The sequence below is a fragment of the Aethalodelphis obliquidens genome, unplaced genomic scaffold, assembly GCF_003676395.1.
Source record: "Aethalodelphis obliquidens isolate GAN/ISIS:26980383/991018 unplaced genomic scaffold, ASM367639v1 scaffold56, whole genome shotgun sequence".
Lineage (NCBI taxonomy): Eukaryota > Metazoa > Chordata > Mammalia > Artiodactyla > Delphinidae > Aethalodelphis > Aethalodelphis obliquidens.
The window spans coordinates 10,922,354-10,994,442 of record NW_020838000.1 but is presented as its reverse complement, the minus strand read 5'-3'; the positions used below and the strand labels follow the sequence as shown (position 1 = coordinate 10,994,442).

General features: G+C 40.0%; 1 protein-coding gene across 1 annotated transcript; it reads right to left on the bottom strand.

The window, feature by feature from the left end:
* Positions 1 to 29,615: 29,615 nt before the first annotated feature.
* Positions 29,616 to 51,566, bottom strand: LOC113609345 (collagen alpha-4(VI) chain-like). The gene is given in 6 exon segments (XM_027086478.1): positions 29,616 to 29,784; positions 31,518 to 32,180; positions 33,518 to 33,608; positions 50,627 to 50,915; positions 50,917 to 51,115; positions 51,542 to 51,566. Coding segments are annotated over 6 exon segments (1,368 nt in total). The 3' UTR covers positions 29,616 to 29,683.
* Positions 51,567 to 72,089: the final 20,523 nt, after the last annotated feature.

Genomic DNA, 72,089 nt, shown 5'->3' with positions numbered 1-72,089 from the left:
ATTCACCACGTTAACAAAATGAATGATAAAACTCACATGATCATCTCAATAGACGCAGAAAAAGCATTTGACAAAATTCAACACCTATTCATGATAAAAAAATAAAACTCCTAGCAAAGGTGGTATACAGGTAACATATTCAGTGTAATGAAGGTCATTTGTGACAAGCCCACAACTAACATCACACTCAATGGTGAAAAACTAAAAACTTTTCCTCTAAAATCAGGAATAAGACAAGGAAGCCCACTCTCATCATTTATATTTAACATAGTATTGGAAGCCCTAGCCACAGTAACAAGACAAGAAAAAAAAGAAAAGACATCCAAATTGGAAGGAAAGAAGTAAAGGTGTCACTATTTGCAGATGACATGATAATTTATATAGAAAACCCTAAAGTCTCCACTGAAAAACATTAGAAATAATAAATGGATTCAGTAAAGTTGCAGGATGCATAATGACATACAGAAATCTGTTGATTTTTTATACACTAATAATAAACTATCAGAAAGAGAAAACAAGAAAACAATCCCATTTACAATTGTATCCAAAAGAATAAAATATTGATACCTAGGAATAAACTTAACCAAGGAGGTAAAAAACCTCTACTCTCAAAACTACAAGACATTGAAAAAGGAAATTGAAGACAATATGAATAAATGAAAGATATCCCGTGTTCATGGATTGGTAGAGTTAATATTGTTAAAATGTATATACAACCTAAAGTAATCTACAGACTTAACGCAATCTCTATGAAAAATCCATGACATTTTTCACAGAACTAGAACAAAGAATTCTAAAATTTGTATGGTACCACAAAAAACCCATTCTGAATAGCCAAGGAAATAGTGAGGAAAAGAACAACGCTGGAGGCATCATGCTCCCTGACTTCAGACTATACTACAGAGCTACAGTAATCAAAACAGCATGGTACTGGCACAAAATAGACATGTAGATCAATGGAACAGAATAGAGAGCCACAAATAAACACACACATATGGTCAATAAATCTACAATAAATGAGGCAAAATTATGCAATGGGGGAAAGGTCAGTCTCTTCAAAAAGTTGTGATATGAAAACTGGACAGCTACCTATAAACAACTGAAAGAAGAACATTTTTTCACACTATATAAAAAAATAAACTCAAATGGATTAAAGATCTAAATGTAAGATGGAATATTGTAAAACTCCTAGAGAAAATCATAGTAATAACAGTCTTTGACATAAATATTAGCAACATTTTTTTAGATCTGTCTCCTCAGGAAAGGGAAACAAAAGCAAAGATAAACAAATGAGACTTAATTAAACTTAAAATCTTTTTCATAGTGAAGGAAACCATCAACAAAATGAAAAGGCAACCTACTGAATGGGAGAAGATATTTGTAAGTGATATGTCTGATAAGGGGTTAATATTCAAAATATATAAAGAGCTCATACAACTCAAAACAACAAACAACCTGATTAAAAAGTGGGCAGAAGACCTGAATAGACATTTTTCTGAGGAAGATACAGATAGTCAAAAGGCACAGGAAAAGATGCTCAGCATCACTAATCAACAGGGAAATGCAAGTCAAAACCATGATGAGATATCACCTTACATGTCAGAATGGCTAGTGTCAAAATGACAACACATAATAAATGTTGGTGATGATGTGGAGAAAAGAGAATCCTACTACACTATTGGTGAGACTGTAAATTGGTACATCCACTAGGGAAAATAGTATGGATCTTCCTTAAACAACTAAAATATTGGGTTGGACATAAAGTATGTTCAGTTTTAAGAAAAAAATAAAAGACACATCTGTCATTTTCACCAAGACTTTATTGAACAACATGTTCATTAACCAAATGAACTTTTTGGCCAACCCAATAGAACTACCATATGATCCAGCAATTCTACTACTGGATATATATCTAAAGAAAATGAAAACACTTCCAAAAGATAAGTGCACCCCAATTTTCATAGTAGCTTTATTTATAATAGCCAAGATATGGAAGCAACTTAAGTGTCCATCTAAAGATGAAAAAAATAATAAATTAAATTAAATTAAAATTTTTAAATGGGGAGAAAAAGGGAATTCTCTGGTTGTCCAATAGTTAGGACTTGGCACTTTCAATGCAGGGGCTGGGGTTCTGTCCCTGGTTAGGGAACTAAGATACTACAAGATGCACAGTGTGGTCAAAAATAAAAAAAATTTTTAAATAAAAATGGGTAAGAAAGATGTGATACAAACACACACACATACACACACACACACACACACACACACACACACACCACTGGAATATTACTCAGCCATACAAAAGAATGAAATTTTACCATTTGTAACAACATGGATGGATGTGGAGTGTATTATGCTTAGTGAAGTAAGTCAGAGAGAGAAAGAAATACTTCATGTTTTCACTTACCTGTGGAATCTAAAATATAAAAAAAATGAATAAGAATACAACAAGACAGAAACAGGCTCACAGATACAGAGAACAAATTTGTGTTTACCAGTTGGGAGAAGGGTTGAGGGTGGGGCAAAAGAGGTGAGGGGGATTAAGAGGTACAAATTACTAGGTATAAGATACGAGTATGTAATGTACAACACAGGGAACATAGACAACATTTTACAATACTTTTTAACTATAAAAATATCAAATGACTATGTTGTACACCTGAAACTAATGTAATGTTATAAATCAACTATAATTCAATTTTTTTAAAAAATCTGATCAAAACAAAAGCTAAACAATCTCTAAGATCCTTTTTATCAATGTTCTAATCTGAATAATTTAGTCAACAAACTTTTACACAAAGCCTACCATGTGCCAGGTACTAAGCTAAGCACTGAACATATGGATATAAATAAAAGAGAAATGGTTTCTGTATTCAGAGAGTTTATAAGTCTATTGTATAGGTACAAATCTAATACTTATATCATTAATTAAGCCTCTTTTCTACATCAGACATTGTGTCAGGCACTTACCCAACTACCAAAGTAAGCATTGTTGTACTCATTTCATAGATGCACAAATTGAGACTCAGAAAGTTTAAATAAACTGCTCAAGCTTATTTGGCTTGAAGCAGCAAAGTAAGTCTATGAATGCAGTTCTGTTGAGTTCTGACCACCACATTCTTTGTATTATAGCAAGTGGTGAAAGCACACATTCTTACCTTGTTCCCAACCTCAGGAGGAAACAAATTAGTCCTTCTTTAAGCATGATGTCAGCTGTAGGTTTTTTGTAGATACCTTTTATCAATCTGAGGAAGTTCCCTATTATTTCTAGTTAACTGAAAGTTTATATCATCAAGGAATGTTGAATTCTGTCAAATGCTTCTTCATCATCTATTAAAAAGATCATGTTTTTTCTAGTGTATTCTGTTAATATGGTGATTTACATTGATTCATTTCAAATGTTAAACCAAATTTGCATTCCTAGGATAAACTCCATTGGCCATGATGTATCTTCCTTTTTACATATTGTTGGATTCCTTTTGCTAATGATTTTTATTGAGGTATAATTGGCATACAACACTGTATTAGTTTCAGGTGTACAATATAATGATTTGATATTTGTATATGTTACAACATAATCACCACAATAAGTCTAGTTAACATCCATCACCATACAACAACAAAAAAAATGTTTTTCTTTTGATGAGGAGTTTTTAGATTTATAGCTTAGCAACTTTCAAATATGCAGTACAGTATTATTAACTATAGTCACCATACATTACAGCCCCATGACTTATTTATTTTATAACTGGAAGTTAATACCTTTTGACCCCCTTCACGCACTTTGCCCATTTGCTATTATTTTGTTAATGATTTTTGTATCTATAATTATGAGGGATATTGATCTATATTTTTCTATTCTTGTAATGTCTTTGAATGTTTGAAATCAAGGTAATGCTTGCCATCTTGCCCAATTAGTTGGGCAATGATCCCTTCTATTTACTGAAAAGTTTGTATTGTCTTCTTCATTAAACTTTTATAGACTTCACCATTGAAATCATTGGGACCAGAGTTTTTTCAGTGGGATAGTTTTCTATAATAAATTTAATTTCTTTAATAAATATAATAGGATGATTCATATTTTCTGGGCTTTTTTGTAAGTCTATGTTAGTAAGTTGTATTTTCCAATTCAGTTTTGTCTAAGTTTTTTGTATGTGCTGTTTTCTTATTATCCTTTTATTTTTTAAAGATCTGTAGTTGATAACCCCACCTTCATTCCTGATATTGGTGATTTACAGTCTCTTCTGTTTTTAATTCATCAGTCTAGCTAAATTTTGTCAATTTCGTTGATCTCTTCAAAGAACCAACTCTTAGTTTTGTTAAATTTTCCCTCTTGTCTTATCTCTTTCAATGACTTATTTTCTTTACTCTATAATGTCCTTTCTACTTACTTTGTGTTTTCTTTTATCTTTTCCCAGATTCTTAATGCAGGATCTTAGTCCTTGATTTTAAACCTTTCTCTTTTTCTAATATAAGCATATAAATCTATAGATTCCCTCTGACTGCTTTCTCTGCACCCAATGAGCTTTTATACATTGTACTTATTGTGTCTCAGTTCAAAATACTTTTAAATTTCCATTGTGATTTTGTGTTTGGTCCATGAATCATTTAGAAATGTGCTATTTCAGGGAACTCCCTTGTGGTCCAGTGGTTAGGACTCAGTGCTTTCACTGCGATGGCCCAAGTTCAATCCCTGTTTGGGGAACTAAGATCCTGCAAGCCATGCGGCATGGCAAAAAAAAAAAAAGCAAAATGAGCTTTTTCATTTCCAGGTATTCGTGGTTTTCCTATATATCTTATTGATTCCTAATTTAATTCTATTGTGGTCAGAGAATATACTCTGTATGATTTAAATCCTATTAAATTTACTGAGGCTTGTTTTATGGCCCAGCATGTGATCTATCTTGGTGAATATACTGTGTGTACTAATAAAGAATGTATACTCTACACTTGTTGTGTATATTGTTCTATAAATGTCAATTACATCAAAGTGTTATTCAGATATTCTGTGGCTTTGCTGAATTTTTTTGTCTAGTTGTTCTATGAATTGCTGGAAGAGGAGTATTATGTGTACAATACTATAATTGTGGAATTATCTATTTCTTCCTTTTATTCTATCAATTTTTTCTACATGTAGTTTGAGGTTCTGTTATTAAAGGCATACATATTTATAATGCTTATGTCTTTCTGATGAACTGTGCCATTTATCCTTATGACATATCCCTGTTTGTTTCTGGTAATATTCTTGTCTTGAAGTCTATTCTATATAATACTTCAAATAATAATTTCATACTTCTTATGATTACAGTTTGCATGGTATCTTTTTTGTTTTCATTAACTTTTAATCTTTCTGTGTCTTTATATTCAAATTGTGTCTCCTAGGAAGATTGAAGTAATGTCTTGGTTTTTCATCCACTATGTTAATTATCTGCCTTTTAATTATAGTGATTATACCATTAACATTTAATATAATTATTAATATGTTTGGATTTAGTCTACCATTATATTATTAGTTTTTCTTGGTCCTATTTTTTTACACTGTTTCCCTCCCACTTTCTTGCTTTCTCTTTAATTATATGAATTTAGTACTTCATTTTAATTTATCTATTGGATTTTGGCTGTATTTCTTTTTCTAGGTAGTTTGTCAAGAAATTACTAAATACAGACCTAACCTGGCTCTGAAATTCTCCCCATATTATCTGGATCACAGGATCTACTTTTTCTGGTTCCTGGCCAGAAAGACAAGGTTTCTATCAAATATACAGCCACCAGTGCTATTGTAACTATTTTGCCTTTCCATGAAGGGGAACCTTCCCTTAAACAAAGCCTTCATAAAGAAACCCATAAAAAGAAAAAAAAAGTAAATACAAAAACAACAACAAGTATGACACTATGTGGTCATGTCTTCAAGTTTTAAGTCCCTCCAAAACCTGCATCCTTTGGTTTAACTTTCAGATCTCAAAGAGCTATTATTTTGAATTTTGTCCATATTGTTTCCTTGTAATTAATGAGAGGAATGGGTTATAGGAAGTTTCCAGAGCAGAATCAGAATGCTTTCTTTAGTTTTTGATTCATTCAATTAACTGGAATACGTAATTGAGAAATTTTCTTAAGAAGGAAAGAGTAATTATTACTTTTCTGAGTTCTTGCATATCTCAGATGCCTCTGACTTTTGGACACTCATAACATTTAATAAAGTATAGAATTTGGGGGTAATTTTTTCTCTCTTAAAATATTGTTGATCTTACTCCACTGTTTTCTGGTATTAAATATTTTGAGGGTGGGGAGATAATCTGAGGCCCGCCTAATAGTTTCATTTTTACTTGTAACTTTCCTTTCCAACATGAATTTTTTTCTTTCTCTTTTAATATTAAAAATTTTGCCAGGGGCTTCGCTGGTGGTTCAATCGTTAACAATCCACCTGCCAATGCAGGGGACATGGGTTCGAGCCCTGGTCCAGGAAGATACCGCGAAGCAACGAAGCCCGTGCGCCACAACTACTGAGCCCACGTGCCACAACTACTGAAGCCCATGCACCTAGAGCCCATGCTCTGCAACAAGAGAAGCCACTACAACGAGAAGCCTGCACATGGCAATGAAGAGTAGCCCCTGCTCACCGCAACTAGAGAAAGCCTGCACGCAGCAATGAAGATCCAAAGCAGCCATAAAGAGAGAAAGAAAGAAAGAAAGAAAGAAAGAAAGAAAGAAAGAAAGAAAGAAAGAAAGAAAGAAAAGAAAAGAAAGAAAGACTGAGACTGTCCAGAAGTCAGACATTGCCTTAAAAAAAAACTTTTTTTTTGCCAGGACAGTCCCAAGTGTTGTCTATTTTGTTAATTTTGCCAAAGACAAAACAGAGCATTTTCAAATTTTAAAATCAAAGTTTATTTAGCTCTGGGTGGTTTTTCCTCACTGTCAGTCAATGCCATGTCCTTATTTTTCTTATTTAATGTATTGAAACAAAATCTCTACTGTCTCTTTCCTATATCCATCAACTTCCTGATCGTCTTCTTCTCTTCGTTTTTCCCCTGTGTGTTCTGGAATTGTTCCACATTTGTTCTCTGTATCATGACAGAGTTTTCTGTCTTTGACTATCACTGCTGTAAAAGTATTCTATCATGTTTTGGGTTTCCTTATTTTATTTCCTTATATGAGCCAGCATACTTTGCATCTCTGCCTTCACTTTAACTTGTTTCCTCATATATTCACTTTTGTGTTGTAGAGGTTTTATATTTTTCATCTTTTAGGAAGAAAACCAACAACTATCTTTTAAGAAGTTGTTCTGGGCTTCCCTGGTGGCACAGTTGTTGGGAGTCCGCCTGCCGATGCAGGGGACACGGGTTCGTGCCCTGGTCCAGGAGGATCCCACATGCCGCGGAGCAGCTGGACCCATGAGCCGTGGCCGCTGAGCCTGCGCGTCCAGAGCCTGTGCTCCACAACGGGAGAGGCCACAGCAGTGAGAGGCCCACGTACCACACACAAAAAAAAAGTTCTGTTTTTTTGTAAAAAAAATATATATATATATTATTTTCAAATATTTCCACTTTTCAGAGTCTTAAAGAAAGCATTTCCTTTCCCCTATGTTGCATTATCCTTCTAGAGTACCCATGGAGGTTTTCCATTTACATACTTTGAAATGAGAGAATTCTGCCTGGAATTAGAGAGTGTGGAATGTCCTTAGCTCCTTTTACTGTTCTCTCAGATGCTGGCAGTCTCCTCATCTCAGACATAGATGTGAATGTCAGGTAAGCCTGGACAGCCACTAATTTAATTAGTGAAGTCTAACTGTGTTCATTTAGGGAGCCTGAGAGTAGGTGCTCTCTTGATCTGAGAGTGGGAGATCTCTAAGTCAGATGTTCACCACTTTTGTTCCAGTGAACGATGTTACATGGAGATTAAATGCTCAGTGAGCACTGCTCCTAGAACTCTTCCTATCTCTGCAACTGTTTGGTGGGTTTCTTCAACGACAAAGAACCCTAGGACACAATGAACCTCTGCTCTTCTTCTATTCCTGACATGTTTTTTGTTAGGAGTATTAATTTCTGAGTTAATATAGAAAAACAGGTGTTAATGGGGCAAGGGGAGGGCAGGAGGCTGGGTTTTGGAGTGAGATTCAGTTTTTCAGTCAGTGGACCCCTGTATCCCCTATTTAGGAATGCATCACTCAAAGCCTTCCTTAGTTCTCTGAGGAGCTCTGAACTCTCTATTAGAAAAGGTGGACAAGGAGGTGAATGAGCTCAGACTGTGCTCCTTGATCATCCTAAAACTATGTGTTCAGAAGAAATTCCACTCCAAGTCTGACATCTCTTATCTTCATTTTCCAGTGTGCTTGCCGGTTTCTTTCTTTTTCTGTTTTTTTTAAGCCTATTTTAATAAGAAGTTGGAAGGAGAAATATCAGGTCTGGCTGGCTGGTCTGTCACCATAGTACCCAGGGTCCTCTGTAATTATCTTCTGAATACACTGCTTATTTGGTATGCTTATATTGATGACTATCGAAGTCATTGGTAAGAAATAAAGCTGTCAGTGTGACAACTTTTCTAAGTCAAAGAATCTTCCACCCTGAGGTTGGATAAAAGCTCTGATTCTCTGTGAGAGCTGATACTTAGAACAGAAATGTTTTATGTGGGCCCTTTGGTGGCTATGAGGAGTTCCTGTCTCTAGGATTCCTACTTTTTTTTTTTTTCTGTTGAAGTAGAGTCAATTTACAATGTTGTGTTAGTTTCAGGTGTACAGCAAAGTGATTCAGTTATACATCTATCTATCTATCTATTCTTTTTCAGAGTCTTTTCCACTATATGTTATTATAAGATATTGAAAATAGTTCCCTGTGCTATATAGTAGACCCTTGTTGCCTACCTATTTTATATATAGTAGTGTGTATCTGTTAATCCCAAACTCCTAATTTATGTCTCCCCACACACTATTCCCTTTTGCTAACCATAAGTTTTTTTCTACCTCAGTGAGTCTATTTCTATTTTGGAAATAAGTTCACTTGTATCATTTTTTTTAGGTTCCATAGGATTTCTATTTTCTTCTTCCCATATAGCTCTATTGACTCTCCCTGGAAAGAGAGACAGAGAAGCTTATCAGTTCCTTTGATTTGGATCATATTTAAGACAGAATACTGAAAAATTACACTCTAAAGGCAGGGAGTTGAGTTCACCTTTTAACACTATTTTTCATCTACCCTTTCTCATTTCCTCACCAATGCTCCTTCGGTTGATACATTTATCTTGAGCTCCTGTTTAGATCCTTACACAGACAGACCAACTCATTTTACTATCTCTATTCTTTCTCCTCCAATATTTTATTTTAAAAATGTTCAAATATACAATAAAGTTGGAAGAATTTTACAGTATACCCTCTACCTGGATTCTACCATTAACATTTTACTCTACTTGTTTTAATACAGAATTAGCCATCATTTTAGCCATTCATATTTTTTTAATGCATTTCAAAGTTGCAGACATCAGTACACTTCCCCTAAATACTTCAACCAATGTACCATTAAGTAAAGTTTAATATTTGCTTATGCTTCTCTTCTTTTGACATAAAATTTGCATACAATTAAATACACAAATGTATTGTGCCTTTGCTGAGCTTTGATAAGTACATACACCTCTGTAATCCAAACACCCATCACTATTCCCACTCTTGGCAATCACCACCCTCCAGTTTCTCCCCTACAATTCCCAGGGTGACAACTTTGCAGCAAAGAGCACCTAGTCCTAACTAGAGCAGAAGGGCCCGGGGCTCCAGGAGAGATGTAAAGAGGTAAAAACAGATAAAATAACTGTTTTTGAAGAGATTGGGAGGGAGTTACACTTATCACAGCATTTGGCAATGAAATAGTGATGCACATAGAAATGATTTTCAGACAAAACAAACAATAAAAAGAGTGACTATTACTCCCAAAGTTGCATGAAATGTACAAGACATGGCTGTGCTGGGAATAATATTTATATAATCATATCAATAGAAACACTGAACATTGATCTCATTTAAATAAATATAATTATTTGGAAGATGTGGAGAAGGGAAACAGATGTGATTAAGAAAACCTGTAGTAAAATTCAATAAAGAATATCTAAAACTCAAAAATCAAGGAAGACTTGTGTAAGAATATTAAACAAAAGAACAAAGTATTGAATATGATTGTCTTCGGAGAACTTGAATTGAGGAAGTAAGGGGAAAGAAAATTCTATCCTCTGTAGTTACCTTAGTAGAACACATTGATTTCTTAATCTATGTACCAATAAAATCTTATTAAAAATTTAAGTTAAATTTTAAGCAAAGGAATAAATAAATACTGTGTGGCAGATTTCCAATTCCATTAACATTATGTGCTATATACAGATGTGGGGGGAACATCTCACTTAAAAACAACTAGAAATATTGGTGAAATACACTAACATTTTAATTCTATACCTGAGTTTAAAGAAAGTGAGAGGAAATTCCTCTCCCCAATAAAACCAAAAAGAAACTGAAAGCATCATGGCATAATTTGCCAATTACAGAAACCAAGGGACTTAAAATTTAATGACCCCTCAGGGACAGGACAAAGCATTGCATCTATATAAGGGGTTGGAATGAGATCCCTACATAAAACCAAGACTCTCAAAGAGATACTCTCTTGTTGAAAGAGGGTATCAGAAAAGAGGGAGATGACAAGGAACTTATCCTCCTTGCCCTGGGCCCTGAGTGGAAGAACTGTGTCACCTGATAATTTATAGGTAAAAGCCCACTCTCACAAAGGACAGGGGTTCAAATGTACTATGCATGAACTTGGATCCCCAAGTTAAGAACTTATCATAAAAAGTGTTGGATTAAAAACAACCCTGGGATTCCTGGCAAAAGCCAACACAAATCCTCTTTGGAGAGCTGTATCCTTAACCCAGGGCTCACAGGATTCTGATGGATAAATTTCTGCCTTAACATAGCCCAAAACAAAAGTAGAAAATAAAGTATAAAGCGACAAGACAGGAAACAAATATCAATCTACTGTGAACAAGACCCTTCAGAAGCAACATATACTAAAATTACAGTCTCAAAACTTCAGTTAATAGAATTATAAGCAAAATACTAAGTATACTTGAAATTATTAATTACTTAAAAGAATGACAGAAAAAGAATATAAATATATGTAAAACAATCACTTTGCTATACACCAGAAACTAACACATTGTAAATTAATTATACTTCAATAAAAAAATTTAAAATTTTTAAAAATTAGAAAAAAGAAAGACTGACAACATGAGATAGAAACAAGATAGCATCACAAATGATAAAGCAACTTTGAAAAATACATGTATAGTACATCTATATCTAAATGTCAGTGAAATTTAAAACTCTGTGAAGGAGTTATTTTCAATAATACTAATTGAGATCATCACTCCCATCTGGATTGAAAGAATTGTTTCCTGGAATTTAACAGTTATTTAAACTGTCTCAAGAAGAGATAGGAAAAAATGAATTAAATCCGTGAAGGATGTTGACAAAGTTTCCAGAGAAATTCTCTCTTTACACTCTCCCAAACAAACAAACAAGAAAAAAACACAAAACAACAAAAGGTTCAGATATCTTAGTCAATTTTTCAATAGAAGTAAAGTACAAAGAGTTGATACTATTTAAATTGCTTCAGCCCCAGAGAAAGAAAATAAGCTTCCAAATTTCTTTATAAAATTTTTTATTTTTTGTATTTTTTAATACAGTAGGCCCTTGCTGGTTATCTATTTTAAATATAGCAGTGTGTACATGTCAATCCCAAACTCCCAATCTATCCCTCCTTCTCACCCTTCCCCCATCATAACCATAAGTTTGTTCTCTAAATCTGTGAGTCCGTTTCTGTTTTGCAACTGAGTTCATTTGTGTCATATTTTAGATTCCACATACAAGTGATATCACATGATATTTTTTTTCTGTGTTGACTTCGCTTAGTATGATAATCTCTATGTACATCCATGTTGCTGCAAATGGCATTATTTCATTCTTTTCTGTGGCTGAGTAATATTCCATTACATGTATGTATAACACATCCTTTTTACCCATTCATCTGTTGATGAACATTTAGGTTGTTTCCACATCTTGTAAATAAGTGGCTATTGTAAGTAGTGCTGCTATGAACAAAGGGGTGTATTTATCTTTTTGAATTTTTGAAGCTTAGATAAATGGAACCGTACTGCATGCATGTTTTTGTGTCTTTCTCTTTCTCTCAAAAATATTGTTTTAAGACTCAGCCATGTTACTGAATCTTAATTCAGCTTAATTCATTCATTTGCTTTGTTGTACACCTTGTTTTAATGTACCACAGCATATTCACCCATTCTACTATTAACAGACATGTGGATTGTTCATGACTTCGGGGTTTTAAATTATGCTGCTCTGAACATTGATCCTGAATGTGTATGTATCCCAGTGATCACACACTTGAACTTCCAGGGAATATACTTAGGAGTAAGATTAATGGTTCTGCATATTTTTGTTTCAATGTTACTAGAAAATGCCAAAATGTTTTCTTGTTTTCACTGCCAGCAGCCACATCTGAGAGTCCCCATTGCCATTTCTCTGTATCATGGAGAATGGGTTTGGTAATGCTGCAGTAACACCCAAATCTCAGTGGCATAAAACAACAAAGGTATTTTTCTCAAGCATGTTTCATGTCCATCACAGGAAGCTGTTGCATGATCATGGCAGAAATCTGGCTGATGGTGCAGGCTTTAACTGTAACATCGCTATGTCATATAACTTTTTACTTTTCTAGATATATATTGATGTCATCTACAAATAGAGATTATATTATTTCTTCCTTTCCAATTATTCTGCTTCTAGATGCTTTCTCTAATCTAACTGCATTGGTCTTTTATATATCTTGAGGCAATATTATTAGATGCATACAAATATAGAACTTTTTCGTCATTAAGAAGCAACCCAAGGTCAGCCACCTGCCCCACACTGGCAGCTGCTGGTGGACAAATGAGCAAACTCAGCAACAAATTTTTTCAAATAATAATCACCTCGAACTTAAGGGATCTGTTAAAACAACAGCCATTTATATAACTCATTGATGTGTGTTGGGCTCATTTGGGTGGGTTCTTTTGTCCTCAGCTGACCTTGTTTCTTTTAGCTGCTAAAGATAAGAGATGGGATTTTTTTTTTAAAAAAAGGTTTAGTTTGCATGCAAAATTTAGAGAGAATTTAGAGGAGCAAAAGGTGTTTCTCTCATCTCAATTTCCTCAGCCAGAAAAAACTGAGGCTCAGAAAAATGGAATCACTTGTGTAAGGTCACCAGGGAGGCTGGGGAGAGAGCCTGGTGCTGAATTCAAGTGCTTCAGGCTTGGAATTCCCATAACACCATAATGCCAGAAGGGAACCCCAGGATGTATTAAAAATATACCTTTGGGATTGTTCAAAATTAAAGGAATAATTCATCAGGAGATCACAAGATGGCAAAAACCAAACAAAGGAGAAACATTGGGAAAGTGCTCAGTCAGCATGACCTCCACTCCAGAGTGCTTGGTAAAAATCCTTGGACTCCACTATACACTTTGATAGATGGCTGGGAACTGAGCTCTGAGCCTACAATCCTAAACCCACCAATTTTCTAGGATCAGCAAAATCCCTTATATGATTAAAAGTACAAGCATTAAGGGGAAATTGACAGTAACACAATAATGATGGGGGAATTTAACACCTCACTACACCAATGGACAGATCATCTAGACAGAAAATTAATAAGGAAACACAAGCTTTAAATGACACAATAGACCAGAGAGATTTAATTGATATTTATAGGACATTCCATCCAAAAACAGCAGATTACACTTTCTTCTCAAGTGCACATGGAACATTCTCCAGGATAGATCACATGTTGTGTCACAAATCAAGCCTTGGTAAATTTAAGAAAACTGAAATTGTATTAAGCATCTTTTCGAACCACAGTGCTATGAGACTAGATATGAATTACAGGGAGAAAACTGTAAAAAACACAAATATATGGAGGCTAAACGATACGCTACTAAATAACCAGAGATCACTGAAGAAATAAAAAAAATACCTAGAAACAAATGACAATGAAAACACGATGATCCAAAACCTATGGGATGTAGCAAAAGCAGTTCTAAGAGGGAAGTTTATAGCAATAAAATCCTAGCTCAAGAAATAAGAAAAATTTCAAATAAACAATCTAACCCTATACCTAAAGCAACTAGAGAAAAAGAACAAAGAAAACACAAAGTCAGTAGAAGGCAAGAAATCATGAAGATCAGAGCAGAAATAAATGAAATACAAACAAAGAAAACAGTAGCAAAGATCAATAAAACTAAAAGCTGGTTCTTTGAGAAGATCAACAACCTTTAGCCAGGCTCATCAGGAAAGAGAGGGAGAGGAATCAAATCAATAAAATTAGAAATGAAAAAGAAGTAGTTACAACGGACACCGCAGAAATACAAAGCATCATAAGAGACTACTACAAGCAACTCTATGACAAAAAAATGGACAACCTGGAAGAAATGGACAAATTCTTAGAAAGGTACAAGCTTCCAAGACTGAAACAGGAAGAAATAGAAAATATGAACAGACCAATCACAAGTAATGAAATTGAAACTGTGATTTAAAATCTTCCAACAAAACAAAAGCCCTGGTCCAGATGGCTTCACAGGTAAATTCTACCAAACATTTAGAAGAGCTAACACCCATCCTTCTCAAACTCCTCCAAAAATTTGCAGAGGAAGGAAGACTCCCAAACTCATTCTACACAGCCAAAATCACCCTGACACCAAAACCAGACAAAGATGTCACAAAGAAAGAAAACTACAGGACAATATCATTGATGAACATAAATGCAAAAATCCTCAACAAAATACTAGCAAACAGAATCCAACAACACATTAAAAGGATCATACACCATGATCAAGTGGGATTTATCCCAGGAATGCAAGGATTCTTCAATGTATGCAAATCAGTCAACGTGATACACCATATTAACAAATTGAAGAATAAAAACCATATGATCATCTCAATAGATGCAGAAAATGCTTTTGACAAAATTCAACACTCATTTATGATATAAAAAAAAAAAACTCTCCAGAAAGTGGGCATAGAGGGAAAGTACCTCAACATAATAAAGGTCATCTATGACAAACCCACAGCAAACATCATTCTCAATAGTGAAAAACTGACAGCATTTTCTCTTAGATCAGGAACAAGACAAGGATGTCCACTCTCACCACTATTATTCAACATAGATTTGGAAGTCCTAGCCATGGCAATCAGAGAAGAAAAGGAAATAAAAGGAATACAAATTGGAAAAGAAGAAGTAAAACTGTCACTGCTTGCAGATGACATGATCCTATACATAGAGAATCCTAAAAATGCCACCAGAAAACTATTAGAGCTAATCAATGAATTTGGTAAACTTGCAGGATATAAAACTGATGCACAGAAATTTCTTGCATTCCTATACACTAACAGCTAAAGATCAGAAAGGGAAATTAAGGAAACAAACTCATTCACCATTGCAACAAAAGGAATAAAGTACCTAGGAATAAACCTACCTAAGGAGGTAAAAGACCTGTACTCAGAAAACTATAAGACACTGATGAAAGAAATCAAAGATGACACAAACAGATGGAGAAATATACCATGTTCTTTGATTGGAAGAATCAATATTGTGAAAATGACTATACTACCCAAAGCAATCTACAGATTCAATGCAATCCCTATCAAATTACCAATGGCAATTTTTACAGAACTAGAATAAAAAAATCTTAAAATTTGTATGGAGGGCTCCCCTGGTGGCGCAGTGGTTGAGAGTCTGCCTGCCGATACAAGGGACACGGGTTCGTGCCCCGGTCCGGGAAGATCCCGCATGCTGCGGAGCGGCTGGGCCTGTGAGCCATGGCCGCTGAGCCTGCGTGTCCGGAGCCTGTGCTCCGCAATGGGAAGGCCACAACAGTGAGAGGCCCACGTACCACAAAAAAAAGAAAAAAAAAATTTGTATGGAGACACAAAAGACTCCAAATAGCCAAAGCAATCTTAAGAAAAAACAGAGCTGGAGGAATCAGGCTCCCTGACTTCAGACTATACTACAAAACTACAGTAATCAAGACTATATAAGTGGCACAGCTTCCATCATGAGGGCTTTGTGGCACAATAAATGCTACCAAATTAAAAAAAAAAAGACAGTATGTTGCTGGCACAAAACCCGAAATATACGTCAATGGAACAGGATAGAAAGCCGAGAGATAAACCCACACACATATGGCCACCTTATCTTTGATAAAGGAGGCAAGAATATACAATGGAGAAAAGACAGTGTCTTCAATAAATGGTGCTGGGAAAACTGGACAGCTACATGTAAAAGAATGAAATTGGAACACTCCCTAACACCATACACAAAAATAAACTCAAAATGGATTAAAGACCTAAATTTAAGGCCAGACACTATAAAACTCTTGAGGAAAACATAGGCAGAGCACTCTATGACATAAATCACAGCAAGATCCTTTTTGACCCACCTCCTAGAGAAACGGAAATGAAAACAAAAATAAACAAATGGGACCTAATGAAACTTAAAAGCTTTTGCACAGGAAAGGAAACCATAAATAAGATGAAAAGACAACCCTCAGAATGGGAGAAAATATTTGCAAACTAATCAATGGACAAAGGATTTATCTCCAAAATATATAAACAGCTCATGCCACTCAATATCAAAAAAAACAAACAACCCAATCCAAAAATGGACAGACCTAAATAGACATTTCTCCAAAGAAGACATGGAAATGGCCAACAGGCACATGAAAAGTTGCTCAACATCACTAACTATTAGAGAAATGCAAATCAAAACTACAATGAGACATCACTTCACACCAGTTAGAATGGGCATCATTAGAAAATCTGCAAACAGTAAATGCTGGAGAGGATGTGGAGAAAAGGGAACCCTCTTGCACTGTTGGTGGGAATGTAAATTGATAGAGCCACTATGGAGAACAGTATGGAGGTTCCTTAAAAAACTAAAATAGAATTACCATATGACCCAGCAATCCCACTATTAGGCATATACCCAGAGAAAGCCATAATTCCAAAAGACACATGCACCTCAATGTTCATTGCAGCACTGTTTACAATAGCCAAGACATGGAAGCAACCTGAATGTCCATCAACAGACATATGGATAAAGAAGATGTGGTACATATATACAATGGAATATTACTCTGCCATATAAAGGAATGAAATTGGGTCATTGTTAGAGATGTGGATGGACCTAGAGACTGTCATACAGAGTGAAGTAAGTCAGAAAGAGAAAAACTAATATCATATATTAACGTATATATGTGGAATCTAGAAAAATGATATGGATGAACCAGTTTGCAAGGCAGAAATAGAGACACAGATGTAGAGAACAAATGTATGGACACCAAGGGGGGAAAGTGGGACGTGGGTGTTGGGGGGTTGGGATGAACTGGAAGGTTGGGATTGACATGTATACACTGATATGTATAAAATAGATAACTAATAAAACTTGCTGTAAAGCACAGGGAACTCCACTTCACTGTACAGTAGAAACTAACACAACATTGTAAAACAACTATACCCCAATTTTAAAAACAACTACAAAGCAGTCAATTCACACAATGATCAAACCCTTAAACAGCAGAGTGAGCCAAGCAGATGCCAAATCACTTCCAAACACATTTTAATTCTAGTTTTAGGCCACCAAGTGATTCATTGCATGAGATTTGATGTCACTTGACCTTTCTGTCTCAATACCTTCATCAGAAAAATGAATAACCCTGAAGCAATGCGTGATGATAATTAATGAACCGACAGATCTAAGAGAGAAATTTAAAACACGTGAAACTTCTTCCACTTGGCTGATGGGTTACTGTTGCCCTGGTGTCTGAAATAAACATCTAAAAAGCAGAGAGTTTTTCTAGAGCAAGAGATACGGAAGGGAAGAAAATGTCAAGTATTGTTGGGGGAGCATTTCTAACACTCTTTGAAGACAGGCAGAGAGTTAAAAAATCAGAACTGTTGGGCTCTACCTCACAGGCCTACAAGTCCTGTACTTGCCCAGCCTTGAGACTTAAGAAAGAGCCCAGAGTCAACAACAGAGACATCAATGGTTTCATGGCTGGGGGAGCTTACATGTCTGATGCTCCAAGGTCCTGGAGCAACATCCCCACCTTGTGCGCTGAAGGTGAGCAGGACATGGCTGCAGTCTCACTCCCTGGGGGAGGGGGAGGTTGCCAGTTATAGGGGGAGTTGACATCAGGTTGGCTCATCAGTTACCAGGGAAACTAGCAGAGGGGCATGCCTCTCACCACCCCTTTGATAAGCTATCATAGTGGAGATGTTCTGGTCTAAAGATTAGATCCATCACTAGCTGGGGCAGGGGCAAGTATGTAAGAAGGTCAGTCATGTGAGTAGGTGTAGGTGAAGCAGGCACTGGTCGAGCAGGGGATGTACAGAGAGCAAGAGAACAGCTATCTTGAGTGGCCTGATCATACAAAAACCAAAAGGAAATGTGTCAGCCCTGTACATGGCAGGCAATTCCAGGGTGAAAAGCCTTATGGTCTAAGGAGATGAATGGGCAGATATTATAAAAATGATGGGAAAGGGGCAAAAAGTGTGTACAGGAAGCCTATAGGATACAATGACTAATTATTTCTTGGAGGGATAATCAGAGAAGTTTTCACAGAGGCAATGAGTGCTGAGCTAGACTTTGACACAGATAATGGACCTGGTACATAGTAGATGCCTATTAAATATTTTTCAAATAAATGAATTAAAGCCATTATCCACAGGAATACCACCAAGGGCAAGAGCATGGATGGATGGAATATGGAATTTCCAGGAAACTACAAGTGATTTATTTAGTATTATTGCTCAAGTGAAAATCTGGAGGGAAAGAACAACTTCTATCATTGGTGAGGCTGGAGATGGATGCAAAGCCCAGATCTCTGAGGGCTTTCATGACATACTCAAGTTTTTTGAGTGTGTCCTGTTGGATTTGGTCAGCTGTGGAAATCTGGAAACTGAATGCAAAAGGACATTTCAGGTGGAGGCACTGTGATGGGCATGGAGATGCACCACCTAGATCCCTCTTCAATGAAGGGCTCATTGTACCAGCTGCTGGTGACAGAGGAAGGGGGCAGGGCACAACCTTTAAAAGAATGATAGCCGTTGAGGATACGACATAAACTGGTTAGAACCAACTAGGTCCAAGATGGCAGATGAGTGACTTCTGCTAGACTTTGAGCCTCAGTATACGCTCATGGTAACACATCAGCACACTACATGACACACCTAAAGGCACCATGACAGTTCCAAGGCTGACCATAAAAGGTCAAAAAGTGGGTGGTGGCCCAATTCCTGGAAATCCCCACCCTTTCCCCAAAATAGCTGGAATACTCCTCCCACTCATTAGCCTATGAAATTACCCACCCCTATAAAAACTGAAAACCCCATACCCTGACGCCTCTCACCTCCTGAGATGGCCCACACTCTGTCTGTGGGTTGTGTATCTCCCTGAATAAATCTTTCACTTTACTATGGCTCACTCTTGGATTCTTTCCTGCAGAAAGCCAAGAACCCACACTTCGCAGCTGTCCCAGGGACTCACCTGAGGCCCAGGACATGACTATCTTCTGGCGCCCCACTCTCTTTCCTGCAACACTGGGAGTGCTGTTGGCAGACAGCCTTCAGCTGGGCCCCTGCAGTGTCTGCCACAGCTGCAGAGCTGCCTCACCCATGAGCATGCCCTTCCTGGGGCAGCCCATATCCAATGGTCATGGGGGCAGGGGATACAGGCCCAACCATTCCACCTTGGGGCAACTGCTCTCTGTGGAGTTGGCCAGGCTGTCATGAGGATTGTCCTGCATCACAGCCCAATTTCCCTGTTTCTCTCCCAGCCTTAGGGCCAGACAAGAATCCCCAGGGGTTGGGGGTGGGGGAGCATCTGAGGCAAGGAAGGAAATTCCATCCTTCTGTCTCAGCCCACCCTCCTTCCCTGTGGCTCTGACCTTTCAGGATTATCTGGTGGAAGCTAATGTTTGGGAACGAATGGAGTAAAGCAAAAGGAGCCCTAGTGTTGGGGTCAAAAGGAGTTCAAGACCGGTTCCTATTATAGGTCTGGGTCAAGCCACTTCACCCCTCTGAGAATGGGAAGAACAAGAGGAAAATTTGGGAAGAATAAGACAAACATCTGAGATTTAGTGGTGGAAGTGAGTAAATTCATGAGATAATATGAGAAAGTGCTTCATAAACTGTATATTCATCATTTCAATGAAAACTATCTAAAACATCTGATAATTTTTTCTTTCCCTTGGTCAGATTGTGTCTGTGCCTCAGGGTTTTTCAGGTAAACTTTCTGCGGGGGTCAGAGGAGCTCCATGGAAGGGTATACCACCACCTTGTCAACGATGGGAGAACTGCAGTGACCCCTGTAAGCATGCCAAGGATGGGAACAACCAACATCCTTGGACGTGTCCTCTTACTATTGAAGTTTTGCCTTTGCATCCCCAACCCCAGGACATAGGAAGGTCAGGGTAGAAGTGAGAAATGGAAAATAGATCCCAGCTCAAATTACATCCCATCCTCAGGATGGATAAGCTTGGTCCCTTTATGCCCAGGCAGCTGAGGCCATGCTTAAAACAGAAATGCATACACACATCTGCAGAAGAGCAGCTCTGCTGGGCTAAAGGGAACACCTGCTGTTTCTTTCCCATCACATAGATGTTTTAGCCAAAATTGGTTACCATGTAGTATGTTAAGGAAGAAAAAAAAACAGTCTCCTAGGCATTAGAAAAAACCTGGGTTATACCAAAATGGTTACCTTTAGGAGAAAAGATGATAGGTGATAGTTATTTCTTCCATGTGCATTTCTGTGTTTTATGAATTTATTACCATAAACACACAGTTACCCTTTTGTGATCAGATAAAATAATTGTCATAACAATAGATTAAAATTCTCATGTTTCTATGATCAAGCTTGTTCCCACTCCATTTGCAGTGTCAATGGGCTGAAAGGAGGAACAAAGAAATTCTAGAAATCACAGCTTTCATTACTAAACCAGGAACTTGCCAGAAAGCAAGCTCCACTCTGGATACCTAGGGGCAACCACAAGCTGCTGGTGATCTGTCATGGACCAGATGTTTGTGTCCCCCCAAAATTTGTATGTTGAAGCCCTAACCTCCAATGTATTTGTACTTGGAGATATGGCCTTTAGGAGGTAATTAAGGTTAAATGAGGCCATGATGGTAGGGCCCTAATCCTATAGGATTAGTCTCCTTATAAGAAGAGTCAACAGACAATGACTTCTATCTGTGTCTCTGTTTCTCCACACAGGAAAGGCTATTTGAGGACATAGTGAGAAGGCAGTTGTCTGCAGCCGAGGAAGAGAGCTCTCACCAGGAACAAAATGGTCAACAGCTTGATCTAGAACCTGTAGTCTCCAGAACTGTGAGTAATAAATTTCTGTCCTTTAAGCCACCCAGTCTATGTATTTTGTCATGGCAGCCTGAGCTAATACATGAATGCTCCAGAGGCCCCGCACAAGGCACCCTCAATACCTGGTAGCTCTAGAATTCAATGTAGTTCAGTTCTGCCCTGAAGCTGAATCCAAGTTCAGAGGCCTGGAGAACTGAACTGTGAGCCAGAAGCTCTTGCAAAATTACAATCATCCTCACTATCTATTGGGTTGGCCAAGAAGTTCATTCAGGCTTTTCCAGACGATGTTATGGAAAAACCCAGACGAATTTTTTGGCCAAGGCGATATTGCAAAATATTTTATCCAGGGTGAACCTAGACCCTTAGTTCCATATATGTATTGACAAGATCAGCCTGAATTGTTGAATCACCAAGTTTTGGAGGATAAGAGTCATTGTAGTTGATGTCAAAGGATCCATCCCATAGCAAACTCACTGCTGTTTCCTCTCCACCAACTGTTACTTCACAAAGTATAACACAGATCACAGTGAGTGGTATCATACATGGTCTCACACCAAGTGATTTAATCTAGAATGCCTTTATTTTTACACTAGGTAGTAAGGATGAACTTCACATTAGATGTCCCCTTTTTTAGACCCCTACTTGACTAATGCTTCCATGTTCTCTTTCTTTTTTTCTTTTTTTTTTTTCACGGTACACGGGCCTCTTACTGTTGTGGCCTCTCCCATTGTGGAGCACAGGCTCCGGACGCGCAGGCTCAGTGGCCATGGCTCATGGGTCCAGCCGCTCCGCGGCATGTGGGATCTTCCCGGACTGGGGCACGAACCCGTGTCCCCTGCATCGGCAGGCGGACTCTCAACCACTGTGCCATCAGGGAAGCCCTTCCATGTTCTCTTAATGATAAAAAAGGAAATCAAGTTTCAACTCATTTCCAAATTAGGTTTTACTTACAGTCAAGAAAATTTCCTTTTTGCTATAATGCCAAGAAAATTTTTAGGTAAGGTCAAGTTCAAGTTTCTTTTTCATTCAGTTTTAAATCATTGAAATAACTTCCAGGAAAGTTTTGGTTCATTTTCGAAACTACTAGAATGCAGTATTTTACAAATCATCTGGCCAAGCTCTCGCTGGCAGGAAAAACTTCACAGGGTGAGGAATCCTACTTCTGAGGTTGTGGCATGGGCTTCATTGCTTATGAGTTGAGTGGCACTGTCTCAGGAAAGTTTATCTCCATTTCATGAATTATTAAAACAGAGGCAGAAGCATTGACACTCTGCCTGCCTGTATAGGGGAGTTGGAACACACCGAGCCTCACATTCTCCCTTGGTCTCGAATCGGTTGGCATTGCCCCTGCAGCCGCTATACCAGAACTGTCGGCAAGCCTGTCCCTTTTCATTATAGGACCATTTCAGGACATAATCCTGGCACTCACTTTCCATTAGATCCAGGGAACAAGGACCTGCAAGAAAATGAATGCAGAGAGAGCTGAATTTCCTGCATGAGCATGACAGAAAAGAAACAATGGTTTGGCATTCCAGACCTAAAAATGAATCCTAACCTCACCAAAAACTGGCTCTGTGACCTTCAGCAAGTAACTTACCCTCTCTGAGCCTCAATTTCCTCCATCATAAAAGCAATATTAAAAAAAAAAGCTACATCACAAGTTTGTTGTAAGGTGTCACAAAACACACATGAAAGGGGCAATACAGTTAGAGCTATTATTTTGCACAGTGTCTAGTATATGGCACATACACCAGACAATGTGTAATGAATGAATGAATGAAACAATAAAGCTTTCCTCAATAAAATGCTAGCAAAAACCAAAACAGCACATTAAAATCACCATATACCATGATCAAGTGGGATTTCTCCCTGGGATACAAGGACGGTTCAACATACACAAATCAATAAACATGATCACCACATTAACAGAATGAAGGATAAAAATCATATGATCATCTCAATAGATGAAGAAAAGGCATTTGACAAAATTCCAGAGAACTACTCACTTGCTTATTATGCTAATTTCCTCTTTTTTTCAAACTGTCTCAATCCCTTGCCTAATCCCCAAATGTTCCAGCCTTCTAATGGTCTAAGCAAATCCAGCTAATTTATTACTGTACCCTGACACTAGCCCAAGGAGTTAAGCTATCTATTAAAAGAAAAGCATGATGTTCCTGGAAAATAGCATTGAGAATAAACAAGTTACAACAAGAGCAAGATCTGGAATGCCTATTTTAAATTGTAAATCAGACATGAATTTACCCAGGTCTATAACCTCTGCCTTCTGTGGAGAACAGATTTCCTTGGGCACACTCTATATCGGAGAAAAATATTCTTGTCTTGGGTCAGCCCTACAGCACAGAATGATGATATCTTCCAAATAGTTTCCCCTGGGCCTTCTAAGCACTCCCGAATAAAGAGGATATTGTTTTCAGAAAGCAATTCATGGTCCATTCGCAGGAAGTTGCCTACCCATCTCCCATTAGTATAATCAGCACAGACCAGTTTTCTTGAAGGGTTGACCAGATGTGCTAGACCTCAGAGAATGAGATACATTCATGGGAATTGTCTTCTGCCATGAACAAGCACATCAGAACTGGCCTGTTTCATGACTCCGTGGAGGGTGTAAGACAGCAAGCAGTGAGAGCCCAGGAGAAGCCAGAGCAAACGCTTCTCCAAAACCTTGGTGGGAGTAGGGGTGTGTCAACAGAAAAACACTTCAGTGGTGACCTTTTGACTCTACTCTGTATGTTCAACAAATGGATTTGGGGCTCAGCAATCAGCTGGCACCAACCTCTACCATTACAAACTGATTCCAAATGGACAAGCCAAGGACTAGTTTAAACAAAGCACTCACTTTTCCTAGTGACACTTTATGGCTTTGGTCTTTAGAAGCCCCACCCTTGCCTTTAGTCTGGGAGATAATCAAACAGGGGTTGCTTCTTCTAGATTATACTTCTTAGGGCCGCACTGTCCAGTAGAACTTACTGCCATAAGGGAAATGTTCTCTATCTGCCCTGTCCAATACAGTAGCCACTGCTCATGTGGCTGCTGGGCATTTGAAATGTGGCTACTGCAGCCAAGGAACTAAATTTTTCATTTGATACCATTTCAAATTATTGAAATTGAAATGGAAATAGCCAGTGTGGTGCAGCTATAGGTGAGTAAATCCTTACTGCTTTGAACTAATTATCTCTAAGGTGTTCTTTGTAACCTAACACTCAGGAAGCCTCAGACTCAATTTTTTTATCAGTATGATATGGTATCAGGGGACATTTCACCCACACAGTTATTGATAGCTTCCAATTTTACATTTGGTGTTATTTTTACCATGAGTAGTAACTTTTGCCTTTTCAGAAGAACGCTGAAGCAGGGTCAGTTTTACTGAAACAAGTCCACGGAATCCAGGAAGGAAGGAAAGAAAACGGGGGAGAGAGAGAAGAGAGCTGGAAAGGTATGGAGAGCAGCGACAGGGAAACTGCTGTTTTACCGAGGCCACTTCTCTCTCCTGATGTATGTCTTATAACATAACCCTATCGGGAGGAGAAAACCACAAAATAGATCTGTGCACTCTGGAAATTACACTGAAATTGAAAATATATCAAGATCAGCCTGGCTGCTGGAAAGAGAGAGGACATTCATTTAATTCTTCACTAACAGATACAGCAAAATGTGCCAGAGCTCCAGCAGAACTTGGCCTGAGATGCAAGGGCACGTGGTGGCTGTGGGAGCTCAACACTACTTGGGGCCAGAGAGGGCTCCCAGTCTGGGTAACACTGGCCTGAGCAGTAAAAGATGAGCAGATATGGTCCAGATGGGCACTGTGGAGAGGATGCAGAGACAGGCTGGTGAGGGGAACGATGGCATGGGGACATGGGGTAAATACCAGGGTAGAAAGGCTCCTGCAATAGCATGAAAAGTGTATGCAGGTCAGTGGCGGCCAGTGAGACCCTCAGGACCACGCAGAAGCCCTCGTGCTCTACCCAGGCACCCAACCATGATCTCATGACAATGGGGGAACCACAGAAGAAGAGAAATCACATGGCCAGATCTGAATTTTAGAAAAAATAATATGGTCTTCAGAATGCAATTGGGAAAAGGACAAACTGGAAGAAACAAGACCAGTTAGAAGGCACTGCAATTACATTTGAGGTGGATGGCAGGGTATGAAGAGGGAAGATGTGGAGAAGGGGATGGGTCCGAGGGATGCTGAGGAGGGCGCCACGCCAAGATCTTGTTCGCAGTTAGGGGTGCAGGTGGGGAGCAGAGAACAACTAGTGATGTGTGGGCTTGGCTTTCCATTTCTGGGCCAGTGTGGTTCCTTCCAGTAAAGGAATAAAAGGAGAGAAGTTTCCATGGGAAAGTCAAGGCCAGTCTGCTTAACTGGGTTTGAGATGACTGTGGGCATGTCCAATGATGTAGTCTGGAGGATAGTTGAACATTCTGGTCTGCAGCTCTGGAGAGAGTTAAAGGTGGAAGACATGGATTTCGAGTTGTTTATACAGAGGGGATAGTTGAAGTCACAGTAGGAAAAGTTGCCTGGTAGTGTGTGTAGACGGCTTTGAGACAGGACCTAGGGAAGGCATCACGATTTACCATGAAATTAATGAAGCCTAAGCTTCAGGGCCCCTTATGTGCATATACCTCTTCTAAATAAATATTTACTTTCATCCTTAATTTCAATGATTTTGTATTCTTTTTCTTACAGAGGGCCCCCTAAGTTGTATAAACTTCAGGCTCCATAAAAGCTGGATCCCCCTATGAGGATGGACCTGGGGAGAGGAGCTCACAAAGATGGGCTGGTCAGAAGTGGAAGAAAAGATAATGATGTTGTCTCTGAAATGCAAGTTGAAACTACAGTGAGGTACCACCTCACACTGGTCAGAATGGCCATCATTAAAAAGTCTACAAATAACAAATCCTGGAGAGGGTGTGGAGAAAAGGGAACCCTCCTACACTGTTAATGGGAATGGAAATTGATGCAGCCACTATGGAGAACAGTATGGAGGTTCCCCAAAAAACTAAAAATAGAGTTGCCATTTGATTCTGCAATCCCACTCCTGGGCATATATCTGGGCAAAAATATAATTCAAAGAGATACATGCACCCCAATGTTCATAGCAGCACTATTCAGAATAGCCAAGACATGGAAGCAACCTAAATGTCCATCAACAGATGAATGGATAAAGAAGATGTGGTACATATATACAATGGAATGCTACCCAGCCAAAAAAAAGAATGAAATAATGCCATTTGCAGCAATGTGGATGGACCTAGAGATTATCATGCTAAGTGAAGTCAGTCAGACAAAGACAAATACCACATGATATCACTTATATGTGGAATCTAAAATATGACACAAATGAACTTATCTACAAAAGAGAAACAGACTCACAGACGTACAGAACAGACTTGTGGTTGCCAAGGCTGGGTGTGGGGTGTGGGAGAAGGATGGATTGTGAGCTTGGGGTTAGTAGATGCAAACTATTATATATAGAATGGATAAACAACAAGATCCTACTGTATAGCACAGGGAACTATATTCAATATCCTGTGATAAATCATAATGGAAAAGAATATGAAAAAGAATATATATATATACACATTGTATATATATATACACATTGTTTTTCATATTCTTTTCCATCATGGTGTGTATATATACACATTCTTTGTGTATGTATGTGTGTGTGTGTGTGTGTGTGTGTGTGTGTGTGTGTGTGTGTGTATTGGGTTGGCCAGAAAGTTCGTTCAGGTTTTCCATAAGCTGTTTTGGAAAACCCGAATGAACTTTTTAGCCAACCCTATATATATATACATATAACTGAGTCACATTGCTGTACAGCAGAAATTAACAGAACATTGTAAATCAACTATACTTCAATAAAATAAATAAAAAATAAATTTTAAAAAGGATGTTGTCTCTGAAGCCGAGATAGAAGGGAGCTTGAAGAGGAAGGCCGTGGGCAACAGTGGCCCAGGCCCGAGGCACTCCAGTCAGCGAGGTCTGACAGAGCTCTGTGGTCCTTCTTGGCATTCAGTACACCCTTGAAGACAAGAGACAGCTCCTTCCTCTGACTGGAGGGCAGGGAGGAAGGCTGTGGGCAACACAGGGAGTTGCAGGAGCTTGCCCTTGGCTACCTTTATTTGTGAAAAACAAAGTGCTAGAGGAGGAGACGTGAGGAGGTGGTGAAGGCTGAGGATGGCTTCGGGATGCAACCAGAGAGGGAGCCGGCCAGAACCAAGGAGCAGAGCACATGGGAAATGCTGGAAACCTTCAAGCCCCCTTGAGTATGATTGGATTCGACCACCTGGAAGCTCTCTTCCATCCCACTGGCCTTGATTTGGAGGGAAAAGATTCCTTCAGGCCGTGCTTCTCACTCTCCGTTGCTCAGTGGAATCACTGGGTCAGTCAGTCCCACACTCGGAGATTCTGATTGAATTGGTCTGGGATGAGATCTGGGCATTGAGAATGTTTAAAGATTCCCAGATGATTCTAATTTACAGCCAAAGTAATCCTTAGTATACTTGGCATACATTATATACCAAAAACATAACAGTCAACAAGACAAGTTTTTCTGTGTTTAATGTTTAGCCTAAGGAAGTGAAATGTTACTGTCCCTGCTGGGAGTGCCTATTCCTGTGTCTGTCTGGTTTTTTTTCTTTCCTTCAGATATGTGGTTGCTTTGGAATCTAAGAGATAGGACATATCAGCATCTTAACAGCTAACTTGTATGTTTACTGTGTAGCAAGCATAAGAATTATCAAGTTTTATTCTCAAAACAACCCCATGAGGTAGGCAGTCACATAATCCCCACTTTACAGATCAGAAAACTGAGCCACAGAGAGATTAAAATTGCTGTTCCATAGCCACCTAGATAAGAGCACGAGAGAGAGAACCATATAAGCACATCCAAAAACCTCTGGGTGGTGACCTCCCATTTAATCTAAGCAGGACTGACCACGCCACTCACTAGAAAGTTTCTCAGCTATCTTTTTCCTACCTTTTAGAAACTTCAGCATCAAATCCCACCATATCTCTTTCTAATGTGTTTACTGTTTGGCTTAATTTGTTGATCACACATAAGAGGTGGCAATGGCATTGGCTGTAATCCAAAATCTATGCTACAGTTGTTTTAGATGGATCCAAAATGTTCCTTAAACTTGGTCAGAACACACGTGGCCACTCACAGATGAAGGAGCCTTCTACAAGCTAGAGCATTTTCCCTCAAGGTCAGAAGTGCGTTCACGACTTCTACAATAGGTCATTGCTTCTCCACAAGGAAGTACAGACACTGCATGGGGTGAGACTCTGTAACACTCCCTGAGACAGCTTCCATTAGCTCCAGTTTTACACTCAGATAAAAGTCAGTCTTTGTATGTTTCCTTAAACTAGTTTCTTTAGCAGCATACATGAATCTGCATTTGCAAGGAAAGCTTGTAAAAAGCCAAAGTCTGCATGCTAACACAGTGCACAGGAATTTTTTTTTTATGCTAAAGATTTTAAAAAGTAAATACAACCCAAGAAGCAAGGAGTAGTTGGGTTTTTACCAAAGGCAATGCCTAAATTTCTTTCTTTTCCTGTTTCTTTTGGTTTTGTGCGCTTTTCTTGTTCATTTTCTTCAGCATCGTAGCCACTCTTTTCATAGTTTTTGAGTGCTTCTTGCTGAGTGAAAGATGTCATCGTGGCTTTTCTATTCTCCTCTAGAAAAGAGCCTGTTGCTTCGAGTGTTTCCAAATCATCAGCAAGGACACATTTGCCAAACTGGCGCTTGGGCAACCTGCATGGAAACAAAAAACATGAGAATGAGGGGGCGCGTCCCACCTGGTGTCACTGGGCACGGGAGCTTCAGGCTTGGGTATTTCCTGATGACTTCGTTACCACATCACCTAGCTGTTGTCCTAGGTTTGCAGAGGTGTTGGGACAGGTATCAGAATAATATGTTTAGCATTATCAACTTTACTGCTGGGATATGGGTTTAGAGGATAGGTAATGCAGTGGAATCGAAAATAGTTACTGTTTGCTCTTATACACTTACGTGATCTTTGAATTTTTTTATTGGCCCTGTATTACTCTTAATATTGAAAAATAAGAAAAGAAAAACAAAACCTTATCAGAGTTGTCGAACACAGGAGCATCTGGGTCCCAATGGTTGGAGTCAAGTCAAGGATTGGCTTGCCTGTGACCTAAGGGAGACAGTTCCCTGCAGGGGACAGAGCCCAGCCCTGCCCTCAGCCTACCTCTTGACAGACAGGATGGGTTGCAGCAAGGTGTCCCCTCGGCTCGGGCCTCCACACTCTTCAATGAGCTCTGGGGGTGGATACTGGTTTGCTCCACCTAAAAATAAAATAAAATATCAAATCAAATCAAATAAAGTGTAAAATAATATGAAACTCAACAGTAAAATGAAGTGAAAAAATGAAGTAAAATAAAGCATAAAGACCATTAAGACGTAAAACTTAAGACACAAAATAAAATCAAGTAAAGCATAAAATAAAGTAAAATACACAATAAAACAAAATAAAGAGTAACAAGATAAAATACAAAATCAAAAAGAATCCATTGACATAAAATCAAAAAGATGTAACATCAAACAAAGCATAAAATAAATACAAAAATAAAAGCAAATAAAATACAAGCAAAATAAAATGCATCCTATTGTATAAGCAATATAAAATAAAATAACATAAAAGACTAGAACAATATGAAATACAACCTAATGTAATAAAACATAAAACATTTAGTATTTAGCCACCATCTCCCTCAAAGAAGCACTAGGCCGTCAGCCATCTATTACAATTCTCCCCTCCATCTTTTGCAAAGGTAAGGAATCTAAAGTTCAGGGTGGTCCACTGACCTTTCTAGATTCACACAGCTCATTCGTGGCAAAGCTCGGACTAGAACCAATTCATTAACGTCCATACCCCTCAAATTACAGAAGCACAAATGCTATGTCTCTACTTCTAAGATGTCCATCAGACTCCCTTTATTCCTTCACTGACAAATGGACAGATGTTCCTCAAGGATCCCAACAGGGTTGTCACACCCGCTTACAAACTGAGAAACTAATGTCTCCCAGCAAGGAGGGCAAGAAGGCCTCCCATGTCACAAGGAGGCACCCCGCACATGAGTTGCTGTGGACTATGCACAGCTGGACAAAGCCCAAGACAAACTCCTGTAAATATGACCAGGATAATACCCACCCCCAATCCTAACCATCTCCATCATCATGCTAGGGATACAGATTTGGCACCAGTTGCCCATGAACTTGGTTCAACTGGAAGTGAGGCTACTAGAACAGGATGCAGGGAAGAATTTTGGCCAAGCTTCACTGTCACCGTGCCCTTCACTGGTGGCTTCATCTAGCCAACCTGAGGTGGGAGACCCCGGACTTCTGTCCTGTCTCCCTCACTTCCTGGCAAGTCCCTGAAGACCCTTCCTACCCAAGTGTGGTAATCAGCATCAACCAGGAGCCTGTTAAAAATGCAGACTCACCACTTTGCTGCAGCAGAAATTAAACACAACATTGTAAATCAACTGCACTTCAATAAAATTTTTTTAAATGCAGACTCTCAGGGCCCAGCTCAAACCCATTGAGTCAGAATCCAAATTTTAACTAGATCCCCAGGAAATGCATGTGCATGTTAAAATCTGAGAAACACTGTTCTATAGCACTAGTTTCTGAATCACTGGATACAGCAATAACAGTAACAATGTCTTATGTGTATACAGCAGTGGTGCTTTCATGCAGGTATTTGAACGTAGGCTTCACAAATAGAGAAGAGACTGTAATCCTCATTCTGGTAAATGAGAAAATCAAAAGGTTCGGTGGAAACCTGAGGCCTCCCAGCCACCAGACAAGAAACCAACGCTAGGCTTGGCACAGTGTCAGGGCAACATAGCTCAGGGTTTTCAGGAAGTGGTGTGCTCCCTGGGGGCTCCCTCAGAGAATTCGGGGCTGCCTACACCTCAGCAAGATTGAAGGTGCAATGGGCACCCATTCACCCATATGCCAGGCTCTGTATGTTCCTCTCCCCACCCAGAATCCCCAGGGTTCCCCAACTGCTCACCTTTTAGGAGGTTCAGGAAGGCCTGCGTGAAGCCCCAGGCATAGGCCACCTTCGCGTCCGAGAGCCCCTCAAGGTGCAGCAGATGCTGTTTGGAGGGGCCGCTGGCCACGCGGGTCCCCACGCCCAGGCCCAAGGCCAGCACAAACAGAGTGATGCCCTTGCACTTGGCCTCCAGGGACAGAGTCCTTAACTTCTCCCAGTCCCAGCTGCTGGTCTCACTGGCCACAATGGTAGAGAGGACCTGCACTTTCCTGGGCAGCAGGGCCACCAGGAGCACCTTCTCCAGCGTCCACTCCAAGGCGTGGCCCAGGGCCGGGGCTCCCCGCAGGAGGTGGTCCATGGCCTTGCGGACATGCCTCTGCATCTGCATCCGGCGGCCATACGAGGTCAGGTGGAAGCCCTCGCGCACAGGTGGCCGCCCCATGCCCAGCCAGAAGTGGGGGGTCATGTGTGTCACCAGGGCTGTGGGGGCCCCGCGTGGGGACATGCTCGGCTGCGCAGCCACCTCGAGGTTGTCGAGCATGGTGTCCACCAGAGTCAAGGCTGTGCGGTAGAGGTCGGTGCCCATGCCAACGGAGCTGTCCACCACGAAGGCCACGTCCGCGTCCACTGCCAGCGGCCTGGGCTAGCCCAGCCCGCACTTCGGGGCCGGGATGCACTGATCTGCAGAGGAGAGGCGGGGAGAGGCGGGGTTACCACAAGTCCCTTCCCTTCCCATGGACACACAATTCCAGGTGCTCAGTAGGGAAAGCTGCTGCTGAGGGCTGCCTGCATGGGGTTGACTCTGCTAGTAGATGGGCACTGTCAATAAATGTTCCTGTTTCCCAGAAGGAAAAGTTGAGAGTATCTGATTCCTCGGTTAATGTTTCTAACCACTAGGCCATACGGCTTCCTAATCACTAGATTCACAGACCCCTGCCTGGTTCAATCAGGCCCGACCTCTTATGGGGGTGTGTGACCTGGGGCAGATTACTCAGCTTTCCCACAGCCTCAGTTTCCTCATGTCAGATGGCGATAATGATAATAATAATAATAGTACCTCCCTTATGAGGTTGTTTGTGATGTGTAACTTTAAAATGAGTTAATATATGTAAGGGCTCAGAACAACTCCTGGTGTGTAGTAAAAGCTCAGGCTCAATAAACACCAGCTAGATTTTTGCTTCTGCAGGAGGGGGTTGGAGGCCCAGAGAAACCACATGTCAAATAAGACAATGGATGGGAAAGCAGTTCATCGGCTGTAATATACTCTACAAATGGCAGTTCCTGTATTTGACCCAACCAAGTTTTCAGAGCCAAATCTCTCCTGGCAGTGTTAGGACTTAGTGTGGATCCAGTAAAGGGAACTATTAAGTCCCCTTTTGCTTTCACCTTCAGGACTCACTCTGGCCCCGGGTGACGTGGGTGTGGATGAGAGCTCTTCACACGTGGGCATGTGTGGGTTTCAGCATCATGTTCTTTCTGGCCCAGGCCAGTGTGGGATACAGTGATGGAAGCGGGGACTCTGAGACAGGGAACAACTTGCCAATACCCTGATGATGGCCAAAGGCAGTTCCAGGCCAAAAAACCAGGACTCTTGACCTTAGCTCAGTGGTCTTCCCTTTACACTAAGGTGCCACTGAGGAAGGAACACAAGCCCAGCCATCCACAGGAACCTGACAGTACAGGTAAGTAAGCAGAGCAGGCCAGGGCTGAGAAGATAGGGAAGGGGCAGGGAGGGGAGGGTGGGGCACTAGCAGACACCCGCCCCTCCAAAGAGGGCTGGCACCACTCATCTCTGGCTGACTGTGGCCACAAGGGAATGCAGTGTCTGGGATTCTCCAGATTATTCTGACTTCCTAAGAAAAACTAGAAATTCAGACTTAATAGGAAATTCCCCAGTTCTAAAGTTCTTCACATACCAAGCAAATACACATCTGAGCAGCAGAAATGGCCTGTGGTCACCAGTTAATTCATCCTGTTCTGAAGACATCAGTCTGATCAGCAATGCCATCCAGGCTTACCATAGCAGAGAGTACAGTGGGCCATGTTCTCCACGTCTTGCTGGTTCTCTGTCTCCCAGACATACAGATGAAATTTGTTGGTTCCATCCATCTAGTGCCAACACATACACAAAGTTATTGTTAGCTGAACTAAATCTCAGGCCATGTTTTTCATGCATCTCCCAGTTCAGATGAGAAAAATATTAATATGCTATTTTTAAAGAACACATATAATTCTCTATGTCTAAATAATTTGGGACTTCTATTCCAGTTATTATAGTCACTTAGTTCTCTAGTCCTAACCTGGTGGCTGGACTACCACTGGTGTGGGCACAGGAGCTGTGGGTCTTCAGACTCCCAATGTGTGTAAAACTCAACAAACATCAGGTTGTGTTGGAATGAGGGTAAGGGAGTTGAGGCTTCAGTCATTTATAAATTCTGTAAATCTTTAGTGATTGTCCATGGTATGTGATGCCATGTGATGGGAGTTATTAACCATGAACATGCAGACCCTTCAAGGACTCGGTCATAGATCTAGGCCCTAAACCATGAGGATGGAGAGAGGCGGAGACCACCAGGGAGTCATCTCTAGAGTATTCTTGGTGGTCAGAGCTGGGAAGAGTGAGGGGGAATCAGGGAAGGCTTTGTAGGGATGGCAAATCTGTTTATCTCCTTCACCAAACCTTTCCAATTATGATTAATTTAATAACTGATATCAGGTTTAAAAGACAAATAATATTAACAGTAATAAATCCAACAAGATCCATGCGATAACTGGCTAGATAATCAACAAACCCATTCTTTCTTCTTCTGAGGGTCACGACTAGACTACATTTCCCACCATCCCTTGCAGTTAGTTGGACCATATGACCAGGATCTAGCCAACAGCGTGTAGGTGGAAGTGATGAATGCCATTTCCAGGGCATGCACTAAGCTCCACTGCCTCCTCTGCCAGCCAGATGTAGAGGATCCAGAAAAGGTCTTGAGGCCCTCAGCCATGTTGGGGCCATTGACAGAAGGAGCTCAGGTCCTAAATGCAGCAAAGCACCCCTTTCCTTCACCCACACACCCAAGGACCCACATCGCTGGTGACAGATGCAGAAATAACACTTTCTGGTGTTAAGAGACTTGGGCATGAATGGTTTCACAGTCAACCTGCCCTGGCTAATGCAGACTATTTGCAAGGTTTCCACCTCATAATGAAATTAGGAAAGTTTTCAGATGATTTCTCTCAGGAGTTGAGGTGTGGTTTGCAAAGAGCTGGATATCTAAGCTTAGTCATGGCCATCTCGTTGTCCACTCTGTCAAAGCATGTAGGACAGCGCCTCCCTGAGGGTCAGCCCCACCTCCTGCATTGCTGTGGCCAGGGCCAAGCCGACCTGGACCCTCCTCTGGTAGCAAGGTGCTCAAGATATGAAGATGTCGTGCCCACCCTTGGGAATAGAGAACGGGAAGGGTCTGCTCTGGAAAAGAACATTCTGTAACATACACTCCTTACAGATCATTCACTCTTCCTGTTTAGGAGTGCAGCACATCCCAAACATGGTCCCTCACCTGAGCCTCCTTCATGGAAAAACCCTTGTGGGGAAAGATATATAAAGAGTGGAACTTTCACTTATGCTAATGTAACACGAAACAAACATGGGAACGTTCCTAATTCTTCCATGCCAAAAGCCATCTAAATTTAGGGTTTTTTCTGACTTAGAAATTCAAATCAACGAAGACTGATGAAATGGCTACTAGGTAAAATTCTTAAGCCATTTGGAGACATAAAAATGACACAGCCACACCTTCAAAGAGCTTAAAAACCTAAGTGGAAGGATAGACAAATAATGTTCAAGAAAGAAAGAGACCAGTAATATATTTTGGGAACACAGGAAGAGGAGATTCATTTCAAAAGGAATGAATAAAAGCAACCTGATGAAGATAATGGCATCTGGCACTTTTGAGAGAATGAGTAGGATCCTTACCTGGCAAAGAAGCAGGGGAAAGCATTACGGTGTGGAGGAACAGCAAGATAAATGCCCAGAGGTAGGCAGTGGTTATTTATGAATTCTTCTCAACGCCCCTACCCGCCAGACACTTGAGAAAACGCATCTGAAACCCTGGAACTCCCTGACAGAGGGAGGAGGCTGACAAGAACAGTGAGTGGAGAGTTGCCAACATCCAACATTCAGATCCACTTCACATGGTCATAGACCAAACAAAATGGACCTAACAAATCGCCGAGGATTAGAGAGAACAATGTTAGCATGGATATGACACATTAAGAGCTTTACTGGAAATCACATGAGGCAATCTGGAAGGCTTCTGAAACCAGGATCCACAGCAGTGCTCCAGGAGACTGGAGAAGACTGGAGTAACACAGGAACATCGAATTAACTCCAAAAGTTGTGGGGAGACGCTAAGCTGGTGTACATTATTTTTAAACCACAGGAAGCATGGCTGAGGTGTGTTATCTAAAGAATTGATGAGAATTTTAAAGGTAATATGAAAGACTTCAAATAAATTCAAACATACCCTCAAGTTTGTACAAAGGATTGGTTCACAAGAAAAATTCTATGCAGCACTAATAGACTAGGTGTCGGGAACTCGGGTCCTAGTCCTTGGCCTGCCAGAATTGGCTGTGGGGCCTTGGACAAGCCTCTGGCCTATTTCCTCAACAACAGAGTTTAGGGTAGGAGTCAATGCTGCTGAGCTTTCTTCCTATTTCAACACAGCCTGGTCCCCCGTTACTGTCCTCTGTATTTGCCTCGTGTTCAGGACACTATGTTGACTTTTCTACTCAGCTCAGCTCTTCAATCTGCTGTTCGGCTGGTTGGAAAACAACCTAATTCAACTGAATTGAAATAGCTACAAAACTGGCATCTACTTTTTAACATCTTTATTGGAGTATAATTGCTTTACATTATTGTGTTAGTTTCTGCTATATAACAAAGTGAATCAGATATACGGATACATATATCCCCATATCTCCTCCCTCTTGTGTCTCCCTCCACTCTCCATATCCCACCCCTCTACGTGGTCACAAAGCACCAAGCTGATCTCCCTGTGCTATGCAGCTGCTTCCCACTGGCTATTATTTTACATTTGGTAGTGTATACATGTCCATGCAACTCTCACTTTGCCCCAGCTTACCCTTCCCCCTCCCCATGTCCTCAAGTCCATTCTTTACGTTTGTGTCTTTATTCCTATCCTGTGCCTAGGTTCTTCAGAGCCACTATTTCTATTTATTTTATTTTATATATATATATATATATATATATATATATATATATATTAGCATACGGTATTTGTTTTTCTCTTTCTGACTTACTTCACTCTGTATGACAGTCTCTAGGTCCATCTACCTCACTACAAATAACTCAATTTTGTTTCTTTTTATGCCTGAGTAATATTCCGTTGTATATATGTGCCACATCTTCTTTATCCATTCATCTGTCATTGGACACTTAGGTTGCTTCCATGTCCTGGCTATTGTAAATAGAGCTGCAGTGAACATTGTGGTACATGACTCTTTTTGAATTATGGTTTTCTCAGGGTATATGCCCAGTAGTGGGATTGCTGGGTCATATGGTAGTTCTATTTCCAGTTTTTTAAGGAACCTCCATACTGTTCTACATAGTGGCTGTATCAATTTACATTCCCACCAACAGTGCAAGAGGGTTCCCTTTTCCCTTCACCCTCTCCAGCATTTACTGTTTGTAGATTTTTTGATGATGGCTATTCTGACTGGTGTGAGGTGATACCTCATTGTAGTTTTGACTTGCATTTCTCTAATAATTAGTCATGTTGAGCATACTTTCATATGTTTGTTGACAATCTGCATATCTTCTTTGGAGAAATGTCTATTTAGGTCTTCTGCCCATTTTTGGATTGGGTTGTTTGTTTATTTGATATTGAGCTGCATGAGCTCCATGTATAAATTGGAGATTAATCCTTTGTCAGTTGCTTCATTTGCAAATATTTTCTCCCATTCTGAGGGTTGTCTTTTTTTGTCTGGTTTATGGTTTCCTTTGTTATGCAAAAGATTTTAAGTTTCATTAGGTCCCATTTGTATATTTTTGTTTTTATTTACATTCCTCTAGAAGGTGGGTACAAAACGACCTTGCTGTGACTTATGTCATAGAGTGTTCTGCCTATGTTTTCCTCTTAGAGTTTGATAGTGTTTGGCCTTATATTTAGGTCTTTAATTCACTTTGAGTTTATTTTTGTGTATGGTGTTAAGGAGTGTTCTACTTTCATTCTTTTACATGCAGCTGTCCAGTTTTCCCAGCACCACTTATTGAAGAGGCTGTCTTTTCTCCACTGTATATTCTTGCCACCTTTATCAAAGATAAGGTGACCATATGTGTGTGGGTTTATCTCTGAGCTTTCTATCCTGTTCCATCGATATATATTTCTGTTTTTGTGCCAGTACCATACTGTCTTGATTACTGTAGCTTTGTAGTATAGTCTGAAGTCTGAGAGCCTGATTCTTCCACCTCCATTTTTCATTCTCAAGATTGCTTTGGTTATTTGGGGTCTTTTGTGATTCCATAAAAATTGTGCACTTTTTGTTCTAGTTCTGTGAAAAATGCCATTGGTAGTTGGATAGGGATTGCACTGAATTTGTAGAGTGCTTTGGGTAGTATAGTCATTTTCACAATGTTGATTTTTCCAGTCCAAGAACATGGTATATCTCTCCCTCTGTTTGTATCATCTTTAATTTCTTTCATTATGGTCTTATAGTTTTCTGCCCACAGGTCTTTTGTCTACTTAGGTAGGTTTATTCCTAGGTATTTTATTCTTTTTGTTGCAATGGTAAATGGGAGTGTTTCCTTAATTTCTCTTTCAGATTGTTCATCATCAGTGTATGGGAATTCAAGAGATTTCTGTGCATTAATTTTGTATCCTGCTACTTTACCAAATACATTGATTACCTCTAGTAGTTTTCTGGTAGCATCTTTAGGAATCTCTATATATAGTATCATGTCATCTGCCAAGAGTAACAGTTTTACTTCTTCTTTTTGATTTGGATTCCTTTTTCTTCTCTGATTGATGTGGTTAAAACTTCCAAAACTATGTTGAATAATAGTCGTGAGAGTGGGCAACCTTGTCTTCTTCCTCATCTTAGTGGAAATGTTTTTCAGTTTTTCACCACTGAGAATCACATTGGCTTTGGGATTGTCATATATGGCCTTTATTATGTTGAGGTAATTCCCTCTATGCCTATTTTCTGGAGAGTTTTTATCATAAAGGGTGTTGAATTTTGTCAAAAGCTTTTTCTGCATTTATTGAGATTATCATATGGTTTTTAACCTTCAATTTGTTAATATGGTGTATCACATTGATTGTTTTGCCTATATTGAAGAATACTTGCATCCCTGCCATAAACCCCACTTGATCGTGGTGCATGATCCTTTTACTGTGCTGTTGGATTCTGTTTGCTAGTATTTTGTTGAGGATTTTTGCATCTATGTTCATCAGTGATATTGACCTGTAGTTTTCTTTTTTTGTGACATCTTTGTCTGGTTTTGGTATCAGGGTGATGGTGGCCTCATAGAATGAGTTTGGGAGTGTTCTTCCCTCTGCTGTATTTTGGGAGAGTTTGAGAAGGATAGGTGTTAGATCTTCTGTAATTGTTTGGTAGAATTCACCTGTGAAGCCATCTGGTCCTGGGCTTTTGTTGGTTGGAAGATTTTTAATCACAATTTCAATTTCAGTGCTTGTGATTGGTCTGTTCATGTTTTCTATTTCTTCCTGGTTCAGTCTTGGAGGTTGTGCTTTTCTAAGAATTTGTCCATTTCTTCCAGGTTGTCTATTTTATTGGCATATAGTTGCTTGTAGTAATCTCTCATGATCCTTTGTATTTCTACAGTGTCAGTTGTTACTTTTCCTTTTTCATTTCTAATTCTGTTGAGTTGAGTCTTCTCCCTTTTTTTCTTGATGAGTCTGGCTAACAGTTTATCAATTTTGTTTATCTTCTCAAAGAACCAGTTTTTAGTTTTATTGATCTTTGCTATCACTTGCTTCATTTCTTTCTTATGTATTTCTGATCTGATCTTTATGATATCTTTACTTCTGCTAACTTTGGGATTTTTTTATCCTTCTTTCTCTAATTGCTAAAGTTCGGTTGTTTATTTCAGATTTTTCTTGTTTCTTGAGGTAGCATTGTATTGAGATAAACTTCCATCTTAGAACGGCTTTTGCTGCATCCCCTAGGTTTTGCGTCATTGTGTTTTCATTGTCCTTAGTCTCTAGGTATTTTTTGATATCCTCTCTGATTTCTTAAGTGATCTCTTGGCTATTTAGTAGCGTATTGTTTAGCCTCCATGTGTTCGTATTTTTTACAGTTTTTTTTCCCTGTAATTGATATCTAGTCTCATAACATGGTAGTCAGAAAAGATACTTGATACAAATTTAATTTTCTTAAATTTACCAAGGCTTGATTTGTGACCCAAGATATGACCTATCCTGGAGAATGTTCCATGAGTACTTGAGAAGAAAGTGTATTTTGTTTTTTTTGGATGGAATGTCCTATAAATATCAATTAAATACATCTTGTTTAATGTATCATTTAAAGCCTGTGTTTCCCGTCTTTTTTTCATTTTGGATGATCTGTCCATTGGTGTAAGTGGGGTGTTAAAGTCCCTTACTATTATTGTGTTACTGTCAATTTCCACTTTTATGGCTACTAGCATTTGCCTTATGTATTGAGGTGCCCCTATGTTGGGTGCATAAATATTTGCAACTGTTAGATCTTCTTCTTGGATTGATCCCTTGATCATTATGTAGTGTTCTTCTTTGTCTCTTGTAATAGTCTGTTTTAAAGTGTATTTTGTCTGATATGAGAATTGCTACTCCAGCTTTCTTTTGGTTTCCATTTGCATGGAATATCTTTTTCCATCCTCTCACTTTTCAGTCTGTATGTGTCCCTAGGTCTAAAGTGGGTCTCTTGTAGACAGCATATATACAGGTCTTGATTTGGTATCCATTCAATGTCTTTTTTTAAAAGAAAACTTTTTTTTTAAATGATGACATTTTTTTTGCGGTACCCAGGCCTCTCACTGTTGTGGCATCTCCCATTGCGGAGCACAGGCTCTGGATGCACAAGCTCAGCAGCCATGGCTCATGGGTCCAGCCGCTCCGCAGCATGTGGGATCTTCCTGGACCAGGGCACGAACCCGTGTCCCCTGCATCGGCAGGTGGACTCTCAACCACTGTGCCACCAGGGAAGCCCAGTCTATGTCTTTTGGTTGGATCATTTAATCCATTTACTTTTAAGGTAGTTATCGATATGTATGCTCCTATTACCATTTTCTTAATTGTTTTGGATTTGTTATTGTAGGTCTTTTCCTTGTCTTGTGTTTCCTGCCTAGGAAGTTCTTTTAGCATTTGTTGTAAAGCTGGTTTGGTGGTGCTGAATTCTCTTAGTTTTGCTTGTATGTAAAGGTTTTAAAATCTGTGTTGAATCTGAATGAGATCCTTCCTGGGTAGAGTAATCTTGGTTGTAGGTTTTTCCTTTTCATCACTTTAAATATGTCCTGCCACTCCCTTCTGCCTTGCAGAGTTTCTGCTGAAAGATCAGCTTTAACCTTATGGGGATTCCCTTGTATTATGTTATTTGTTGTTTTTCCATTGATGCTTTTAATATATTTTCTTTGTATTTAATTTTTGATAGTTTGTTTAATATGTGTCTTGGTGTGTTTCTCCTTGGATTTATACTGTTTGGGACTCTCTGTGCTCCTGGATTTTATTGATTATTTCCTTTCCCATATTAGAGAAGTTTTCCACTATAATCTCTTCAAATATTTTCTCAGTCCCTTTCTTTTTCTCTTCTTTTGGGACTCCTATAGTTTCCATGTTGGTGCATTTATTGTTGTTCCAGAGGTCTCTGAGACTGTCCTCAATTCTTTTCATTCTTTTTTCTTTATTCTGTTCTGAGGAAATTTTTTCCACTCTTTTATCTTCCAGGTCACTTATCTGTTCTTCTGGCTCAGTTATTCTGCTATTGATTCCTTCTAGAGAAATTTTAATTTCATTTATTGTGTCATTCATCATTGTTTGTTTGCTCTTTAGTTCTTCTAGGTCCTTGTTAAAAGTTTCTTGTATTTTCTCCATTCTATTTACAAGATTTTGGATCATCTTTACTATCATTACTCTGACCTCTTTTTCAGGCTGACTGCCTATTGCCTCTTCATTTGTTTGGTCTTGTGGGTTTTTACCTTGTTCCTTCATGTTCTGCATATTTCTCTGTCTTCTCATTTTGCTTAACTTACTGTGTTTGGGGTCTCCTTTTCGCAGGCTGCAGGTTCATAGTTCCTGTTGTTTTTGGTGATTGCCTCCAGTAGGTAAGGTTGTTGCAGTGGGTTGTGTAGTCTTCCTGGTGGAGGGGACTTGTGCCTGTGTTCTGGTGTATGAGGCTGGATTTTGTCTTTCTGGTGGGCAGGACCATATCTGGTGGTGTGTTTTGGGGTGTCTGTGACCTTATTATTATTTTAGGCAGCCTCTATGCTAATGTGTGGGTTTGTGTTCATGTCTTGCTAGTTGTTTGGCATGGGGTGTCCAACAGTGGAGCCTGGTGGTTGTTGAGTAGAGCTGGGTCTTATTGTTGAGCCATAGATATCTGGGAGAGCTCTCACTAATTTATATTACTTGGGGCTTGGAGGCCTCTGGTGGTCCAATGTTCTGAACTCAGCTCTCCCACCTCAGAGGCTCAGGCCTGACAGCCGGCTGGAGCACCAAGACCCTGTGAGCCACACAGCTCAGAAGAAAAGGGAGAGAAAAAGAAAGAAATGAAGAAAGTAAAATAAAATGAAATAGTGTTATAAAAATAAAAATAATTTTTAATTATTAAAAGTAAAAAAATAAAAGAAGAGGAAAAAAAGGAAGAGAGCAACCAAACCAATAAACAAATCCACCGATGATAACAGGTGCTAAAAATTAAAGTAAGATAAACATAAAAATCAGAACTTGTCAATCACATACAGCAAACCCCAAGTCTATAGTGCTCCCAAAGTCCACTGCTTCAATTTTGGGATGATTAGTTGTCTCTTCAGGTATTCCACAGAGGCAGGGTACATCAAGTTGATTGTGGAGATTTAATCCACTGCTCCTGAGGCTGCAGTAGAAATTTCCCTTTCTCTTCTTTGTTTGCACAGCTCCTGGGGTTCAGCTTTGGATTTGGCCCCACCTCTGTGTGTAGGTCACCCTGTGGCATCTGTTCTTTGCCCAGACAGGAGAGAGTTAAAGGAGCGGCTAATTAGGGGGCTCTGGCTCACTGAGGCCACGGGGAGGGAGGGGTATGGAAGGTGGGGTTAGCCTCTAGCTGCAGAGGCTAGCATGATGTTGCAACTGCCTGAGGTGTACCATGTGTTCTCCTGGGGAAGTTGTCCCTGGATCATGGGACCCTGGCAGTGACGGGCTGCACAGTCTCCCAGCAGGGGAGGTGTGGATAGTGACCTGTGCTCGCACACAGGATTCTTGGTGGAGGCAGCAGCAGCCTTAGCGTTTCATGCCCGTCTCTGGTGTCTGTGCTGGTAGTCGCGGCTCTTACCCTCTCTGGAGCTCATTTAGATGGTGCTCTAAAACCCCTCTCCTCACGCTCCCTGAAACAATGGTCTCTTGCCTCTTCGGCAGCTCCAGACTTTTTCCCGGACTCCCTCCTGGCTAGCTGTGGTGCACTAGCCCCCTTCAGGCTGTGTTCACGCAGCCAACCCCAGTCCTCTCCCTAGGATCTGACCTCTGAAGCCCGAGCCTCAGCTCCCAGCCCCCGCCCGCCCCAGCAGGTGAGCAGACAAGCCTCTCAGGCTGGTGAGTGCTGGTCGGCACCGATCCTCTGTAAGGGAATCTCTCTGCTTTGCCCTCCGCACCCCTGTTGCTGCGCTCTCCTCCGTGGCTCCGAAGCTTCCCCCCTCTGCCACCTGCAGTCTCCACCCGCGAAGGGACTTCCTAGTGTGTGGAAACTTTTCCTCCTTCACAGCTCCCTCCCACTGATGCAGGTCCCGTCCCTATTGTTTTGTCTCTGTTTTTTCTTTTGTCGTACCCAGGTACGTGGGGAGTTTCTTGCCTTTTGGGAAGTCTCAGGTCTTCTGCCAGCATTCAGTAGGTGTTCTGTAGGAGTTGTTCCACATGTAGAAGTATTTTTGATGTAATTGTGGGGAGGAAGGTGATCTCCATGTCTTACTCCACCGCCATATTGAAAGTCCTCTCTTGCATCTTTTTTTAAACTCTTCTGAGGAAGAATACTTTTATGATAATGCTTAAATTTTTTACCATTCTTGCAAAAATAAAACTGTGAGAACCAGTACACAAAGACACAATGGAAGTCCATGGGGAACTGTGATTCAGTTTAAACTTATCTGTACCAAGCTGTTATTAATTAACATTTCATTACTTTGACTTTGGACTTGCCAGCACAGTCCTAGTCACTGATAAAGTTGCCAAAATTGTTCTGGAGAAGGCTTTAGTTGAGAGTTCATGTGGTAGGGGACCCCAGCATGAGAAGAATAAGCTGGCTCTATGATTCCTACTGCACCAGAGAAGGAAATCTCACAGAGTACCTGAAACACAAGCCAAGTGATCTGCTTGAGGCTCAAAGCTTTATTATAGTTTGAATGAGCATTTTTCATGATTCCCTCAACCAACTTTGCTTCTGAATATCCAGTTGTGCTCTGATGAGACTAGTTGGGCACTAAGGACAAGAGTGTATGGGGAAGGGGGGGGAGAGGATACAGCACAGGGATTTGCATGAACATCCTCTTTTGTTTAATAGAAAGGTATGTTCTCAAAGGATACAGACAACACTCAAACCTCAGCCCCCAATATTAAAGAACGCCCTGTGGGCCCTGAGCTGAAGAAGCCCACAGGGTTCAAGTCAATGCTTGACTGCTTCTGGGCTGAGCTGCCAGAGGCCAGGGAACAATGCTCATTCCTAGGACTGCACTGAGGAGGCTCTTGGCTCAGGCAAATGGGGGAGAGAGGAAGGAGGCAAGTGCTGAGAAGGAGGATTTGCCTTGGACCGAGGAAGGGCTGACCAGACCCTAAAGAGGGAGAGTTAGATACCATCTGGTGTCCAGTTTCGGCTCCTGCCAGGTGGCATGGCCCCATCAGGAACTCCATGAAGCTGCTGACTCTTCCTGGACTCCCCAGTGAACACTGGGGGTCGACATTGAAGGGACTAGGGAATCAGACACACGGGAGTGCTGATTCAGGACTGTGTCATTTATAACAAGTCACTTCACCTCAGAGCTTCCCTCACTTTCTCTGGGAAATGTATTATTGTGGTTAACTTGTAGGATTAGTATGAGGATCAGCCCCAAATTCCTCAGACTTTAACATTCATGGAAACCTTCTGGGAATCTTATTAAAAATGCAGAGCCTGATGGATTAGATCAGGGAGAAAGCTTAAGATTTGGCATTTCTCACAAACCTGGGTGAGGCTGATATGCTGCTGGTCCCAGGACCACATTTTGAGGAGTGAGAGGTGAAGATGACAAGGCATGAAAAGGACATAGCATGGTGGCTGGAACTTCATAGGTGCTGTAAATAAATGGAAGCTTTCTGATTTAATATACAGTTACTGGGAAAATGCACATTCTTGATGACCTTGAGGAGACAGCAATAACCATGGCCTGCATCGCGTATACACAGAAAGTGTCAGACGTCCCTGTGGACACTACTTCCTACAGCTCTCACAGCAAACCTGTGAGTTTATCCCCATTTTACAGGTGACTAAATTGAGGCACCAGTGCCAAATGACATGTCCAGATTACACAATGGACAAAGCCAAAGTTTGAAGCCTCATTGCCTAATTCCTTCCCTCAGCTACTAATCCTCACTCTAGGGTGGTAACAATCTAATCGAAAACAGCAGCCCACAAGGCCTCAGCAGCGAGTCATCCATGGCCTCTGAAAGGGGTGTCTGGACAACCCAACACTTCCTTCAAAAAAAAAATGAATGTCCTCCTGCAACTTTTCTGAATTCTAAAATTATGCCAAATTTTTCAAAATTACTCCTCCCCAAATCCCCTTGGCCTTCCTCTTAATATTTTCATCTGCTAAAGCTAATTGTTTTTTTCTGCATGATAGCCAGTATTCCATTCTTGGGATTTTTTTTTTTTAAGAGCAGTACACGGAAATAGAAATAGGGTCAGTTCATAAATCTCTCTCATAGTGTTCTTGTATAGATAAAATTAATTAATACGTGGAAAAAGCTTAGAACTTCTCAACTATCTTCTTTTCCTGTTTTTGACTTTGAATTAAAATCTCATTGTGAATGGGGATTCCAGACCTTGAGCAAGTTATTTAACTTCTCTGGGTCTCAGTTTCATCATCTGAAAAATGGGCCCATAATAATAGTTATCTGAGTTGTGGTAAAGATTAAATGAATCAATAATTGGGAAGATCTCAGAATAGCACCTGGATCAATAAATGTGAGCTATTTTCCTAGCTATTGTTTCAAAGGAACAAGTGCTAGATTTTTTATAAAGAAAAATGAAATTCGAAATGAGGCAAACAAATTGCATTTTCCCTGTAATCCTCCACTTTTTGACTTTAAAAAAGAGGGGCACATTAAGTCTTATGTTTTGAGACATAAGGCAATTAGACAGTTCTTAATGGGATTAGGCAAGAATCGTCCACATGATATAATATTGCTTTATTTAGGGCTGAGGTTGATTTAATGGATGGTTTAAGAAATCTTTCCAATATGCCCCATAACTTCCAAGCATGTTTAAATGGACGAGAAATTAGGCATCTCTTTATACAATCATTTCAAATTGAACAACCATCATTTTACTAGAAGTATGGGGGTATTTGTCTGAAAAATAAAATAACATAGAGGGGAAAGACAAAAGCCCCACAGGTTGTCAAAGGGAGCCCTCAAGCGGATAATTCAGAAAGAAAATTACAGGACATTCTCACTCTCCTAACTGGATTCCACTAAGGATAAAGCACAGAGTAGGGAAGGTTATGAGATGCAATACGCCCAGTTGTGAAGAAATGAGGATTTGTTGAAAGTCTCTGAGGATGGGGTTGTCGTTTTTATGGTTTCTCTCCTTGCCAATGTCACCAGAACAGAGGTCATTCACTACATCTGAGCTGGCAAATACCATATAACAACTTTCTAAATTGTTAAATTGAAGGAACAGACTCATCCCCCAGCATCCTGGGGCAAGAATATGTCTAAGAAATTAAAAGAAGAGCAGACAGAAAGGACAGAACTGAGATGCAAGTACCTTTAAGCTGGCAGTTTCTTCTCACACACTATGTCATTCTTTCACTCGCACCTAAAGCAGCTGAGAGGGCCAGAACATCTTGACAAAGGACCATCCAGATGCTGTCTGCCCAGGATCCCCTCTCAGAGAGCAGCACTGATGAACAATGGGGTGGGGTTAATCGTAATTGTACCCTGAGTATCACTCTCCAAATGTTAGGGAAATGCCTTTTAAAAAGTAGATAATTACACCTGGATAGGAGCCTTAAATAACATCAAGTTGTGACACTCTCTCCATTTTAGAGCTGAGCAAAATGAAACTCAGAAAGACAGAGACTTTTCCCACAGCACCTTGTTATTGAGGAAAGAGCCAAAGACAAAAGTTCCATCTCTAATTTAAACTGTTATGTATTTGAAACAAAAGCAAAAATAAACAAATGGGGCTACATTAAACTAAAAAGCTTTTGCACAGTGAAGGAAAGAAACCATCAACAAAAAGAAAAAGCAGCCTACTGAATGGGAGAAGATATTTGCAAACCGTATATCCAGTAAGTATAGAAAGAACTCATACAACTCAACATCAAAAAGCAAACAAACAACCCAATTACAAAATGGGCAGAGGAGCTGAATATTTTTCCAAAGACATACAGATGACATTGTATACATGAAAAGATGCTCAACATCACTAACCATCAGGGAAATCAAAACCACAATGAGATATGACCTCATACCTCATATAACCTCATATAACCTTTGATGATAGACATACTCAGAATGTCTATCATCAAAAAGAGAACAAATAGATATGGGAACATATGTATATGTATAACTGATTCACTTTGTTATAAAGCAGAAACTAACACACCATTGTAAAGCAATTATACTCCAATAAAGATGTAAAAAAAAAAAAACCCACAACATTGTAAATCAACTACCCTTGAAAATATTTTTTAAATGCAAAAAATTTTTTAAATTAATTTCATTGTGTGTGTGTACCACAGGTTCAATATATAAATTATGTCAAATTGTTTTTCAAAATAAAGAATTTTTGATATTTAAAAAAAAAAGAGAGAGAACAAATAACAAGTGTTTGTGAGAATGTGGAGAAAAGGGAACCCTCATGCACTGTTGGTGGGAGTGTAAATTGGTGCAGCCACTGTGGAAAACTGTATAGCAGTTCCTCAAAAATTAAAAATAGAACTACATATGATCCAGCAATTTCACTTCTGGGTATTTACCCAAAGAAAGCAAAACACAGATTCAAAAAGATATATGCACACTTATGTTCATAGCAGGATTATTTACAACAGCTACAAAATGGAAGCAACCTAAGTGTCCTTCAATAGATCAATGGATAAAGAAGATTATATATATATACATATATATATATATATATATATACACACACATAAATATATACATATATAGAGATGTGTATACACACACACACAATGGAATATTACTTAGCCACAAAGAGAATGAAGTCTTGCCATTTGTGACAACATGGATGGACCTAAAGAGTATTATGCTAAGTGAAATAAGTCAGAATGGAGAAAGAAAACTACCATATGATTTCACTCATGTGTGGAATCTAAGAAACAAAAAAAATGAACAAACATAAAACAGAAACAGACTCATAGATACAGAGAACAAACTGGTGGTTGCCAGAGGGAGGAGGGTGGGTGGATGAGAGAAATAGGTGAGGGAGGTTAAGAGGTACAAAATTACGGGCTTCCCTGGTGGCACAGTGGTTAAGGATCCGCCTGCCAATACAGGGTACATGGGTTCGAGCCGTGGTCCAGGAAGATCCCACATGCTGCAGAGCAACTAAGTTCCTGCGCCACAACTACTGAGCCTGTGCTCTAGAGCCTGCAAGCCACAACTACTGAAGCCCGCACGCCTAGAGCCCATGCTCCACAACAAGAAAAGCCACTGCAATGAGAAGCCTGTGCACCACAACGAAGAGTAGCCCCCGCTCACCACTACTAGAGAAAGTCCATGCACAGCAAAGAAGACCCAATGCAGCCAAAAATAAATAAATAAAATAAATAAATTTATAAAAATAAAAATAGAGGTACAAAATTCCTGTTACAAAATATGAGTCACAGCTATAAAATGTACAGTGTGGGGAATATAGTCAATAACTATGTAATATCTTTGTACGGTGACATATCATAACTAGACTTATTATGGTGACCATTTTGTATGTATAAAAATATCAAATCACTATGTTGTACATACCTGAAACTAATAAAATATTATAAGTCAATTATACTTCAATAAAAATAAAAAAATAAAATGTGACTTGTTTCACCCTGCCTTTACTAATCCACTGAGAGTTGCCACCATCCCCCAACCCGTCCCTGTCCAGACACCCTGGGAGGCAAGAGGGATTAACAGGGAACAAGGGACTCACCCTCTGCATCTTAACTTTATTTCTGAAAACTCAAGATATTTTGTCCATCCTTCCCAACAGTTCGCAAGCTGTCATGATCTTACCTATTGATCTTAGAAGCATATTCACAGCTGTGTCAACAAAATCTCTCACCTAACACTCGCGCTACACACCCAACCTTCAGAGAAAATTAAATGGTCTAACACAGCTGAATTCCTTAGCTCTTAGGTTGAACCATATGACACTTCCGTTTTCGCAGATCAGAAACGGTTGAATATTGGCAATGGAATGTAGCTCAGTCTGATATTCATCAGCATCCTGAAATCACTTAAAAAGGAAATCGCCTTTCATTCTGATAAATCATCCCATATGTTCCATGAGAATGTGTTACATGGGTTTCAGTTAGAAAAGTAAAGTCTAGAGAATAGATCAATAAATACATTGTGGTACACATAGAAAACAAATTTATGGTTACCAAAGGGAAAAGGAGAGAGGGATAAATTAGGAGTTTGGGATTAACAGATACATACTGCTATATATAAAATAGGTAACCAACAAAGATCTACTGTATAACACAGGGAACTATATTCAATATCTTGTAATAACCTATAATGGAAAAGAATCTGAAAAAGAGTGTATATATATATATATCTGAATCACTGTGCTGTATACCTGAAACTAACACAAAATTGTAAATCAACTATACTTCAATTTTAAAAAATAAAAATAAATTATCATATATACACACACTAGAATACTTCAGAAAAGCAGTTAAAAAAAATTTACTCATATAAACAACATGGATGAACAAAAGAACAGACATTGAGTGAAAGAAGCCAGATATAAAGAGTACATTCTGTAGGATTCACATTGCACCAAGGCTCAGAACAGGTGACAGAAGCCGGAAAGGTCGTACTAGAAAACTTATACAATGCCAAAAGTATTCAATATCTCGAACCATGTCTAGGTCACAGCACTTTAAACATATACAAAAATCCATCTAGCTGTATCCTTAAAATCAGTGCCTCTTACCCACTTTGTATATGGATGTGGATTTTATACCCCAAATAAAAAAGAGGAGAGAAAATTACAGTCTGTGGACCCCCATGATACAGGTTAGCCTAGAGTGGTTAAGCACAGGCTGTGAAGGCAGATAAAATCAGTCTGCCCCCAACAGATATTTGATCTTTGATGATATACTTAACCTCTCTCTAAGCCTCAGTATTCTTATCTCTGAAATGGAGATCACAATGACATTTACCTTATACAGTTTGGGGGATAATTCAATAAGACAGTGTTTAAAAGGCTCATGGCACAGAGGCTCAAGGATGGCCAGGAGGTACCAGCAGTAGCACTGGTAGCAGAGTCTGTAATGAGACATCCCCCCAACCCCGCACCTGCCCCCTCCCATGCATATACTTCAGTTTCTGGAGAATTCTTCCCCTGACCAGCTCTCACTCCTCATGTGCTCCTTGGTGGAGGAGCAGGAACCAGGCACTAACCCCCAGAACCTGGCGCAGCCGCGGTCCCCCACTTACCAGTAGGGCGTCTGGGAGGTTGCGGTCCTCTGTGAAGGTGATGACCGCAGAGGTGATGTCCAGCGCACTGAGCTCCGGCGTGGCTGTGCTGATGGAACCTGCATCCTGGATCCAGCCCACCTGGAAGAACACGGCCACCTTCCTCAGGAGGCGGCCCGCGCGCACGCGCTTGAATACATGTCTCACCACAAACCTCATGGAGTCCCCAAGGTTCCTGCTGCTAGAGGACCCTGCCAGGGCGAGTCCCCTGACCTCCTGCAGGAGTGCGGGCCTCCCCTTATGGTCAGAGGACCACGTAATCTGTTTTGCTGTCGTAGGAGACGATGGCCACCCGGGCACCCGTGGGGCAGTTACTCCCACTGATTTCTGTCTTCATCAACAGAGATAGTAAAATGCCTCTCATCCTCTCGAAATCCAACTGGGAGACGTCATTTGACACGTCCAAGGCGAAGACCACCTCGGTCGGGAACACTGGGCATTCGGAAACACCTAGACATGTGGATACACAGATTTAGGATTGTCTGTAATGTCTGTAAACGGATGAAGGTTGGAGTGAATAAGAAGAAATGTTATTTACCTGAACAGTCTAGAAGGGAAACGATTTTGGAGAGAAAAGACGTTGTTAGTTGACATAGGCGAAGCCACGTTTGCCAGCTTCAGTATGAAAACCATCTCCTCTGAGAAATTCAAGCCTCTCCGAGTTCTGCCTGAGTGTGGCAGAGAGACCTCACCTTGCTCCCCAATATCTGCTCTCCCTTTTTTCCATGGTAACAGAAACCCAGTCTCTGGCTGGGTATATGGCTGCCTGGAACAAAAGGTACATTTCCCAGTGGGGTAGCATCTTACTAAGCTCTGGATAACAGAATTAGAACCATGGGAGGTACAACCTTGAAAAAGTATCCTCCTTTCCTTTACCTGCTGGCTGAAGCTTGATAGACATCTTGGACCATGAGGTGATTTCGGAAACAGCATCCCCACCCCAGTGGCAGTGCAGGAAAATATAAAGAGGCTGCATCCCTGGGCACCCATCCCTAGGCACCATGGCACTCCATCATCCTGGGACTGGCTACCTCCAGGCTGATTTGAGGACTATGTTGGTGTCCCTGCGTTTGAGTACTGAGTCACACTGTACTGAACTTAAATCTAATACACTTAGCTACTCAGAAACTATATATACACACATAGGCATACACACATATCTTAAATTCTATATAATAAAATATAGTAATATTAGTAATTATTAATATTAATTATTGTATTGTTGGTTATTAATATATTGTTTATTAATGTTAGTAATAATATTAATTGTATATTGCATATATTATGTATAAGTGTGTATACACAAGCAATATATTTTCATGGAAAATACTAGAAAACAATATATTAAAATTATCCTTAATTTATCATATATATGTGTATATATGTATATCTATCACTTGTTTTATTTCATTTTATAAGACTTGGAGCTTAGGATATGCTCTATTCTGAATCCTTTTTCACTTTATGATATTCCTTCCATCAATAAATTTAGAGCAGTGTCATCTGGTCTCCTATGATGTCTCATGATTTCTTCTGTCAACATCCCTTTGTGATGAGAATACTTGAACTTGTATCTGTTCATTTCTGTCCAATCACAGCTCCAAATAGGTCTACAATTATGGCTTTTGATATGTATTGTCCAATGGCTCTTCAGAAAAATTGTGCCAATTGACATACCTACATTTCTCAACTCTGGATAGGGATTTTTTTCCTCATCTTAAAACAATTTCCAATTTGAAACAAAAAAAATCTTATTTTAATTTGTATTCTTTGACTTCTTGTGAGGTCAAACATTTTTACAGGTTTATTGTATTTTTTTCTTTTCTGAATCCTCAATTCATGTTTTTGGCCCGTTTTCAATCTAAAAGAGATTTTTACACTTAGGTTTAGCAAATATGAAATATCTGTGTTTGTAGATGAAAATGATTGAGTAGCAGTGATTTTATATATTTCAACATGATAGAGTAAAGAAGTTAGGGCCTTTCCCTGGGTTCACTGCTTATATTGCATATATTTTCCCCATTTTTCTGTTTGTTTTTGACTTTACAGTGCTCCTGAATGTAAAAGAGGTTTAACTTTTAACTCTGAAACTTTTCCTTTGTGGTCAAGGTGATGGTATTATTCTTTATGATTTTTAGGAAAAAAAATTCCAGAATCTCCCTGAACAGCAACTGGATGGGAATGGACAGAATATGGGAGAGTCAGCATAATAGGGGTGGGATGATTGTGGAGAAAACCCAAACTTGCCAAGTCAATGTTCACTGCCTATTGCCAGTAAGTGGAGAAATGTGTATATTATAGGATGCAAATATCCTGGAGTACTTTGAAGACAAAGAATTACAATCTGGGAATGTGACAAAGCATTATTTAAGATTTGATGATTCACAGTTCCATTTTTAAAACACAAATGTTAATTTAAAAAGACCCATTTCTTACTGAAGGCTCACTGTTGATCCCTCTTGCTTAAATGGATGAAATAAAAGAACAGAGCTTCTCTTTGCCTGTTTTGTGATAAGAAGCACCAAGATGTGCAGGTGTGCAATTATCATTGCATTGCATGAGGTGCCAATTGTAGAGGAATTTTTCTTCACTGGTGAGATGGCATGCCTTTCATCCACTTCATTTCTTTTAACTTAATTTTATTTTACTGAAGTACGGTTGATTTATAATATCATATTAGTTTCACGTGTACAGCAAACTGATTAGTTATACACATATATGTATTATATATTCTTTTACAGATTTTTTTCCCTTATAGGTTATTACAAAATATTGAGTATAGTTCCCTGTGCTATACAGTAGGTCCTTGTTGGTTATCTATTTTATGTATAGTAGTGTGTATATGTTAATCCCAAACTCCTAATTTGTTCCTCCCCCCTTTCCCCTTTGGTAACCGTAAGTTTGTCTTCTATGTCTGTGGGTCTATTTCTATTTTGTAAATGAGTTCATTTGTAACTTTTTTTAGATTCCACATACAAGTGATATCATATGAGATTTGTCTTTCTCTATCTGACTTACTTAGTATGATAATCTCTAGGTCCATCCATGTTGCTTCAAATGGCATTATTTCATTTTTTTTTTAATGGCTGACTAGTATCCCATTGTGTATATGTACCACATCTTTGTCCATTCATCTGTCGATGGACACTTAGTTTGCTTCCAGGTCTTGGCTATTGTAAATAGTGTTGCAATGAACATTGTGGTGCATGTATCTTTTTAAATTACGGTTTTCTCCAGATGTATGCCCAGGAGAGGGATTGCAGGATTGTATGGTAGCTCTGTTTTTAGTTTTTTGAGGAACCTCCATACTGTTCTCCATATCATCCACTTCACTTCTGAGACCACGTTGGGGAAGATTACTTATCCAAGTGGGGACTGAGCCATATATGTTAAATTATAAGAGCTTCCCATGATGGACCATGGCACCTCCCAACCCCAGATGACTTATGTCCTCAGTGCATGATCCATTCCCACTTCACACCCCTGGCTCCTTTCTAGCCTTTCCCAACAACTTACGGCAATTTTCGCGACCAAAATTGATGATTTCACAAGGCTGTTAGAAAGATGGAGAAAGAAAGGAAAGAGTACTTAATTTGAAGCATATTCCTCCTCACCGTCATGACTTAGAAATGTCGTATGGATGTTATCCCAGCCTATCTGAAGCTTTTTAATCCACAACAGAAAACCCCAAAGTTGTTACAACAGATGCAACTTTCCAGAAGTTATATTTCTGGATCCAGTGGATATTTTTTAACTATTTTATATACAATATACTGCCCATACTATTAGAGATAGGTAGATAAGGGGAACCCTTCTTTTTTAAAAAAAATCTGCCTCACAAAGGAATGGAATCAAATCTGATTTTGAAGAAGGTTAATTCCAGGAATGTCAACACAGAAGGAAGAAAAATGCCTAAAATTCTTGGATCTCTACCTTAGCGATTTCTGTAACATTTCTTTAGAATGACAGGCAAGATATTCTACCCTCAACACCTCCCCTAGAATTGTTTCATTCCTTTGATTCCTTCCTCTCTGTTCTGTTCTCCCCTTGACCCCATCACTTCCTGCTCCTCAGTTGCCCCACGTCCTTCCCTCCCCTCCCCTCAATAGTATTTTTGTACTTGGGTGACGAAAAATCATCATAAGACTGAGATCATTTTCAGGTGTGCCATAAGACACAGTGGCCTGTACTATACTATGTTTTGGCTTATGAATACTTTACAAGCAATTTTTGAACATTACAAAAAGCCTTTCCCCCCCACCCCCACTGGGGTAGTAACTTCAAAGTCTTTCCTTTCATGCCAACTGGTATTTCTCAAAAACATCCAGATTTAAAATATTATTCTACTCTTGAAAATATTTAAAATATTGTTTAAATATTTAAAATATTATTCTACTCCTTTTATTTGATTTGGTTACAACCTACCAGAGTAAAGTCTATAAACTTAAAGTACTAAGAGAACTTACAAGAGGAGAAACTAAAGAATCTTTACAGATTTCTATTTTGTGAAAGTGGAAAGTTTTGTGTTTTAAAATTTACAATTAAAATCTTCACACCAGCAGAAACAACAAATTCTGTAACTATTTCAGATATTGGAATAATCAGATAGAAAATATAAAATAACTACATTTTGTATGTCTGAAGAAATAAAAGATATCCTTGAAAATATTAAAAAAAAATCTTCACCTACCATCATATCTATCACACCTTTGGGGCCCTTGATGCCCTGGAAAGAATAGAAATGGGTTTCAAATGCAAGATTCTGGAAGTCCAACACATTATTCTGAAGAGTTGGCAAGAGAGTTTGAGAAAGCTCACCACGCTACAGAGACCTCCTTCTGCCTTGCTCCTGGGCCTGAAGTTCTGTCTGACTCCTTAAGGAAGGAGGTCAGAGTGTCTAGGAGATGTATCCCAGACCTCAGAGTCCAGGGTGCCCAGGGAGATGCTACAGAAAGACTCTTAGGAGACCAGGTTATTTTGAGACTAAGCCACAGATTTTTTTGGTTTTTTGTTTTTTGGGTTTTTTTAATTAATTTATTTTTTTATTTTATTTTTGGCTGTATTGGGTCTTCGTTGCTGCACACAGGCTTTCTCTAGTTGCAGCGAGCGGGAGATAATCTTCATTGCACTGCGGAGGCTTCTCATTGCGGTGGCTTCTCTTGTTGCGGAGCACAGACTCTAGGTGCATGGACTTCAGTAGTTGTGGCTTGCAGGCTCTAGAGCGCAAGCTCAGTAGTTGTGGCACATGGGCTTAGTTGCTCTGCGGCATGTAGGATCTTCCTGGACCAGGACTCAAACCAGTGTCCCCTGCATTGGCAGGCGAATTCTTTTTATTTTTTTTATAGTTGTGTGTGAACTTTTTTTAAAAATTTATTTATCTTATTTATTTTTTATTTTTGGCTGCATTGGGTCTTCATTGCTGCACACAGGCTTTCTCTAGTTGCAACGAGAGGGGGCTACTCTTCGCTGTGGTGCCGGGGTTTCTCATTGTGGTGGCTTCTCTTGTTGTGGAGCACAGACTCTAGGTGCACAGGCTTCAGTAGTTGTGGCTCGTGAGCTCTAGAGTGCAGGCTCAGTAGTTGTGGCACACGGGCTTAGTTGCTCCACAGCATGTGAGATCTTCCTGGACCAGGGCTCGAATCCATGTACCCTGAATTGGCAGGCGGATTCTCAACCACTGCGCCACCAGGGAAGCCCCAATCCACAGTTTAGGATCAAATTCAGGAAAAGGCCATTCAAGATCCCAGGACCACTTATAGGCAGTTCTAAAGTGGACCCCTGTCCTCCCCTACCTCTTCTCCTCAGGCCACCCACCACCACCCTATCTATTCCCTAGCATTACACAAGTCTTCCCTGGAGCCCTTCACAACAGATCCGCCTGACTCCAGCCACTCTGGGAGTCTGGAGATCTTTGTGCTTATTTGTACTCTACGAGGTAGTCATTTGTGACTTCCTGCAGCTCACTATAATCTCCTCAGCCTTTGTTTCTTTATCTGTAAAATGGGCATGGTGGTCCTTCTTCTTTTAAGATTCTTGTGCACCTCTCCAGCAAACCCTAAACTGCAGTGAAACTACCTGGTTCAACCCGCAGCCAACTCACTGTACCTTCCTTCACGGATGATGGCCTTGTCTCTTAGGACAGGCATGGGGCAAAATGACAACCACCTCTAGTGTTTCCTTTCATACCAAATGACCTTCCAGGGAATTTTACAAATATCTGTGGGCTTGCAACATTGTCAGTGAGGATAAGATTATATAAATGTCATCTTTTGTTAGGATTTCTTTCTGGTTTTTGCATAAATGTTGCCGCTCATCTTGTTTACACTAATAAACGCACTCTCCAGTGAGCTTTGTGTATTGTTTTATGTACTTAGACAGATCCATGAATCTCCAGCCACTCCACATCTTTCCCATGTTCAAGTCAAAATATCTATATTTAATAAATACTATACTGTGTAAGAACTTGAAGCTAATGCCCTCTAAAGTAAATTTGGCACATTCCCTATTTAGCTCCTCCTGTGCATTTTAAATGTTTATTTCTTCTTAGAGATGTCTCATCAAATCCTTATTCGATTTTACACAAAGGTTGAAAATAAAAGAAAGGAGAAATCCATGTTACCACTGGTCCTGGAGGGCCTGGGTCACCTGGAGTTCCAACGAATCCAGGAAGTCCAGCATTACCCTAAAAATGACCAAACCAAAGGGATAAGCTTCCCCCTTGAACACGACTTGATTAAAACCAATAGACCCACCTTGAGATTCCAAGTTGTCATTATATCTGAGTCTAATGAGTCTGCTATGGACCAGTTAGTTCATGAACCGTCTTCAGTAGAGTGAGACATGGAGACTGGGTGGTGGGGGGGATGGGGAGGTCTTTGTGGGAACCATCTAAGTCCCCCCCATACATACCTAACCCCAGCCAACATGTGTAAATTCACACAAACACTTCCAAACAGAGCCTTAAAGTATGTCTCGATATTCAGCTGAGGCTCCAGGTCATATAATTAAATGAATGCAGGAAATGTGTATTGAAGGCCAGGCATCAGGAGAAAGGAAAAGTTCCTATTATCTTCTGGTCTTCAGTGTCTCAGAAAAGGTCTATGCTGACCATGGACTCACTGCTTATCTGACAGGGATTTGAACTGACACAGCATTATCTGCGTATAATTGATGCTTTATCTTTTTTAATTTTAAAACAAGAGAGAGAAGTTTAGCTGAGCAGGGTAATATTAGCCAGTAGCAAGCCAAGTTAGGCATAGTTCAAATTTTCCTTTATGTCCTTGCCAGTTTATGAAAATACCAGTTATCGGGTGCCCAGACAATATACATTCTCTTTCTGTTCCTCTCTCCTACGTTGAACACTAGTCCATGTTCTTTTCCCAGAAGGCCTTGCTCTCTAATGTATATTAGCTAAACACTACCAAGTTGTTAGGTATCCACAGGGTTACTCTTTCCAAAAAGAGATGGTAGTGATTGTGGCTCTTCAATACTGAATCTTCCGAACCTGAAGGAATGGGTTTTATTGGTAGACTCTATAAAGCACAGAGAAAAACATGACTCCAAGTCCACCAAGATGGCAGCCACATTCTTGAGAGTTTAGTCTCAGAATAGCTAAAAGAAAGTAAAGGCTTGGAAGAATCTTAAAGAAACAGTAATATTTGCCCTGCAGCTAAACCAATATTTTTTCAAATGATGTCTAGATTTACCAAAGACAGAGGTGTCTCCAAACTTGTTCTTTGAAAGGTTGATACTACATAACTGAAACTCCCAACTTGAATTTTCTGTTGTTATGGTTTGGTGAGCTGCATTTGCATTCAGAAGATAAATGATAATGGGACTAAGTGGGGAGTGACCAGGAAGGTGTAGAATATTCTGACGAGGACATGGGCTTCCTGCTAAGAAGTCCATTAACCCAGTGGAAGTGTAGTCCTTTGAGTAGACTGTCATGATATGGGCCTCTATAGATCTGGGGAAATTCCTTTGGTTCTTACCCTCTTCCCTCTGATTCCCTTTGCCCCCTTCTCTCCTTGGTGGCCCAGGTCACCATCTTCTTCCTTAATAGAATCAAAAGTAGAACCATGAGTATAAAGAAAAATAAGTACAAATAAATGACACATGCTGCATACCAGATGTCAGGCCCCAAAAGATTACTTGTGTACCAGGGTAGCCAGGAAATCCAGGTTCCCTCTAGTGTCAGAAATGAGATAAGGTCTTGTTTAGTGTCATGTGATTAAGTCTTTCTTTGGCATTCCTTGGGGGAAAAAGAAGATACTATAATTTTGAGAAAACAAACTCAAAACAGGTGCCAGAAAAAACAACTATCGCAAAGGCTGTTATCTTAAGCTACTCCCAAGTGGCCGTATTTTATTTCTATAATTCAATGCAAAGCAACATGCAAGTGATTTTTACAAATTCTTCCTCCTTTCCTGATATATTGTGTAATAAAACTTTCTTCTTGTACATTTTTATTTATCTATCAGTTTAAATAACCAGAGATATGATCCAGTTGAAACCAAGGGAAGGGCCACCAAATTGACTGCTGGGAAGCAGATGATCATTGCCAGACCAAAGACATACTACCAAGCAAGTATTCATTCAAGAAGTATTTATTTAGCACCTACTGTGTGCCAGGCATGTCTCTAGGTGTTGGGAATTCCATGGTGAACAGAACAAAGACCCTGCCATCAAGGAACTTACCTGCTAGTGAGAAAGAGACGTAAAACCTGCCAGGGTGAGATCAATGCTATGCCAGAAAAAGGAGTAAGAAATAAAGAATGTAAGGGTGAGGGGTTAGCTATTTTATATAAGGGGGTCAGGCAAAACCGTTTTGTAAAGGTAGCATTTGGGTAAAGACCAGCATGAATTCAGGAAGCAAGGCAAGCAGATGTGTGGAAGTAGAGCATCCCAGGCAGAGGAAAGAGTATGTGAAAACCATAAACAAGGGTATGAATGTGTGCTGTGTTTGACCAACAATGAAGCAGAATAATGGGATGGAGAGGGGCAGATTATGTAAAATCTTGTGGGCCACATAACAGTGGGGTTAACTCTGAATGCCATCGGGAGCCATGGCTGGGTTTTGAGTAAAGAAGTGACATGACCTGCCTCTGTATTTACAAGATGGCTCTGGTTCCTTCAAAGAAAGCTAACTAGAAGGACAGAAGCAGGGGGAACAGTTAGGTGGCTCTGACACTAATCCAGGTGCTAAATCATGTTGGCTTGCCCAGAGTGCAGCAGTGGTGGTGAGACAGAATGACATGCTGGATATATTCTGAAGATAGACTCACCCTTAAGTGTTGATGGATTAAATGTAAGGGGTGAGAGAAAGAGACTTATTAAAGATGAAACAAGCATCTGTTTTAAGTAACTGGTGGGATGGAGTCTCCGATTCCCAAAATGGGGAAGGCAGGAGGAAGGGCAGGTGAATCAGTTTGGGCTGACTGGATGTTTGATGATATTAAAGGATCATTGCTCATTCTTAGGTGTGATGATGGTATTGTGGTTATATTTTTAAAGAATCTTTTAGAGGGGCTTCCCCGGTGGTGCAATGGTTGAGAGTCCGTCTGCCAGTGCAGGGGACACAGGTTCGTGCCCCTGTCCGGGAAGATCCCACATGCCGCGGAGCGGCTGGGCCCGTGAGCCATGGCCGCTGAGCCTGTGCGTCCGGAGCCTGCGCTCCACAACGGAAGAGACCACAACAGTGAGAGGCCCGCATACCGCAAAAAAGAAAAAAAAAATCTTTATTTTAAGGGCTTCCCCGGTGGCGCAGTGGTGGAGAGCCCGCCTGCCGATGCAGGGGACACGGGTTCGTGCCCCGGTCTGGGAAGATCCCATATGCCGCGGAGCGGCTGGGCCTGTGAGCCATGGCCGCTGAGCCTGCGCGTCCGGAGCCTGTGCTCCGCAGCAGGAGAGGCCGCAACAGTGAGAGGCCCGCGTACCGCCAAAAAAAAAGAATCTTTTAGAGATGCAAGCTGAAATATTTATGCATGAAATATATGATATCTGGCATTTGCTTCAAAATAATTTGTGGAGGGAGTGGGAAAACGTGAGTGGGACTATAAATAAAACAAAACTAAATTGGCCAAGCGTTTTTCATTGTTTGAGCTAGGTAATATGTACACAGGAGGAGGTATCATATTAGTCTCTCCACTTGTATATATGTTTGAATTTTTCCATAATAAAAGATTAGAAAACAAAAGAAGAAGAAAAAAGTTGCTTGGGGACATGCCAACTTTCAGGTGCCTATGAGATAAGCAAGTAGAAACATATTTGGAGCTTAAGAGATTGGTCCAAGCTAGAGAAGTAAACTGAGATCAGAGGACAGATGGCACTTGATGCCATGAGACTGGATAAGGTCACCTGAGGAGTGAGTAATGAGGGAGAGAAATATGAGGATAGAGTCTTGAGTCCTCAACATTTAGAGCTCAAGAACATTCAGAAGATCCAGCCAAGAGCAGCCAGGGAAAACCAGGGAAGTGGTATGTGCTGGAAGTTGAGTGAGCAAAGGTTTAAACAACAAGCCCATTATCATCTCTGTCAAATGCTGCTGAGACACGGAACACAATGAGGGCAGAGAACTGACCACTGGACTTAGCACAATGGGTGTTTCTGGTTTTTGTTTTTTTAAAAAATATTTTGATCTAATTTATTGTATGTTTTTATTTATTTATTTTCAGCTGTGTTGTGTCTTCATTGCTGCACACAGGCTTTCTCTAGTTGCAGTGAGCGGGGGCTACTCTTCGTTGTGGTGCACGGGCTTCCCATTGCATTGGCTTCTCTTGTTGTGGAGCATGGGCTCAATCTAGGTGCACGGGCTTCAGTAGCTGTGGCACGAGGGCTCAGTAGTTGTGGCTCATGGGCTCTAGAGCACAGGCTTAGTAGTTGTGGTGCACGGGCTTAGTTGCTATGTGGCATGTGGGGTCTTCCCAGACCAAAGCTCGAACCCCTGTACCCTGCCTTGGCACACAGATTCTTAACCACTGTGCCACCAGGGAAGCCCCTGGGTTTTTTTCTTCTAATTTTTATTTTATATTGGAGCATAGTTGATTAGCAGTGTTGTGTTCGTTTCAGGTGTACAGCAAAGTGATTCATTTATATATATACATGTATGTATTCTTTTTCAAATTATTTGTCCATTTAGGTTATTACAGAATATTGAGCAGAGTTCCCTGTGCTATACAGTAGGTCCTTGTTGGTTACCTATTTTAAATATTGTAGGGTGTACATGTCAATCCCAACTTCCCAATCAATCCCTCCCCCCCCTTTCCCGCCCTCCACACCAGGAAACGTAAGTTTCTTCTCTAAGTCTGAGTATGTTTCTGTTTTGTAAATAAGTTCATTTGTATCTTTTTTTTTTTTTTCGGTTCGCGGGCCTCTCACTGTTGTGGCCTCTCCCGTTGCGGAGCACAGGCTCCGGACGTGCAGGCTCAGTGGCCATGGCTCACGGGCCCAGCCGCTCCACGGCATGTGGGATCTTCCCAGACCGGGGCACGAACCCATGTCCCCTGCATCGGCAGGCGGACTCTCAACCATTGCGCCACCAGGGAAGCCCTGTATCATTTTTTTGATTCTTCATATAAGCAATAAATGATATTTGTCTTTCTCTGTCTTACTTACTTCACTTAGTATGATAATCTCCAGGTCCATCCATGACATACAGATGGCCAAGAGGCACATGAAAAGATGCTCAACACCACTAATTTTTAGAAAAATACAAATCAAAACTACAATGAGATATCACCTCACACCAGTCAGAATGGCCATCATCAAAAACCTACAAACAATAAACGCTGGAGAGGCTACGGAGAAAAGGGAACCCACCTACACTGTTGGTGGGAATGTAAATTGCTACAGCCACTACGGAGGACAGTATGGAGGTTCCTTAAAAAACTAAAAATAGAGCTACCATATAATCCTGCAATCCTACTGCTGGGCATATATCTGGAGAAAAACATGGTTCGAAAGGATACAGGCACCCTAGTGTTCATTGCAGCACTGTTTACAATAGCCGAGACATGGAAGCAACCTAATGTGCATTGACAGATGAATGGATAAGAAGCTGTGGTTCATATATACAATGGAACCTTACTCAGACTTTAAAAATAATGAAACGATGTCATTTGCGGCAACATGGAGCACTTTTACCTCGACTAAAGCAGATATGGTTGAGCAGGGAGGGTCAAAGGGTGAAGGCTCAACAATCATCAGTTACAGAGAACAAGAGGAAAGAAAGTGGTGTCTCTAAACCTTGACATTACTGACATTTTGGACCTCATGGTTCTTTGCTGTGAAGGGCTATCCTGTGTATCACAGGATGAAAACACCTCTGATCTCTACATACTAGATGCCAGTAGCATCTCTTGCCACAGTTCTTTTTTTTTTTTTTACAACTTTATTGGAGTATAATTGCTTTACAATGGTGTGTTAATTTCTCCTTTATAACAAAGTGAATCAGCTACACATATACATATATCCCCATATCTCCTCCCTGTTGCATCTCACTGCCATCCTCCTCATCCCACCCCTCTAGGTGGTCACAAGCACCGAGCTGATCTCCCTGTGCTATGGGGCTGCTTCCCACTAGCTATCTATTTTACATTTGGCAGTATATATAAGTCCATGTCACTCTCTCACTTCATCTCAGTTTACCTTCCCCCTCCCCCTGTCCTCAAGTCCATGCTCGACATCTGCATCTCTATTCCTGTCCTGCCCCTAGGTTCTTCATAACTTTTTTTTTTTAGATTCCATATATATATGTTAGCATATGGTATTTGTTTTCCTCTTTCTGACTTACTTCACTCTGTATGACAGACTCTAAGTCCATCCACCACACTACAAATAACTCAATTTCACTTCTTTCTATGGCTGAGTAATATTCCATTCTATATATGTGCCACATGTTCTTTATCCATAATCTGTCGATGGACACTTAGGTTGCTTCCATGTCCTGGCTATTGTAAATAGAGCTGCAATGAACATTGTGGTACATGACTTTTTTTGAATTATGGTTTTCTCAGGATATATGCCCAGGAGTCAGATTGCTGGGTCATATGGTAGTTCTATTTTTAATTTTTTAAGGAACCTCCATAATGTTCTCCATAGTGGCTCTATCAATTTACATTCCCACCAACAGTGCAAGAGCGTTCCATTTTCCCCACACCCTCTTCAGCATTTATGGTTTTTAGATGTTTTATCATGGCCATTCTGACTGGTGTGAGTTGACCTCACCAGTGAGGTCACTGGTGCATTGACCTCAATGCACTTTTGATTTGCATTTCTCTAATGATTAGCGATGTTGAACATTCTTTCATGTTTGTTGGCAATCTGTATATCTTCTTAGTAGAAATGTCTATTTATGTCTTCTGCCCATTTTTGCACTGGGTGGTCTGTTTTTTTGATATTGAGCTGCATGAGCTGCTTGTAAATTTTGGAAATTAATCCTTTGTCTGTTGCTTCATTTGCAAATATTTTCTACCATTCTGAGGGTTGTCTTTTCATCTTGTTTATGGTTTCCTTTGCTGTGCAAAAGCTTTTAAGTTTCATTAGGTCCCATTTGTTTATTTTTGTTATTATTTCCATTTCTCTAGGAGGTAGGTCAAAAAGGAGCTTTCTGTGATTTATGTCATAGAGTGTTCTGCCTATCATTTCCTCTAAGAGTTTTACAGTGTCCAGCTTTACATTTAGGTCTTTAATCCATTTTGAGTTTGTGTATGGTGTTTGGGAGTGTTCCAATTTTATTCTTTTACATGTAGCTGTCCAGTTTTCCCAGCACCACTTATTTAAGAGGCTATCTTTTCTCCATTGTATATTCTTACCTCCTTTATCAATAATGTGACCATATGTGCATGGGTTTATCTCTGGGCTTTCTATCCTGCTCCACTGATCTATATTTCTGCTTTTGTGCCAGTACCATACTGTCTTGTTTATGTAGCTTTGCAGTAGAGTCTGAAGATAGGGAGCTTGATTCCTTCAGCTCCATTTTTCTTTCTCAAGGTTGCTTTGGCTATTTGGGGTCTTTTGTGTTTCCGTACAAATTGTGAAATTTTTTGTTCTAATTCTGTGAAAAATGCCATTGGTACTTTGATAGGGATTGCACTGAATCTGTAGATTGCTTTTGGTAGTATAGTCATTTTCACAATGTTGATTCTTCCAATCCAAGAACATGGTATATCTCTCCATCTATTTGTATCATCTTTAATTTCTTTCATCAGTGTCTTATAGTTTTCTGCATACAGGTCTTTTGTCTCCTAGGTAGGTTTATTCCTAGGTATTTTATTCTTTCTGTTGCAATGGTAAATGGGAGTGTTTCCTTAATTTCTCTTTCAGATTTTTCAGCATTAATGTATACGAATGCAAGAGATTTCTGTGCATTAATTTTGTGTCCTGCTACATTACCAAATTCATTGATTGGCTCTAGTACTTTTCTGGTAGAGTCTTGAGGATTTTCTATGTATAGTATGTCATCTGCAAAGAGTAACAGCTTTACTTCTTCTTTTCTGATTTGGATTCCTTTTATTTCCCTTTCTTCTCTGATTGCTGTGGCTAAAACTTCCATAACTACATTGAATAATAGTGGTGAGAGGGCAACCTTGTCTTGTTCCTGATCTTAGAAGAAATGTTTTCACTTTTTCACCATTGAGAACCATGTTGGCTGTGGGTTTGCCATATAAGACCTTTATTATGTTGAGGCAAGTTCCCTCTATGCATAATTTCTAGAGGGTTTTTATCATAAATGTGTTTAAATTTTGAGAAAATCTTTTTCTGCATCTATTGAGATGATCACATGGTTTTTATACTTCAAATTGTTAATACGGTGTATCACATTGATTGATTTGCATATATTGAAGAATCCTTGCATTCCTGGGATAAATCCCACTTGATCATGGTGTATGATCCTTTTAATGTGCTGTTGGATTCTATTTGCTAGTATTTTGTTGAAGGATTTTTGCATCTATGTTCATCAGTGATATTGGCCTGTAGTTTTTTTTCTTTGTGACATCTTTGTGTGGTTTTGTTATTAGGGTGATGGTGGCCTCGTAGAATGAGTTTGGGAGTGTTCCTCCCTCTGCTCTATTTTGGAAGAATTCGAGAAGGATAGGTCTTAGCTCTCTCTAAATATTGATAGAATTTGCCTGTGAAGCCATCTGGTCTTGGGCTGTTGTTTGTTGGAAGATTTTTAATCACAGTTTAAATTTCAGTGCTTGTGATTTGTCTGTTTATATTTTCTATTTCTTCCTGGTTCAGTCTGGGAAGGTTGTGCTTTTCTAAGCATTTGTCCATTTCTTCCAGGGCATCCACTTTATTGGCATAGAGTTGCCTGTAGTAATCTCTCATGATCCTTTGGATTTCTGCAGGTCCGTTGTTACTTCTTTTTTCATTTCTAATTCTATTGATTTGAGTCTTGTCTCTTTGTTTCTTGTTGAGTCTGGCTAACGGTTTGTCAATTTTATTTATCTCTCAAAGAATCAGCTTTTAGTTTTATTGATCTTTGCTATTGTTTCCTTCATTTCTTTTTCATTTATTTCTGCTTTGATCTTTATGATTTCTTTCCTTCTGCTAACTTTGGGGGGTTTTTGTCCTTCTTTCTCTAATTGCTTTAGGTAAGGTTAGGTTGTTTATTTTAGATGTTTCTTGTTTCTTGAGGTAGGATTGTATTGCTATATACTTCCCTCTTAGAACTGTTTTTGCTGCATCCCATAGGTTTTGGGTGGTCGTGTTTTCAGTGTCATTTGTTTCTAGGTATTTTTTTATTTCCTCTTTGATTTCTTCAGTGATCTCTTCGTTATTTAGGAGCATATTGTTTAGTCTCCATGTGTTTGTATTTTTTACAGATTTTTTCCTGTAATTGATATCTAGTCTCCTAGCATTGATATCTAGTCTCCTAATCTCCTAGATATGATTTCAATTTTCTTAAATTTATCAGGGTTTGATTTGTGACACAAGATATGATCTGCCCTGGAGAATGTTCCATGAGCACTTGAAAAGAAAGTGTATTCTGTTGTTTGGGGATGGAATGTCCTATAAATATCAATTAAGTCCATCTTATTTAACATATCATTTAAAGCTGTGTTTCTTATTTATTTTCAATTTGGATGATCTGTCCGTTGGTGAAAGTGGGGTGTTAAAGTCCCCTACTATGATTATGTTACTGTCGATTTCCCCTTTTATGGCTGTTAGCATTTGCCTTATGTATTGAGGTGCTCCTATGTTGGGTGCATAAATATTTACAATTGTTAGATCTTCTTCTTGCATTGATCCCTTGATCATTATGTAGTGTCCTTCTTTGTCTCTGGTAATAGTCTTTATTTTAAAGTCTATTTTGTTTGATATGAGAATAGCTACTCCAGCTTTCTTCTGATTTACATTTGTATGGAATATCTTTTTCCATCCGCTCACTTGCAGTGTGTACATGTCTGTAGGTCTGAAGTGGATCTCTTGTAGACAGCATATATATGGGTCTTGTTATGTTGTCCATTCAGCCAGTGTATGTCTTTTGGTTGGAGCATTAATCCATTTATATTTAAGGTAATTATCGATATGTATGTTCCTATTACCATTTTCTTAATTGTTTTGGGTTTGTTATTGTAGGTGTTTTCCTTCTCTTGTGTTTCCTGCCTAGAGAAGTTCCTTTAGCATTTGTTGTAAAGCTGGTTTGATAGTTCTGAATTCTCTTAGCTTTTGCTTTTCTGTTAAGGTTTTAATTTCTCCACCGAATCTGAATGAGCGCCTTGCTGTGTAGAGTAATCTTCATTGTAGGTTTTTCCCTTTCATCACTTTAAATATGTCCTGCCAGTCCCTTCTGGCTTGCAGAGTTTCTGCTGAAAGATCAGCTGTTAACCTTATGGGGATTCCCTTGTATGTTATTTGTTGTTTTTCCCTTGATGGTTTTAATATTTTTTATTTGTATTTAATTTTTGATAGTTTGATGAATATGTGTCTTGGTGTGTGTCTCCTTGGATTTATCCTGTATGGGGCTCTCTGTGCTTCCTGGACTTGATTAACTATTTCCTTTCCCATATTAGGGAAGTTTCCCACTATAATCTCTTAAAATATTTTCTCAGTCCCTTTATTTTTCTCTTCTTCTTTTGGGACTCCTATAATTCCAATGTTGGTGTGTTTAATGTTGTCCCAGAGGTCTCTAAGACTGTCCTCAATTCTTTTCATTCTTTTTTCTTTATTCTGCTCTGTTATCGTTATTTCCATATTTTATCTTCCAGATCACTTATCCATTCTTCTGACTCAGTTATTCTGCTATTGATTCCTTCTAGAGAATTTTAAATTTCATTTATTTTGTTGTTCATCATTGTTTGTTTGCTCTTTATTTCTTCTAGTTTCTTGTTAAACGTACCTTGTATTTTCTCCATTCTAAGAATTTGGATCACCTTTACTATCATTACTCTGAATTGTTTTTCAGGTAGACTGCCTATTTCCTCTTCATTTGCTTGACCTAGTGTGTTTTTACCTTGCTCCTTCATTCGCTGTGTGTTTCCCGGTCTTCTCATTTTGCTTAACTTACTGTGTTTGTGGTCTTCTTTTCTCAGGCTGCAGGTTCATAGTTCCCATTGCTTTTGGTGATTGCCTCCAGTGGGTAAGGTTGTTGCAGTGGGTTGTGTTGTCTTCCTGGTGGAGGGGACTGGTGCCTGTGTTCTGGTGGATGAGGCTGGATCTTGTCTTTCTGGTGGGCAGGACCACATCCTGTGGTGTGTTTTGGGGTGTCTGTGACCTTAGTATGATTTTAGGCATCCTCTCTGCTAATCGTTGTGGTTGTGTTCCTGTCTTCCTTGTTGTTTGGCATAGGGTGTCCAGCACTGTAGCTTGCTGGTTTTTGAGTGGAGCTGGGTCTTAGCATTGAGATGGAGATCTTTGGGAGAACTTTCACCATTTGATATTATGTGGAGCCTGGAGGTCTCTGGTGGACCAATACCCTTTACTCAGCTCTTCCACCTCAGAGGCACAGGCCTGACAGCCAGCTGGAGCCCCAAGACCCTGTGAGCCACACAGCTCAGAAGAAAAGGGAGGAAAAAAGAAAGTCACAGAAAAATAAAATAAAATTAAATTAAAAGGGTATTCAAATAAAAAATAATTTTTAAAAATAAAAAACTTAAAAAGTAATAAAAAAGAAAGAAAGAAGAGAGCAACCAAACCAAAATATAAATCCACCAATGATAAGTGCTAAAAAATATACTAAAAAAAAAAAAGGACAGGCAGAACCCTAGGACAAATGGTAAAAAAAGCTGTACAGACAAAACCACACAAAGAAGCATACACATACACACTCACAAAAAGAGAAAAGGAAAAAATATATTGTTGCTCCCAAAGTCCACCACCTCAAGTTTGGGATGATTCGTTGTCTCTTCAGGTATTCTACAGATGCAGGGTACATCAAGTTGATTGTGGAGATTTAATCCACTGCTCCTGAGGCTGCTGGGAGAGATTTCTCTTTCTCTTCTTTGTTCCCACAGATCCTGGGGTTCAGCTTTGGATTTGTCTCTGCCTCTTTGTTTAGGTTGCCTGAGGGCGTCTGTTCTTCGCTCAGACAGTAAGGGGTTAAAGGAGCAGCTGATTAGGGGGCTCTGGCTCTCTCAGGTCAGGGGGAGGGAGGGGTATGGAATGCGGGGGGAGCCTGCAGTGGCAGAGGCCTGCGTGACACGTTGCAACAGCCTGAGGCACACCATGTGTTCTCTTGGGGAAGTTGTCCCTGGATCTCGGGACCCTGGCAGTGGCGGGCTGCACAGGTTCCTGGGAGAGGAGGTGTGGATAGTGACCTGTGCTTGCACACAGGCTTCTTGACCTTAGCGTTTCATGCCCGTCTCTGTGGTCCACGCTGATAGCTGCGGCTCACCCCTGTCTGTGGAGCTTGTTTAGGTGGTTCTCTGAATCCCCTCTCCTCATTCACCCTGAAACAATGGTCTCTTGCCTCTTCAGCAGTTCCAGACTTTTTTCCGGACTCCCTCCCAGCTTGCTGTGGCGCACTAGCCCCCTTCAGGGTGTGTCCGCGCAGCCAACCCCAGTCCTCTCCCTCGGTTCTGATCTCTCAAGCCCGAGCCTCAGCTCCCAGCCCCCGCCCGCCCCGACGGGTGAGCAGACAAGCCTCTCCGGTTGGTGAGCGCTGGTCAGAACCGATCCTCTGTGCGGGAATCTCTCTGCTTTGCCCTCTGCACCCCTGTTGCTGTGCTCTCCTCTGTGGCTCCAAAGCTTCCCCTCGCCACCCCCCGTCTCTGCCAGTGAAAGGGCATCTTAGTGTGTGGAAACATTTCCTCCTTCACAGCTCCCTCCCGGAGGTGTAGGTCCCATCCCTATCCTTTTGTCTCTATTTTTTCTTTTTTCTTTTGCCCTACCCAGGTACGTGGGGAGTTTATTGCCTTTTGGGAAGTCTCAGGTCTTCTGCCAGCATTCAGTAGGTGTTCTGTAGGAGTTGTTCCACATGTATATGTATTTCTGTTGTATTTGTGGGGAGGAAGGTGATCTCCACGTCTTACTCTTCTGCCATCTTGAAGGTCTCTCTCCTCTTGCCCCAGTTGTGACAAACAAACAGCACATCTCTAGATACTGCCAAATGTCCCCTGGAGGGTAAAATCATCCCTTATTGAGAACCACTGGTACAGTCTACTCCTTCAAAGAGTTTTATCAGAGAGAAATGGGGTGATGGGAGTATGTAATTAAATGAGGGGTGTTTTGTTTTGTTTTCAGATGGAAGATATTCCCACCTCTTTGTATACTGCTGGGAATGGTCTATGGTGAGGGAAGAAAATTTGATGATACAGAAGAAAAAGGCGACCCTTGCAAGAGCTAGAGCTTTAAGGAAGCAAAAAGAGAATGGAATCCAGTCCACAAGAGGAGAGATGAGGCATACAGACACATAAGGGCACTGACTCTCATCCAGTGCAGTGGAAGGAAGGCAGGACATGTAATCACAGAGGCAAGCAGGTGGCCTCCATTGTGGTGGATGTATGTAGCAGTTTTCTTCTCAATGATTCTATTTAATTAATGAAATAGGAAGCACAGTTGTCTGCTGAAAATGTAGAAGAGAAAGCAAGTCTTGGAGGTTTGAGGGGAGAGGAGAGGGTATAAAATAGTCAACTTGGAGGGAAGAAGAGTGAACTGACTAGGAAAACGTTGTCGGCTAAGCAGCAGTAGGGCCATGAGGGAGACCATGATGTGTTGCCAGGAAAAAAATCATGCAAATGTAGACTGACTCTCTGTGTTCCACAGTGTTAACTCTATCACAGTGAGCATAGACTGCCCTTGTGCTTAGCTCACAGCTGGCATGTGGCTCAAAATGTTCCCGTTTGAATTCTACCCAGAATTCCCTGCCATGCAAACTCTCTCCTAAAGAAGAAAGACTTAATTTGCCAGGATGGGGCTCCAGTGGCTAGATTCTACACTCAGCTCTGTCTCTAGCTGTGTGACCATAGGCAGGTTACTTCACTTCTCTGAGTCTCCATGTTCTTATCTGTAAATAGACAAGGCTAAGCTAGATGATCACTGATCTAGATGATCACCCCATTGTCCCATCATTCCACAGATATTTACCAAGAGCTTACTGTGTTTGGGGCCCTTTCCTGCTTGATAAAATGGCAGTGGTGCCATCCTGCAGCCATAAGGGAAACAAGAGAATTGAGACAAGTCAGCACAGAGTCCTGTTCAGTAGCTGAGCATCACTACACATTCCAGTGATTTCTGAGTTTGTGAGGCAATAAATGTAACTCGTAGACTGAAGAATAACTGTAGCTAATGACATCTGATTCATTCAGCAAGCTTCACGTGGCTTCCATGCTTCAAAACCTCTGTCAGTGACCCATGAACTACATGTTAAAATACCAGCTTCTTATAGGAGTGGAAATATTCAAATCTACTTATTGAACACCTACTCTCTGCCAGGTTTTACTCCAGCAATACAAAAATGAATAAAATGTCTAGAAAAATGATACAAATGAACTTATTTACAGAAATAGACTCACAGACATAGAAAACAAACTTACCAAAAGGGAAAGTTTGGGAGGGATAAATTAGGAGTTTGGGAGTAACCTATGCACACTACTTTATATTAAATAGATAACTAAAAAAGACCTACTGTATAGCACAGTGTACTGTACTCCAAAACTTGTAATAACCTATAATGGAAAAGAATCTGAAAAAGATTTATATATATATATATCTCATTTTGCTATATACCTGAAACTAACACAATGGCAATTTTAAAAAAATAAATTAATTTAAATAAATAAATTAATTAAATACTAAAGAAATTTTTAAATGAATAATATGCAAGCCTGCTGTCAAGTTCACAAACTGGAAGTAGACACAGAGATAAATTATAATACAACCTAGATGGGAAAGGCTACTGTAGAAATATGAACAATGGGCTTTAGGAACACAGAGCATAGCACAACAATTTCTGTCTGGGGAAGCCCAATAGGGCATCCAC